The 67482-nt window shown below is 55.0% G+C and overlaps 5 protein-coding genes across 5 annotated transcripts; 3 read left to right on the top strand and 2 right to left on the bottom strand.

The window, feature by feature from the left end:
- The first annotated feature begins 244 nt into the window (after window positions 1-244).
- On the top strand, window positions 245-7407 carry ZP1 (zona pellucida glycoprotein 1). Its single transcript, XM_074998559.1, has 13 exons — window positions 245-440; window positions 1052-1173; window positions 1804-2011; window positions 2612-2755; window positions 3524-3708; window positions 3792-3889; window positions 4333-4460; window positions 4560-4749; window positions 4836-4986; window positions 5624-5708; window positions 6188-6313; window positions 7069-7169; window positions 7402-7407. The coding sequence occupies exons 1-13, from the start codon at window positions 245-247 to the stop codon at window positions 7405-7407; spliced, it is 1740 nt and encodes a 579-aa protein (XP_074854660.1).
- Window positions 7408-11184: 3777 nt separating this feature from the next.
- Window positions 11185-19206, bottom strand: PRPF19 (pre-mRNA processing factor 19). Its single transcript, XM_074996015.1, has 16 exons — window positions 19026-19206; window positions 17555-17704; window positions 16608-16684; window positions 16258-16399; window positions 15938-16011; window positions 15781-15843; window positions 15536-15577; window positions 15244-15318; window positions 14674-14749; window positions 14321-14430; window positions 13946-14101; window positions 13747-13816; window positions 13187-13272; window positions 12006-12176; window positions 11540-11645; window positions 11185-11352 (listed from the first exon to the last, which is right to left on the bottom strand). Exons 1-16 carry the CDS (start codon window positions 19042-19044, stop codon window positions 11255-11257), a joined length of 1515 nt encoding a protein of 504 aa, XP_074852116.1. The 5' UTR covers window positions 19045-19206; the 3' UTR covers window positions 11185-11254.
- Window positions 19207-20201: 995 nt separating this feature from the next.
- TMEM109 (transmembrane protein 109) lies at window positions 20202-27057 on the top strand. Its single transcript, XM_074996014.1, has 4 exons — window positions 20202-20293; window positions 20462-20721; window positions 24054-24156; window positions 25124-27057. The coding sequence occupies exons 2-4, from the start codon at window positions 20494-20496 to the stop codon at window positions 25510-25512; spliced, it is 720 nt and encodes a 239-aa protein (XP_074852115.1). The 5' UTR covers window positions 20202-20293; window positions 20462-20493; the 3' UTR covers window positions 25513-27057.
- A 3111-nt stretch (window positions 27058-30168) lies between these two features.
- TMEM132A (transmembrane protein 132A) lies at window positions 30169-46538 on the top strand. Its single transcript, XM_074997996.1, has 11 exons — window positions 30169-30407; window positions 36718-36932; window positions 37040-37258; window positions 37702-38084; window positions 38213-38362; window positions 38824-39016; window positions 39096-39239; window positions 39949-40154; window positions 41359-41635; window positions 42225-42416; window positions 42860-46538. Exons 1-11 carry the CDS (start codon window positions 30296-30298, stop codon window positions 44048-44050), a joined length of 3282 nt encoding a protein of 1093 aa, XP_074854097.1. The 5' UTR covers window positions 30169-30295; the 3' UTR covers window positions 44051-46538.
- Window positions 46539-47002: 464 nt separating this feature from the next.
- On the bottom strand, window positions 47003-63442 carry SLC15A3 (solute carrier family 15 member 3). Its single transcript, XM_074997997.1, has 8 exons — window positions 62768-63442; window positions 61271-61554; window positions 61006-61171; window positions 58103-58186; window positions 54695-54863; window positions 50545-50703; window positions 49349-49507; window positions 47003-49023 (listed from the first exon to the last, which is right to left on the bottom strand). Exons 1-8 carry the CDS (start codon window positions 63329-63331, stop codon window positions 48863-48865), a joined length of 1746 nt encoding a protein of 581 aa, XP_074854098.1. The 5' UTR covers window positions 63332-63442; the 3' UTR covers window positions 47003-48862.
- Window positions 63443-67482: the final 4040 nt, after the last annotated feature.

Genomic DNA, 67482 nt, shown 5'->3' with positions numbered 1-67482 from the left:
TTCAATGAGAGGGAGGTCTTGGGGCTGAAGGGTTCAATGATTTTGCTTCCCTCTCACCCTGAGCTCTGCACTTTTTACCCAGCCCCTCCACAGCAGCTGACTGCTCCCCAGGTGCAGCCTCTCAGCTCCTCTGTTTCACACCCCGCCCACGCCCCTCTGCTCATCCTACAAAGCCTGGTCCCACAACCTCTCCAGCTATGAGAAGGGGCTGCTGGGCAGGGCTTCTTCTTTAGTTTTTTCAGCTATGGGGTTGCTGGGCTGGGGGTATTTTGTGGGTTTAGGGCTGCTCTGGGCCCTGGGGCCAACCCTGGGGCAGGGGGACTTCCGCAGGGTCAGTTTCTTTGTCTTGCAGCATAGGTATGAGTATGACTGTGGAGACTATGGGATGCAGCTGCTGGTCTTTCCCAGCCAGGGCCACACTGTCCGCTTCAAAGTTGTGGGTAAGTAGTTATCTAGTTTCTTGCTTAGGAAAGCAAAGAAGGCCTAGCTGTACTGGAGGCTGTTATGGGGGCTGTCAGGGGAGCAGCACTATGTGACAGAACTCTCTTTCTCTTCCCAGACTTCCTATTTTAGTGCTTCTTGGTGGCCTGGCCGTTCCCCTTCCCTGGAAGAGCTCCCCTGGGTTCAGAAATCCCTTACAATAGACCCTCTGGCTAGCAAAATTGCTCTTTACAACAGCCTCATTGCCCTCTGCCCCATGTTCTTTTACACTTTCCCTCCAGCATAGCTCCATCTTTAGGCGCTTAAAAGCAGCAAAGAGCATTGGAGTATCCCAAGCTTGTCTGTTGCTCAGTCCTCAGAGCTCCAGACCCCTGAATCCTGTGCCATCCACGGGCTACTGCTTCACTGTCCCACACATCTGTGCAATGGCCTCTTTATCTGTGCAATCCAGGGCTTTGGCTGGCAGCCAGGCTTGATAAATGAAAGCAGTTGTGTGCCTTTTGAGCTGCTTGTGACCATGCCAAAGCTCTGATCAAACCAGCTGAAGGATGTGATGCCATACCACTGGGGCTGCCAACATGGCTACTTCCTTACCTGTGGCTCTCCACAGATGAGTTTGGGACACCCTTTGAAGTTTCCAACTGCTCCATTTGTCTCCATTGGATCACATCTGGTGAGCAAGGAGCGGTGATCTTCTCAGCTGGCTACAATGGCTGCCATGTGCAGAAGAAGGTGAGGAGGCTGGCACACCTTGCCCCAGTGCACCTGAGCGACTACAGAACCTGCAGTCAGATTCACACCTGCTATTGCAGCAGCCTGGGACAGTGGGCATGGATACATTCTGGGTGCTCCTGACAATAGGATGGACTGGGGTAACTGCCCCAAATGCCATGCTTTGGAGTGGGCCTTATGTTCAGGAGGGTTTAGGATCTAGCTGCAGATGCCAGGCCTGCCAACTGATATGCTCTGTCCCACTGGCTCCCAGGATCCCTTGGGAGAGGGTGGAAGGCAGGGTGGGCATTTGGGTGGAAAGATGGGGAGGGCTGGTGCTGTGTCACTTAATGCTGTGGGTGCCAGGACACCTGCTAACCTCCCAGGCTGCTGTGGACCCTGCATCCTCCTGAAGCACAAAGCCCCCAGATTGTAGAGGGTAGGGCAGGTGTCCTAGCTCATCCTACAGATGGGACAGCTCTTGTAGGAAAAACAAAGGCTGATGCTCTATTGGAGCAAGGCCCATGGTGCCCATACTCCATATAACTGACTACCTATGGAGTGGGGGTAGGGGAGTGCCTCTGAGTGACACCTATAGATAATCACTCAGGATTGTGCCATAACAGAGTAATTGGTGCATCTTCACTGCAGCATGGCCGTAGCCACCTGAGGGTCCGAGTGGAGGAACTGCAGAGCACTGGGACCATCGCTGCCATCCATGATGTGAACATGATCTGCCCCAAGCCCACTGAGCATGACTTCTCCCCAGAGGAGACCATGCCCGTGGTGCCGCGGCGTGGCCTGGTGCGCCCAGGGCCCGTGGTGCCGCGGCGTGGCCTGGTGCGCCCGGGGCCCGTAGGTGGGTCTGGTCAGTGTAACTTCCTACGAGCTCCTTAATGGGACCTGTTCCTTGTCTCTAGGCCCGCCAGTGGGGTGGGCATGGGGGTTACTGGGGTCTGGCAATTCAGAAGGGTGCTGAGCTCTCTGCTGCCACCACTACTGTGCAGCAGCTGGTGCTCTAGGCCTTTAAAGCCCTACCGGTGCTCAGCACAGCATGCCCTGGGCAGTGCTGAGGACTGCCTGGGGGCAGCTAGTCCCTGCCCCACCCAGTGGTGTAGAGCTGAGGGCTCCCAACTTGCCAAGGGGCCCAGCCAGTCTGTTGGGCCCACTGCTTGTCAGCTTCCCCCAGATGTCATTTGGGGGTGGGGGGGGGGGGAATGGTGTGGCTCTTTCCCCCGTGGGTAGGTAAGGGGCGGGAGAGAACGGTGGCTGTGGTGTGAGGGTCCTGGGATGACTGGGGATCTGGAATGGAGGGCTATTGGTGGGGGTGCAGCAGGTGGCTTGGCAACTGGAGCAGTGGCACGCACAAGTAACTGATCTCAAAGGATTATGGAAAGAACCTACTGTGACCCCTAACTTCATTCCCCTTTATCTTCCTGCCCTCCCCCTCATGGCCTAGGTGCCCATCTCACACCAGAGCAGTGCCGCGTGCTGGCTGGGAAGATCCCCTGTGCAGAAGCCCAAGGCCATGCTGCTTGTTCCCAGGCTGGCTGCTGTTATGATGAGACTGACCCAATTACCCCCTGCTACTATGGCAACACAGGTAGGAGACCTGCCCTCATGGTGTTGGCTCACAAGGCCCTGGGCTCTGGCTTGAAGCCTGGTACTGCACTCTCTGGCCAGGTCTATGCTCCCACTTCACTGTGCTGCAATTATCCCACTTGGGAATGAACCTGATACCTCCCTCACACCTGAGCACTTCAAGTTATGGCGTTGTAAAGCACCAGTGAGCTACACCTTCTTGCCATGGCTTATGTGGCAGGTTGGAAGAGTTCTAGCTTGGTGGTGTGTTAAGGGCAGCCTTAACCTGCAATGAGAGGGGTGACCCCTGACTAATGTGGTCAACAAGGCTGGCCATCAGCTGATGCTCTAAGACTTCTTCCAGTGGAAATGCCTGCCATGTACCCATTACTCAGGGTTGTGGTTAGTGCCAACTGATGCCAGACTGGGTTTTCCAGAGCATGGTCTTGCTTCTCTGACCTTGATGTTTCTCGGAGAAAGCAGCCAGGGAGTATAGCCTGGCATCCACAGACTGTAGGGTGAGAATCCTACATGAGGCATCTGGTACCTGATCAGCAGAAGAACACAGTTCTCCAGCTCCAGGGGGCTGACTTGTGGCTTAGCATGGCCCAGAACCTGTTTCCAGAACTCTGCTGTACCTTGACAATACAAGCTGCTGCTCTACAAGGCATGTGAAATACTAATGTGTATCTTAACAATACCTATATTAAACCAGGGTGGGATCAAGGATTCATGGTCTAGATCTGTTACCTAATGTCCTATGTACTTGGCCTGTTCCCTTATGTTGCAGTCACTGTTCAGTGCCTCATGGATGGTCACTTCATTCTGGTGGTCTCCAGGGACATGTCTGACCACCCCATAATTCTGGACAGTGTCCGGCTGGCCTATGCCCAAACTGGGTGTGAGCCTATCCAGAAGACAGAGGCTTTTGTGATCTTCCGCTTTCCCCTCATGCAGTGTGGCACCACTGCTCAGGTGAGAACATGCCCCTGGGGAGCCAGGCTAAGTGCTCTGCCCAGGGTCTTAGTCCCCAACTCACCTCCTGTCTCCTCTGCCAGGTCACTGGGGACAAACTGACCTATGAGAACCAACTGATCTCTGGCATAGACATCCGGACTGGGCCAGATGGCTCCATCACCCGGGACAGCACCTTCATGTAAGTTTGACCCGCCCTTGAAGCGTGGGGCAGGCAGTGGAGAGTACTCTAGTGTCCTCTTTCCCCTTCAGATGTGGGGGTAAGTTGCATCAACTACATGAACTTGCCCAGATCCAGGAAGACCTCATCTTGCCCAGTGAGGGAACTGAGTTTCCATCAGTTCCCCACTACAGCAGCCTTGCCTGGCCAGGAGGCTTCCCAAGCACCTTACATATTGCAGCTGCCTTCTGAACAGAGCTTGAGAAGCTGCTGGTTTTTGGGTGGGGTGGGGAGGGGGAAGATTATGTGCTGTTTACACCTACCTAACAGGATATAGAAACTGCTGCCATCAGTATTACTGAGATTGACTCCCTTGGTTGCAAGCTAATAAGGTCCTGTCAGATTCAGCATTAGTGGAATCTCTGAATTCCTTGAACATCAGTGCCCTATTTTCCTCCTTGCAGCCTCCATGCTCGCTGCATCTTCAATGCCAGTGACTTCCTGCCAGTGCAGGTTGAGGTCTTTCTGCCCCCCACACCTGCTCCAGTTGCCCAGGCAGGACCCCTCCACCTTGAGCTGCGTATGGCCACAGGTAGGCAGCCCCTTCTACCCCAGGGCAGAGATCCCAGCTGCTGAAGGGCCATAGGCATCTCGGCTCTGCTTTCCTCTGGTCCTCTTCCCCCCCACACAGACCTGAGCTACAGATCCTACCTCTCGGAGTCAGACTACCCTGTGGTGAAGGTGCTCAGGGATCCTGTCTACGTGGAAGTTCGCATCCTGCACAGAACAGACCCATCTCTGGCTCTAGTCCTGCACCAGTGCTGGGCCACACCAAGCACTAACCCCCTGGAGCAGCCACAGTGGCCCATCCTGGTGGATGGGTGAGTGAGGTGCAAGAATCCTAGTGAGTATTGGTAGAGGAGAGAACAGTGCTTGGTCACAACTGAAGTGTCCCTCTTGCCCTCAGGTGCCCATTCCTGGGAGACAACTACAGAACCCAGCTTGTGCCCATGGGCCCTGCCTCATCCGACCTGCCCTTCCCAACACACCACCAGCGCTTTGTCCTTTCCACCTTTGCCTTTGTGGACTTGACCTCCCAGATGGCCCTTGATGGAATGGTAAGGGTGACTTGATTCTACTCTGATCCTGTCCCCTCTGTAATCTGCTCATTGAGAGGCCCTAGCCAAGAGCAGGGACATCAGCTTAAGTCACTCCCACTTGTGGAGTGACTTAAGCCTGTCCTGTACCCTTCTCCACCAGCATCAAGGTGGGAGAACTGGTTCCTTTAGGTCTGGCACAGTATTGTCATGATAACTGCTCTAATGAAACTGATACAGGCTACATGTGAACAGTGGCTAGCTGGGAGTGTCTGCCTCTCAGACTTCTAATGTCCTAGTTCCAGCTACCTAATAACATTGCCCAGGATCCCTCCTGTTGGGAGAGAAGACCCACTTCTATTGATGGGGTGCTAATTTCCATAGCACTGCTACACCAAGATACATGTCTGGTACCTTCACTAGGCACCTAACCTGCTGCCCTTTTCTGGATGAGATCTCTTTGGGTAAGCATCTTCCCAATATCGGGGTCAAGCAAAGAAGACCAACCCTACTGCAGCTAAACAAGCTCTCCATTTTAAGCCAGGCTGACAGCAGCTATCTCCTTGGCTGACAAATGCCCTCTCCAGATACTACCTATGTGCAGGGAAGCTGGCTCAGCTACTCAATAACCCTCTATTTTCACTTCTGTGGATTTCAGGTGTTCCTCTTCTGTAGTGCCTCTGCCTGCCACCCTTCCCAGCTGGAACTCTGCAGGCCCAGCTGCTCGTCAGGGGCTGCTAGAAGTAAGTCTCCCAGGGCTTCCACTGTGTACCACTGGCAAGGTGTCTCATTCTTGTGGGCTTGATAGCAGCCAACCCCACTGCTCCAAACAAATACTGGAGGACATCATGGGGCATGTCACTTAAACCTCTAACTGCAGTGACTCCTAACGGGATGTCCAAGTTCCCATTCACCTACATGACTAGCTAGATGCCTCCCAATCCAGATGCAAGTGCCCAGACTAGATGGTACGTCTACTTGGTAACTGCACCCTTCCTGTGGAAGAACTGTAATGGGTTACTGGGTTCCCCTAGAGCAGACATCTAACGTGGGCTTAAAATTGCCTGATCCCAACCACCAATGTCTGACTCAAGCACCTATTCTGCCCAGAAGTCACTATCTGGGCAGGTGAGCCTACAGTGGACTTGGCAAATACTGCACCTTCCACCTAGCATGGGAGTGCTCTGCAGAATTCCCTACCTCTCTCCTTCCTATCTTTCAGGAGGCCGCCGGTTTCCTCATACTGGCAATGGGACAGGTGAGCCCCAGGACCTAGTGAGTTCTCCTGGCCCTCTGATCTTCCAGGAGAGTCCTGGGCCTCGTGGTGAGCAAGTCTCTGAGAACTCAGGTGAGTTGTCCTGCCAGCGATGGCAAACTGCCTTGCTTAGGCCAAACCTACACTAGGAAACAATCTCCCATATAATCCTAGCTACAGCAATTGTCAGAATTGGCTTCCCTGAAATAGACTTACTAGCTATCCTCACTGGGGGAAGGTGGAGGGGAGTTTCTCCCTCTGAACTCCCTTACTCCTTGCAAGATGCAAGGAACACAGGGGTCTATGCCAATCTGATGGGAGGCACAATTAACCTTACCAGACATGCAAAATCCTCTTCCAGGGCTTGACTCTAAGTGGATAGTGAGGTAATGTAGATCTTCAGGCTACTAAGGGTATCTTCCTCTAATATGGGTTCTACTCCATGTGGCCCCTGGGTATGTACAGTATGAGCTGAGTGATCATCTTAATACATAAGCTGTGACTGCAGGTTTTCTTCTGCTCCTGGGATTGAAAGGGTACAATTCCCCTTACCATAAGGAGTGGGGAAATAACTCATCATTCAAAGCAATGCAGAGTCCCTGAAGTCCTTCATTGACAAGCCAGGGAGATGGAGCAGCAGGGTGTAGTGTAAGCAGTATCAATGCTGCCCTCCAGTGGAAACCCTGCAAAGAACAGAAGTCTCCCACCTTAAGATGAGTGGTGACATAATGCTGATGCTGTCTTGGGCCAGACCCCTGTTAATGGGTAGTAACAGTAGGGTGGCATTACCCAGTCCTGCCTCTACTTGCATGTGCACACCCCGTATTAACATTCTCCTCCTCCCACAGGCCCTGGCTCCAGTCTGGTCCAGTCTGTGCTTCTAGCTGTGGTCTCTCTGATTGTGACCTCCCTCCTTGTTGTGGCTCTGCTCTGCAGGAGAAGGGGCAAGGTGATGAGATCCCCAAGTCTCCAGGGTTAGTGACTTTACTGTCAAAGGTGGAAAATTAAAAATGAATGAACAGCACAAACATTGCGTGGTGGACTTTGTCCAGAGGGAGGCTGGAGCTGGCAGCTTGTCTGTGTGAGCTCTGCCAGGGGCCTCTTCCCTGAATGGGATTTGCACTGGGCAGGGGCAGCTGGAGCATCTGGCGTAGCCATCTTTTGTCTGTCTTTCTCCCTAGTTCTAGGCTGGAAACTACCCCTCCCTGGGTGTGTCGGACTCCAGCTATCCTTGGGTGGGTTTAAATCCAAATCCACTGAGCATGGAGCTAAGGCAGCTGAGGCTTGGCAACCTCTGGAAGACAGGGCCTGGGAGGCCAAATCTGAGTCAGACTGGGCTTTGATACTCGGCAGCTAGCAGAGGAGGCATCCAGCCTGCAGGCCCCCCACAGACTAGGGAAGGGAACATCTTCTGGGTCAGGGGCCTATTGACCCACTAATCTGTCAATGATGTGGCCCCTAACTGAGACATCAATGCCCAGACCCAGGGGTTGGGGGTGGGGCTGAACCTCAAGGCTTTCTTGAGGTTAATGCTTCTGGGGGCCCAAGGGGAAACCAAAAATGGAGGTGTTGTGTTGGATGGGAGCTGGTGGGGAGCAGATGTGGGGTCTACAAGGGTGCAGGAGTAGGCTGATCTGGGTGGGTTTGTGGGGTGCGGGGGTGGGGTACTACCTCTACATGCTGCTGCCCTCTTCCCCCACAGGAGAAGCAGCAGCAGAGCATTGGCTCTGCTGTTGTCAGTGACCCCTACTACATTCTTGCACCATCTGGGGCTTTTCCTACTCATCTCTCTCCTTCCCCTCCTCCTCCCCCTCCCCCCCCCCCCCCCCCCCAAAGCTATCAGGTGAGATGCAGGGTAGATATGGCTTCTTTGTGTTTTAAAGAATGGGCCTTTCCAGCCTGGACAAAATGACACTGGGAGGCAGGGGGATGTCATAGTCTATAAAATCATGAGTGGTGTGGAGAGTTATTTACTTGTTCCCACATCAGACCTAGAGCTCACCAAAGGAAGCCACCTGGGCCCAATGGGCCTGTGGAACTCCTTGTCAGGCTTTAGTCAAAAGAACTAAAATCAGGGGGTAGGAATAGCATCCCTAGCCTCCCTATCAGAGGCTGGACAGGGGTGAGAGGGCTTACATATGGATTCCCTGTTCTGGTCACTCCTACAGCATGCAACATGGGCCTCTCCAGGTAGACAGGACCTGGGGTGAGACCTTTGGCCACACCGGGTCACACCATTAAGCACTGCAGTGAGCACCAGTGACTGGGGTTTAGGACTAAACCTGTGTGGTGCTCGTGCTTCCAACTGAGGGGCTTCTGTCATCTTCTCATTATTGGGGCAGGAGCCTTAAGCCTTTGCTGTAATAGCTTCAGCTTGAAGATTATGGACTCAAGCCTTCTGTAGGCCCACCCAGGGACAGTTCTATTGCAAGGGACAGCTGGGCACAGGGCCAGGAGGTAGATGTGGCTGAGGAAAACCAAGAACAGAGTAGCACTACTTTGCTACTGGAAGGGGGTGAGATTAGGCCTGCCCAGTGCTAAGGCTGTTTCCCAGCCTAGTGGCAGTAGCCACTGGACGCAGGGACCACCACACTAGCAAGAGGCACAGCAGTCATGGTTGAACGGTGCCAGCAGAGCTTCAAGGGAAGTTTGCCAGTTACCTCTCACCTGCCAGCACCAGCTGGGCTCAGGGCAGGGGCTTTTAACTCCCCATTCTCTGTGCCCACCTTGCTCATGCTTTGCTTCCATCCCTGTGCCTGTCAGTGACAAGGGGGAAGACGGCTGGAAAGAGCAGGGGAGATGGGAACCAAGACAGAGCCCAAAGGGTAGCACAGTGTGGAGTCCAGGGCTTTTTTTACCCAAAAGCTCCCTAGCTGCAGCCTCTACTTATCTGGTTCACTCTTCCCCCCCCACCCCACCCAACCTCACTGGGCTGTGAGTACCTGGTGGACTTAGTGCTGCTCTGGCCTCTGCAGTAGGGGGACTGCTACAGGGTCAGTTTCTCTAGCTTGCAGCAGGGGTACTAAGGCCATGGGATGCAGCTGGCCTTTCCTAGCCAGGGCAGCAGCCCACACTTCAAAGTTGGGGGTAAGTAGCTGTCTGGCTACTTAAAGCAAAGAAACCTCCTGCATGCCTGGCCACACAAGGCTCTCTTGCATGGTTAAGGGCTCCCTGGAAACCTTACAGGGTGTGACCATGTTCTTCCCTCCATAAGCTACCTCCCTCAGTGCTGCCAGGTGCCCTTGCTGTAACCCTTCTGAGGCTCCAGGCTGCCTGGGGAGAGGTGAGTGCTCTCCATGCTGAGGTGCTTCTCTCTAGCCCTTTCCCTTACTGCATCAACCATGCCTCTTACCTGACTGCAGGGTAATGTCAGCCCAATAGCAGTGGGTAACCATCCCAAACCTTTGGGACTTGGCCTCCTGTACTGCTTTGCTCAAGGGACTGTCACATTCTAGACTGCTATGCAGGGGTGTCACTGCCTGCTCTCTAAGCTAGGTGCTAGCAGGCACTGTGGCCTAAGCAGTTCTAGCTCAGCAGCTTTGTTGCCTTCCAGCCAGAGTCTTTGAGAAGTCAGGGCATCTGGGGCTTAGGAACTGCTTAGCTGCCTTTTGAGAGGGTCCCTGAGCTACACAAATGCTTACAGGGCTGAGGACAGACTCACTCAGAAAAGGGGCAGGTTGAGAGCTGCCCAGGATGTAGGTGACTGAGATCTAATAGCTTCTGTGCAGGGGCCACCACCAGTAAAACATGCTTCCAGCTGTTGGCACTCTGCTAATCAGCTGGGTGGCACCTGAATCTCCCTTAACCACCCTCGTGCTCAGCTTACAGGGAACACTGGTCTCTAGGGAAAGCTTGCTGTGGGCCCTCTTTGAGAGAGGGAGGGTCAGGGAGGCAGTGGCCTGCTGCCTTTCCTGCACCAGAGAAGGCTGAAGGCAGCTCCAGGCTAAGCTGGCTATACAGAAGCACATAATACTGTACAGAGCTAGCAGAAGGCATAGTGTGATGCTGGACTGTGCTAGAGAATTCTGGCCTGCAGGATATGGGATTCTTGTAAAGCATTAACCCTGCAACCATCTGAGAAGTCTAAGGTATGCTTCTGGAGAAACTGAGGCTGATGGCCCATTCAGACAGGGCCTCCCTTTGACAAATCCCTTTCACCCACCATGCAAATGCCCTAGTTCAACTTTTCTGTTCAAAGTGCAAGAAAACTCCCTTCTGTGGATGTGGGAAGGGGCCTGATCTGGGGCTTCAGAACAAGGACTTGAGCTTCAGCTCTACTCCCACCCCTGCTGTGACCTCACTAAACATAGGAGTGCAATCCACTCTGCAGAGAACTGATGCAGATTCATATTCTTAAATGACTTGGAGTGAGTACATGAAAAATCTCAAGAGCCTGTCCCTAACCAGCCACAGCAAGTTCAGTGCAACTGCTGCTGTCACCCCAACCTCAGATAGGGCTGATCAATTTCACAGATTGATGGGTCAGGCTGACCTGCTGCAAGTTCCCCACCTCCTCCTGTCACTGCTCCTCAGCACTGGCCACAAGAAGGATGGGGATAGCATGTCCTGCCTGTGAGCAAGGCCCAGGAGTTCTTCCCCCCTCTCCCTGTTCTGCCCCGCAGCTCATCAGGCAGGAGGAACACAGAATTCCCACACACTTCACCATTCTTTATTTTTGTAATGAAACTAGAGCGCTGCTTACAAAAAAAATGCATATTTCCCCATCCCCCTTGTCTCTCCCATTCCTACCCCCCCTCCAGGCCAGCCTCTCCTTGGCAGCTGTCCATCAGTGGATGGGTTTGGTTCCATTGTGATTGTTACAATCACAGAACAAAGTCTAAGCTGGAAAGACAAACACAAAACTGGAAAAAACAAAGCCTTTGAGTTCAGGGAAGGAGGTGCACAAAAGTGGCCTCTTCCTGATACCTCAAAGTAAAGCAATGACACCCCCCACCCCTGTTTCCCTCCCCCCCCCCCCAGTAATTGCAATGCTACAGTGGACACAGCCCATTCCCCATATCATGGGAAAAGAGGCTACAGACTGTAGAATTTCAGGCTCCTGTCCATGCCTGTGGAAGCGATGAATTTCGCATGGTGGCCAAAGGCCACGCCTGTGGTCAGGCCACTGTGCTCTGTGGGGAGAGACAGGAGGTGGTTAGGGGAGAGACACTGCAGGCTTCACTTGCAACTCATCCTACCAGATCATCCTCCCCTCCACCCCAGGCCCACATCATGCAGGTCTCTCCCTGAGACCCACTTGCTCGCCTGCTCCATGACCCCAGCACTGGCCTGCTGGCTTCTTCCAGCTGAGCACCTCACCTGTGAAGTGGAGGATCTCTGTCCACTGCTTGCAGATGTAGATCTGGACGTCCGTGCCGCCCAGAGCCAAATAGGTACCACTCTGGTCGAATATGAGGGACTTCACCTACAAAGACAGAGATCTAGGACAAGGGCACAACGCCGAGGGACACTCTGCTCACCGCCCCAGGAGATACCCCCCTCCCACTCATACACCAGACACTTGTTTCTCAGCAGACAACCCTCCTGCCCTGCACACTCAGCTACCCCCACCCAATCCTCCTTTCCAGAAGGGGAACCCCCTCCTACACACTCTCACACACACCTCTCCCCACATCAGGGAGTTGGCCTACTTGGACGCGGATGCACAACAGGACAGGGAGAAGAGTTTCCCCCAAAGTCACACCCTCCTCTGCCGGATTGTGACGGGAGGATGAAGCTGGCAGAGCAAGAACGGGGCTTGATGGGGCAGGGGAGTCGCATGCACCTCAAAGTTGTTGTCCAGCTGCAGCGTCTTGAAGTTTTTGAGCTTGCGCAGATCCCAGAGTTTGACAGAGGAGTCATCAGCGGCCGTGGCCAGGTAGTATCCGTTCTCAGAGAATGCAATGCTGGTGATGGGCCCAGAGTGCCCTGGGAAGTTGGCCACGTTGGTGCGTTCCTGAGACAGACAGAGAGTTGGTTGCCAGTCGCTAGCAAGCAAGCACCAGGCCAAGCCTAGGCCAGCTGGGAAAAGACAAGGGGCTGCAGGTAGGCTGGCGCTTGCCTTCCCATGAAGAGAGTCACAGAAGCATTCTCCACACCCCATACAACCAGACTCTGCCTAAAGAGTGATTCTCCCCAGAGAAGCAACCCAGCTATGGCACAGTCCCCTCTGAGAAAGACTCTACACAGCATCAGAGAAGACCCAGAGTGGAAGACATGGGTGATATCCATACTCCGCCCACCACTCAAACTCCACCTACTCAGCACACCAAAACGAGGCTGGCAAGCTATCCATAGCAAAATCGCACTTCTCTTCTCTTGCGTGCTTCAGCTAGCGCAGTTAATGCTAATGTAGAGCACCATTACATTTCAGAGCTATCATCATCAGGCAGAATGGGGCACTTTACCCCCACCACTCAGGCAGCCACTGTTGCATTACCTGCACACCAGTGATGTGAGGAATGGTTGATGTTACAAGCTCAGAGGTAGAGATGTTTTTCTTTAAATGAAGGCAAAAATCCTAGCGGGCGAGGGAGGAGGCCCTAGCCTGCCTGACAGCCCCATGCTCTATAAAACATACAGGGACCAGAGTGAGATCTGAGCATGCTCCTAGCCATGGGTGCGTCTACACTAGAAACTAACTTTGAAGTTAACTTCTAAGTTAGGCGTTACTTTGAAGTAGCCAGTAGAGTCTACACACATTTTCCCTTACTTTGACGTTAACTTCAAAGTAAAGGAGCCCAGCTTCGAAGTCCTTATTTCACTCCTGGAGTAAGTTTAACTTCGAAGTAGGGTGTGTGGAGACGCTCAACTTCAAAGTCTGTTACTTCCAAGTTGTACTTCCAAGTCAGTAACTTTGAAACTATTTTTGCAGTGTAGACACAGCCCACGAGACTGGACATGCCACTGTGTAAGAGATCCTAGCATCCTCCAGCACCACACATGAAGCTGTTGGGCACGCCCTACCTTCAAGTCCCAGATCTTGATTTGAGAGTCCATAGTCCCCGTCCCAAAAATGAGCCCATCTGGGTGGAACTGAGCACAGGTGAGAGCTGTGGAGACAGACAAACAGGTTCAGGGAGACAGCCAGGATCGCATCTCACTTAGGAAACAGGAGAACACAACAGAAAGGAAGGCCCACTCTCAGCCTTCTCCACCACCCGGTTCCCCAAGGCCTTGTGTGACACACAATACAGCCCTTCCTGCAGCTTCTTCCCCAGGACAAATACAGAAAAACTAGCAAAAAATATTCTTCTAACACTGTTCTTTCAAAAGAACCTACTCAAGTGTCACAGAAAGCTACTCTTTCTCTGATTTTGACAGCGGACACCTCTTGAGCTGCACAGTGGATTAACGTGCACGAAGAACATACAATCCAAACTTAATAGTATCACGTTCTATGAGCCACTTCTGAAACCAATGCTCTTAAGAAGCTTCTCACCTTATACTCTAGAAAATCAGCCAGCTAAAATTCAATGGAGCACAAAGACCCCAAGAGCCAGGGATCCCCGATAATGAACCCTTACCACAGCCAGAGGTTTCATCCGTGACCTTGGTTAGCACACGGCCCGTCTGGATATCAGAGAAAGCCCAGTACTGAAAGAGAGGACAAGGTGCAAGTGAATCCCACAGCTGCCCGTCCTTTGCTGCCTTCTGCTTGCCCCCTTTGCTGACTGAGATGAGCTCCATCAACATGGGGGCAGGGTTGGGTGATCCAGGTCTCACCTGGTCATCAGAGGAGCTTAGGAGATAGTCGCCTGTAGCATGCAGACTCAGCCCTGTCACAGCGCTCTCATGGGCCCGGACAACCTGCACGCAAGTGGAACTTGGGACCGACCAGATCCGGATAGTGGCATCGGGAGAAGCAGAGAACACCAGCTCCTAGTTGGGAAGGGAGAAACACGCTTGGTAGTCAGAACATCAACATGGGCAGGGAGGGGTTAATGTGCCTGTCACTGGCGAAAACCTTCACCTTGCCGTTCAGGAACATGTGGACCAAACTAGGATGTGAATCTGGAGATACCACAGAAGTGGGGCCAGAATCCTGTCCCCTGGAACAGTTCACCCATAAGGGAGAGAGGAGTTGGCCCTGTCCCTTACCTGGGACGGATGGAACACTACGCTGGTGACCTTCTTGGCGTGCCCTTTCAGAGTCGCCAGGATCTGCTCTGAGCTCTTGTCGAAGACGATGACGTTTTTATCTGCCCCGCCTAAAACACAAACAAGGAGGGATGGGGCCCACAGTTCAGCAGCCACTCCCCTGCAACTGAGGGGCATTCTCAATCCTCTACCCCACCCCCACCAGCCTGCAGGCAGAAGAGAAGGTGTACCCAGCCAGTGGGGAGACTTTTGACTCATAACCGTGCCCAGTAGCAAACAGCAGCAGCAGATCCCAGAGGCCACCATCCCTGCCAGCCCCGTGACAGAAGCGAGCGCCGTGGCAGCTGCCTTACCAGTGAGGATCTTGTTGGTATCGGAAGGACAGAGGTCCAGAGCAAGGATCCCCGGGATGCTGGCACTGTGCAGGCCCTGTGCACAAAGGAGGGCATCAGACGGAACCACCGCTGAGCAGGAAGAGCCCCTTGAGGCTGGTGCAGACTCCCTAATCACTCAGGGCTGTTCCCACCCAGGCCTGCTCCACATTCTGCTATCCCACCCCTGCTCCCTGCCAGGCCTGCAAATCAGCTCCACTTATTAGCAGTAGTGCTGGTGGCCAACAAGGGGAGAAACAGGAAGGAGGCGGCTCAGGATTCAGGTGCTGGGTTAACAGCCCACCTGCTGAGAGGAGATTCCAGTGCCTCAGCAGACCAAGAGGAAGAAAACAGTGACTGTTCCCTAGCAGCAGAGCACCCACTGCCACTCCAGGGTGAGGACAAAGCACGCCCAGCTTCTGAAGAGCAGCACAGCCCCATGTAGCTGGGTAAGGAACCATGTCATCGTGGGAAGGCCTGACTGAGCATTCACTGACATCACCAAACTGAGACCCCAAGTTATTTTTGTGCCCCCTGCAGCAAAGAACTCACCACATGTGAGGCCACCTGCCGGTACTTGCTGAGCTCCTCTGGCTTCACCAGCTCCTCTGGAACCGTCTTGCCTCTCTGCAGCCCAGAGAGTAACCAAAGAGAAATGACCATCCTTCCCAGAAGCACCAAACGCCCTCTCTTCTCATCCCCGCCCCAGGGACCAGAAAGATTCCCCCAGACAGAGACCTCTAAAACCACCCGTCTTACCTCCCCCACCCAACGGAGAGCCCCTTCCCCCAAGATTCTATCTCCGCTGCAGGGAAGGAAGAGGCTCTGGGGAGCTGAGACCCACCTTTTTACGCTCCGTGGTCAGCACCGTGGCTTTGTCTTGAAGCTGAAAAACAAGAGAATGAACTCAGGACCTCTGACATGCTCAATGAGAAGACTGGCATGGGGGCAGCTGTGTGCCTGCCTGCACCACGCAGGCACGAGGCAGATGGAAAAGGAGTGACTGCACAAGGAGCAGGAATGTTGGCCCATGAGGAGAGTCGCTCCTGCAGGGAGTGAAGGGTGAATCTGGTACAGAGGACTTCTTACCTTCTGGATGATCTCGGGGGTCATGCCCACCAGCTCTCCCAGATCCATCGGCTCGCCAGCACCCTGAATTGGGGAAAGAAGAGGCCCATGAGTGTAGCTGCAGGAGACAGTGTACAGGAAGGATGCACACAGGCACAGCTATGTGGGAGGGACTCACCGCGATGTTGGGCTGAGAAGATGGCACAGCCTGGGGGACGATGAGGCCAGCCTGGGGTTTCAGAGTCGCCAAGGCTGCAGAGACACAAACAGCAGCTCGGAGAGTTGAAACAGGAGCCAGCTGCAGACTCACAGCAGCAGCAGCAGCACAGAGGTTTTGTTACAGTTCCCTTTTCCCTTAAGCACTGACTCCTGCCTACTCCAGAGGTATAAGCTCCACCCCTCCCCACCCACTCCGAGGGTGCTAGAATTAGAATCTCCTCGGCCTGTCCCCATGGTGCTGCAGCCTTGTCCCCAGGCAGCGCCCAATCCGCGATTTACCTTCTCTGGCAGCGGTGACCTCTTTGGTGAGACGGGCAATGACACGGCAGGCAGCGTCGTGCTGGTACAGAGCGTGCGACAACTCCTGGCGAGTGGTCTGCAGCTGCTGGCGGAGTGTGAAGCTGTGCAGCATGACAGCATCCTGCGGAGGGATGAGGTGAGGTAGCCTGCCAGGCTCACTGAGCTCTGTCGGTACCAGCTCAGCAAGCTCCGCCCACCTGGGTAAGCAGAGTGGATAGGTCCTCCCACCCAACCTCTGTGAGCAGCCCACCACCCGCTCCCATTCAGAGAACCCTGGTCTCACTGCTGCCCCAGTGCCCACCCCAGCATCTCCTCATGGGGACACTTACCCACTCGTCCTGAAGGGCTTTCAGAATGGCTGGGATGCTGGTGGCTGAGGGTGGCTTGGGTCGGATTGGGTGGGCAACTGTGAATGAGGCACATGGGTGTGTTAGCCGCAGCAGTGAGGAGTGACTCCCTGTCTGGTCTCTTGCATCTCTACTTCTTCACCACCCCCAAACACACCCGTCCACCCACACCTTCATTCAGACCCGTATGCGCTTTCGTTTCATCCTGTGCTTTACACCTACAACAGCCACCGGTGAAAGAGTTTCATTAGGCAATGAGGATGAGGGTGTATCTTGGCAGTCATCACAGGGTGACTGCCAAGGATTGTGGCCAATACCAGGTACAGCGGAGACCTTACATCCCTGTGAAGCATCTCTTGAGACAGTGTGAGCTGTCAAGGGGAAGGAGAAGAACAGAAATCCCCCAATAGCTTACTCCATTTGACAAGTCCTTTCAGAAGCTGCCGGAAGTGAGAGGATTTGGGACCTACACAAGGCAAACCCAGCTCACTCCAGCAAGAGAGGAGGAGGAGGAGGCAGCATTCAAGAAGGCTGAAGACATATCAAGGTAAAAAATCATCTGCAAAAAGGAGCCAGAAGAGAGTCAGACTCCTTGGGGGAAGAAAGATGCTGCACTTGGTGAGAGTGAGGCACCAAATGGACCTGCCTTCTCAGGAAATTTTGGACTTGTCTGAGGGGTCAGAGAATTATGGGAAAATGTTAAAGATTTTGGATGTAGGTGGTTAAACTCAATATTGATTCACACTTTTATAAGGATTTCCCAACCCTGTCTGGGATGGTCAGACCATCCTGGCCCCCCAGGCAATTGCTTGGTGAGCTAACGGTTAGTCAGAAGACCAAGTCATGGTAGTGATGGGCTGCCCAGCTCTCTGGGGCTCATGAGACTCTGCCAGGTCACCCCTCTAGTCGTGCTCCCCTCCACTTGATACCTTTGATGTCAATCAGCTGCTCTTCAGACAGCGGCTGGTTGTTTACTGGGTCGGTCCCATTTTCTGCGATGTACTTTTCAATCAGCCTTCGCTCATAAACATGGTTAGAGACTGGAGATACGCAAGGGTGCTCTGGGACCTCATTTGAAACTGCAAAGAGACAGAGATGGCAGGTATGACAAGTAGACAAACAACAGAGCCTAAATCCCTGCACACAGCCCTTGCTTAACAGAGGACAGAGAAGCCCCAAAACAAAGGTAACAGACACGGATCAATCTTTTCTACAGTTGCTACATGTATAGCACTCTTGCCATGTTGTCTTTAGTATTTTTTAATATACATGCGCTATTGTCTTCACATCCTAATTTGTTTTTATTGACTTCAATTTCTGTGTTCTATCCTTTTATCCCAGGTCTGCATTCTAATAATATCCTTGAGTGTTACACATTTACCTTTCAAACAGCAACTCAAGTCTCCTCATTAACTGCCTGATCTGCCCCTGAGGGAATCTAACTTAACTATAAACACCATGGCTATTCTTCTGTACTGTTACTTGTAATCTGTAGCAGCAACTAACACGGCTACCCCTCTAATACTTGTAATCTGTAGCGTAGGCTGCAAAAATCAAGTCTGATTTCTGTATCACAAGTTGTCAGATGTACACAGACTAGTGTTTGTACAGAAGAAAAGTGAGAAACACTGGGAGGTTTAATTGACATGGTTCATGTGGATAAGAAAAATGTGCTACCCTGGAAAGCTCTCAGAACTGATTTCACACAAGAACTGGTAGGCGTTCAGGACCACTGAAACTGCCTGCAAACTTCCACACAAACATCTAAAATGTGCTTTTCAGATTTCAGCTCCAGTGATTCCCTTTCACATGCGTATTTATTTATTGACATTGCATCTGAGGAAGCACGTCTTTGGCCATGATATGTTCCAAAATATCTGTTAGTCTAGAAGGTACCACAGGAATTCTTGTTGTTTTTGTGGATACAGACTAACACAGCTACCCCACTGATAACTTTCTTTACCGAACAGCAGAGGGGTTAAGGTGCCCAACTACAATGTCAGAGGCTGTGGGTTTGAGTCCCACTTGACCTCTCCTCCTCAAAAGGCCACCTCCAATCCACCCAGCTGCAAAAGGACCGGCCCCACCGCTGTGCAGCTATGAAACTCCCCTCTGGCCCGGCACCACCCCAGTGAGCTGGGGGACGGGGTGTCCACCTCTCCAAACAGGCACGGCTCCTCTCTGCGGAGCCACCCGGGGCGCGGGGCGGCCGCAGATGCAGACTTGGCGCCCGCGGGTCACTGGCTCGGCAGCGGAGGCTGTTCAGGGGACCCCGGAGCCGGGAGGGGAGGGGAGGGGAGAGGAGAGGATCTCCTCGATGCGGCGCTGGGCGCACAACACCCCGCGGAGGAAGGGGGGGATCGGGAGGGGCCTTGCCCCCTCCTCCGGCCAGTCACTCACTCGAGCAGATCAGAGACATGGCGGAGCCTCCCTACGGGTCCGGTTCCCCTTCCGGGTCCCAGACTCCGCTTCCGGGAGATGTCCCGACCGAGACCGGTCCCGTGCCGCGTCCACTCGCTCACGCGGGGCCGCAGCGCGCGCGGGAGACTCCGCAGTCCCGCCCCCGCCGGAAACGGAACTCCTCCCGGCATGCCTCAGGGGAGGGCAGCTCGGGAACTTCCGGCTGCTCCTCGGGCGTTTCCGGAGGGGGGAGGTGCTCCCCGCCAAGAACCCCCTCCCCTAGCAGGCACCTCTTCGTTCCCGGAACACACCTCCCACAATGCACTGGGCGGGCACTTCCTCTGCCGCCGTGACTACAATTCCCAGCGGCCACGGCGCTTGGTGCCGGATTTGAATTTTGCTGCGTGTTCCTGTCGCGCTCTTGCCAGCTGCTGAGCAGAGCTCCCCCCCTAACTCCCCCGCCCCCCGCACACAGGCAGGCTCAGGCCGCCCTGCCCCCCCCGCGCCCCGTGAGCTGCCAGACAGGCTAGGTTACCCCACCCCCGCCGCCCCGTCTCCCCACTCCGCGCAGCCAGATAGGCCCAGGCCACCCTGAGGGCCCCCCATGCCCCTCGCGAGCAGCCACACTGGCTAGGTTACCCCCCACCACCGTGGGCTGCCACACAGGCTAGGTTACCCCCACCGCGAAGCCAGACGGGCCCAGGCAGCTCTGCTACCCCCCCCCACCCCAGGAGCTGACAGACAGTCCGGGTTACCCTCCCCCCACGAGCTGCTAGGCAGGCCCAGCCCCGCAGTGCTCTGGGCTGCCCTCCTCTTGCTGCGTGCTACGCTGGGGCTGTGCAGCACAGCGTCAGGGCTGGAGCAGTCCAGAGCCGAGCTTAGCTGGATGGCATCTGCTGCTGTTGCCTCAGTGCTGCCCTCTGCCCAGAGGGAATCTCCTCTCCAGTCAGAGGGCTTGCAGCACCCAGCTGTTCTTTCAATCTCTCCCACCCATCTACTGCCATGCCGTGTGATGCGATCACTGCCGAAGATGGGTGCAGCCGTGACCTTTGATCTCACTTCCACATGCTGCGAGTGCTTGAGGTCCAGAGGGTGGGACTTGGGTGTTGAATCCCTCCTTCTGACTGGCTTGGTGCCCTGTCTATCTAAATAAATACAACTTACTCACTGGCTGAAGCATGACTCACCCTGCTACACTTTCCTTTTCCATGAGGCTGTGCAGCTCACAGGGGAGTGAGGGGGTGTGCTGGGGAGAAGACACATAACCTGTAAGTGTCTGATACTTAATTAAAAGAAGAGATTGCAACTGCTGGGATGTTATTTGCTTGCTTGGCATTCCTCACATTGCTGTGCTGGCCTGTGGCCAAAAGAAATGCAGGGATCTTATATTCACTATGACCTGTGCCTGTAGTCATCTTTCTCATTTCTCTCGGCAGAGGCTCCTGGAGTAAAGAAGTGAGCCAGAGAAATGACTTGGTGGGATCCTAAGTCCTGGCGCTGCCACCAGGCCCTTCTCCGACTAACCATGGCTAGCCTGATGTTAGTCATTTTCCTTCATGTGGTTGTGGCCGGTACTCATGAGGAATCCTGGAGAAAGGCAGCCATCCATGCTGACTTCCTGTCCCAGCTGGCTCAGGGCATGAGAGAGACCCTGGAAGAGTGGATTGGCCAGGATACGCTTCAGCTAGTGACAGAGGTAAGGCTGGAATCCTAGGTGAGTCAGAAAAGGAGAGGGAGTTATTTATTTGTGTGGTGTATTTGACTGACTGCTCTCTGGCATCAAGGGTCACCTCTGTCAGTTCAATTTAAATAACTTTATGAGCATTGTCAGAGCTGTCGGAAGACGCCTACATATGAAGGTAGCATAGTCTAGTACCGGTTGAACCTCTCTAATCTGGCACCCTCGGGACTGACCAGTGCTGGATGAAAGAATTTTCAGAACCATGGGAGGACAATGTTGTCTAACAGCATTACCAACACTTCCAATGCTTACAAGGTTCTTAGAAGACATTTAGGGGTAAATTACAGCTAAATAACAGTACAGAATACTGAAAGCCAGGACTGGTGGCTGTAAACAAACTTTATGGGACTATGGGAAACTTGATTGCACTCGTGATAAGTGGTCATCAGGCTAACTCAAATCATGCTGTATTATAGATAATGCCAGATGAGAGGATGCCAGACTAGACAGGGGCAACCTCTAGATAAAGCTGCCATTGAGATTAGGAGACCACGTTTCTCTTTCCAGCTGCGCTGCTTGATCTTGGGCAAGGGTGCCCTTCCTCCCATGCCTGTTTCCCTGGTTGTAAAATGAGGCCAATGATACTGGAATGTGCTGTCAGATCTGGTCACGGCAGGTGATTAAATAATACTACTGCCGCCACCTACCTCTCATTTCATCTTAAACTTAGGCAAAATAAGTGAGTGGCACAGAGGAGCATGAATCAGTGCTCCTGTCTTACTCCCCACCAGTATCCACCCCGGGCCAGGGAAGCTAATGAGCCAAATAGTGAACCACTTTAGTGATGAATCGTGGTTACATGCTACCCGAGGAAGGGTGCGCATGCACTGAGAAGAAGGCTAGTACAATCCGTTTCCAGTGCAGCCTCTATTGGCTAACCCCAACTTACCCATTTCTTGATGCTTGATATACGCCCTTCCAACCCCTGCCCAGGGATTTCAGACAGGGAAGTTTAGATCAGCTCAGCCACGTAAGGAGTGTGTACACCAGAGTCTTGGCTCTCTCATTAGAGACATAGGTTCTATTCCTAGCTCTTCTGGCCGCAGCTCCATGCAACCTCTTCCTTATCTGATCAGTTAGTAACAGCTGCTTCCCCTAAAGTGGGGAGTGAGGCCTTGGTTTATTAAGGATTGATAAGTACACAGAAATTGTAAGAGCAGAAGGATGATCCCAGGCTTTGGGTACTAGCCTGAGAGTGATGGACCTAGACGGAATTCCCTGCTCTGTCCCAGATTACCTTGGTAAAAGTCCCTTAGCCTCTCTGTGGCTCCTCTCCCCAGCTGTCAAAGGGGACAGCAGTCCTGCCTTGTCTGTGCTGTGAGAATAAATAAACTGAAGATTGCAAGGTGATCAGACGTTATGGTAGAAGAGGTTGCAAAAGCGTATTAGACAAAAGGAGCCTCTATTTTTCTTAGTTTTGGTTTGTTTTCCTTTTGAGGTGATGGAGCCAGCTGGCTGGTTCAGCCACACTTCAGAGCATGAAGTGTGATCAAGTGTGTGTGATATCAGCATCAGGACCAACTTGTGTGTTGGGGAAACTGGCGGTCTGACACCAGTGGAACTTTGAACTAGGCAGCGCTGGCACCTGGTCAGCTGACAGTTTGGGGTATATTCCCTAAATATGTGTGCCTGTTGTTGTGTACGTTACCTTGGATTCAGGAGCCAAGTGAAGCCTATTTACTCTGGACTGGATTTCAGGCAGTACGGATGAAATCTGATGGGTAATTTTATTTTTCAGTTGGATTTTTTTAATGATTTAAATCCATTTATTTTTTTTAAAAAGAAATCTGTTTAAAATGAAATCCAGAATTTCATCAAACTATGTTAAAACCTACATTTATTGTCATTTCTTAAGATGTTTAAACAAAATATCCAGCATGCCAGGCCCTTGAGCCTCTAGTGAAAACCTTGTGTTAATGGACACTTTACTGGATAAAGAAAAAAGGGTAAAAGTTTTCACTTGAGGTCCTGCTTTCCACTAAGGAGTGGTGTGGGCGGGAAACAGTCTGTGCTACTGGCAGCAAGAGACTGATCTAGTCATATGGGTGTTGGGATCATCCGGCCTTGATGCTGAGCCACTACCCTGCCTCTTAGCACTAGCGAGCAAACAGATGGACCAAAATGTGTGTCAAGGCTCCATGTCATTCATGTAAATCAGCATGTAGGTTAGATCTGCCAAGGAGAACAGGCTTTTTCCCCCTTAGAAAATAACTGAACTACCAGTGGAACTGTTAATTAAAATTGATTTAAAATCTAGCCTTTCCACGTGGTGATCTAAATCACTGATGCAAATTGCCTTGATTTAAATCAATCCCTCCTGACTACCGCCAAGTTGAGCTTTCCACCAGGACTGGAGGAGGGTGGGAAAGGGGACTCCAGGCCATCTGTATGGTTTTCCTGTGCTAAGGCTGTCTCGGCACCTGGTGAAGATAGAGCAGCTTCAGCGGCTGCCCAAGGCCCCAAGAGGCTGCCCTAGCAGTCAGGAAGAGCCACAGCTCAGAGGCACTTGGGCTCTGCCACTCTTCCCCAAGAAAGACTATACGCTGGGAGCTGCTGGCTAGCGCTTGCTTTAGGCTCACCAGAGACTCTCTCTGTGACAGTGGAACACCCTAGGTTCCTTCTTGGCCCTAGGTTTCTATGGTTTTGGAGGCAAAGGCATGGGTAGATCTGAAAGGCTGCCGTGTCTCCAGACAGACCAAAAGCCAATGAGGAGGAATAGCTTCTGCTCCCCTCTTCCTACAGCCGGGCTTTGCAGAGCTGCAGTGACTTGCAGGTCACACGGGAGTCTGCAGCAGAGCCAGGAGTGAATCTGAAGCCTTTAATCACAGCTCAGCCATCCCGTCTTCCTTTGCAGCTGGGGAAAAGGGTCTGCGGGGGTTTTTCTGGCTTCTGTGAAGTGCAGGTGATGGCAAGGTCTCCTCTTCACCCTGCAGTGGGCACTGGGCTCCTGTAGGAGGCAGCCTGGAGAAATCTCTGATGTAGATGCTGCTGCTCCCTCTACTGACAGGGAAGGCTGAACTCACCCAGCCAGGCATTACATCCTGTTGGGATTCCCATGTGGATTCACCTGCCCCATAACTCCTTATCTGCCCAGCCAGTGAAGTGGCACTCTGCCCGAGTCAAGGAGAAGGCTCTAGCAGACGTGTGTCTAGCAGACATGAAGGAGTCGGGTGTCCCCCTTTTCTCTGTACTTTCCTCCGTGGCCGTATCTCCTCTTTCCCACTGGGGTATCTTTGAGCTTGCAGGTAGAGCCTGAGAGACTCTCTCTCTCTCTCTTTTCCCTACAGAATGTGTCATCCATGTTCTGGATTGTGTCCTCTGCCATCTCAGCAGGTCTGATCACCTTCTCTGGAATTGCAGGGCAGGTCCTAAGTGCCTTTGGGATCAACGGTAAGAAGAGACCCCAGATGAGATCAGGGCCCTGTTGTGTCGGGCACTGCCCAGGCGCACACAGTGAGAGAGAGGCCCTGCCCCAGCTGAGACAAGGGCCCTGATGTGTAAGGTGCTACTCAGACACACATAGTGACAGACAGGCCCTGCCCCAAAGAGTTTACAGTCTACTCTAAACAGCCCAAATGAACAAAGGCTAGGAGAGGGAAATGAGGCACAGAGGATGAGGAACATGCCCAAGGTCACCCAGCAAGGCAGTGGCAGAGCTGGAATAAGACCCGTCTCCTGAGTCCCAGTTCCGTGCCTGATGCCTGGTTTGAGGCTGCCTTTCTGAGCCATTAGGATATCTTCTTCATCTGCATGCGATGGAGGAGAGTGGGTATTTCTCATTCACCTACCTGGCAGAGAGGATGGGTTCGTTCACCATCATCTCCCATTGGAGCAGGGAGTCCTAGTCCCGCTCTCCACAGTAGAGAGGGGTATTTTCCAGCCAGCACTCTGTGCCTCTGCCACTGGAGGAGGGGAGGGAAGGGAAGGGCATTGTGCATTTGATGGCTAAAAAATGGTCCTTCCTCCAAGGAAAGAGGGGCCTTCTGGTCCAGTGCAGGGGAGGGGGTTATGTCTCAAGTGAATCTCCCCTTCCAGCACGGGGAGGTTGCTTCACACATGTATCCCCTAGTATCACACCAGAGGGGGAGGCCTTGCCCAAGTCTATGTGGTGTCAACATGATTTCTCTTCTTCTCTGGAAGGGCCTTCTCTGGAAACTACCTCCTCCTTCCTCCATCCTGTCCTCCTGTTGAGGAGCAGCCTGTCCCAGCCCCAGTGGGATGGGATTCCCCTCCTGCCTATCCCAGCCCCATGGGGATGGGAATTCTCTTGCTTATAGATGGGGTTACCCCAGCCCCATGAAGGCAATACAGCATCAGGTCTCACATATGTTAATCATGTTCCTCCTTCCCTTTCCAGGGGATCACGTGGTCCAACCCCTTAAGCTGGGCCCTGCCCAGGTACAGACCGTGCTGCTGTGGGGCCTAGTGGCTGTGGTGGGCTATTGGCTACTCTCGCAGCTGCTGGGCCTGCTGCTGGGCATCCTGGGGCATGTTATGTGGGGGCTGAAGGCGGCGTTCTTCTTGGGCTGCTTCCTGCTGATTGTCTTAGAGGTGCCCAACCACTCGGTGCAGGCCCTGCTGCTGCTGGGCCTGCTCACCCTGTACGCCCTGCTGGGGCGGCTGAGCAGGGCACGCCGCTCCGGGAGCCAGCTGGAGGCCAAGGTGCGCAACCTGGAGAGGCAAGTGGAGGAGCTGCGGAGCCGGCAGAGGTGGGGGTCCCCAAGGAACCTGGAGCAGGATGACTGAGAGGCAGGAGGCAGCCCCCCAGCTCGCTGCAGACTCGCACCACCATTCACAGCTGCCCTGACCCTCTTCATGTGGAGGCCTCCATCAAAGTTCTTCCCATGGGACAGGCCCCACCCATTGTGTGCAGACCCTCCCACTTCATGGCCATTCTCTGGCCACTCCCTTCCGTGCACTGACAGGCCCCACCCTCCCACTGTGCGTGCTCACAAACCCCACCTGCCTTAGGGCCTCTCAGGCCTCACCCCCATACACTAATGTGCACAAACCCCCATTCTCTGGAGCACTTGTGGGCCGCCCTGCATCTCTAGGGCAAGAGAAGCCCAGGGGAGCTCTCTGGGGGAAGGGATGTGATTTCCCCAGCCTAGCCTGATCCCCGGCATGCTGGGGAGGGGATGCCCTCACCCTGCCCTCTCCCCTGGGGCTGAAATGGGCTGCTTTGCTATTGCTGACATCTGGAACCAAGGGGGGGGTTGATCTTGGGTGCTGAGATGCCGATTTCTGTTCCTTCCTCTCTCCTTGTTGTCTCCCTCTTGTCCCCTTCCCATGCTACCCTGTTGCAGCAGCTGCAGCTCCGTTCATTCACCCTCTGCCTGTGCCCTCCTCCCCCTCATCCTTCTCCCACCCTCTCACCTATCCCCAGACCGGGTCCACTAAGGAGGTTGGGTCTGAAGGTCTTTATCTGCAGAGGTGCTGAGCTCCTGCTGCTCCTGTTGACTCTGGCTTGAGCTGGTTTGCTGGGTGGGGGCAGGGGTGCCATATCCCATTGCGGGAGGGGGCAGTGTGCCCTGGGAAAGTGCGCACATGAGCAGTGTTTTCCCTAAGTGCCTTAATCCGAGCCAGTGGTGCCTTCTTACACCAAGAGTGGGTGGTGGTTGCTGTGGGGCAGGAGGGGAGCTTGGGATGCATATGCATGGGAAGTTGTTTACCAGTCCCTTATAAGCCCACCCCCAACACTGTCCAAGCCAAAGACGCACAACACAAAGGAGGGGTGCAGGGAGGTCTCAGAGCTGGGTGAGAGCTGTCTCATTGCCCTGTTAAGCCCTGGGAATGAGGGTGGTGGGCTCCAATTGATCAGAAAGGAGGGGTACATGGCAACTCCGCGTCGTCCAGGCCTGTGTGTGCAGCAAGGGGTGTGAGTTCCTGTTTGTGTGGCTAGTTGCGCTAGCTCTCATTTAGCAGGCTGAAATCAGTAGTGTAGACAACCCAGCTGAGTTATAAACCCTCCCGAACTCGCTGGTTCCCTCTGCTGCTGCTCTGCGGCGCCTTCTACCTTGCTCTTGGTATTGTCTGTCTCCATGAGAGCTCAGTGAGCACCTCTTCAAGCTGCGAGGCTTTCCAGTCCCCTGTTATTGTGGCTGCGGTGAGCTGAGCTGTTCTGCCCCTGCCACACCAGGTAGGGGTTGGAGCGAGTCCAGAGGATCAGGGTCCGGGCCTGGCCTGGGTCTATGCTGTCAACTGACAGTTTTGATCTGTGCTTTGAATGTTCTATTTTAAACAAACAGGTCATTTTGTTACGAGATTTCAAATAAACTTGATATAACCACATTCTGTCCAACCCAGGGGCAGGTCTGGAGTTCTTTCTTCCTCCACGCCCTGCAGGAGCACTCCAGTTCCAGGCTTTTCCAGATGGGGGTGCTGTAAGAATAGTGCGCAGGAGCACCAGCTGTGAGGTGCCCACTGTGGGGTTACTCCACTCCAAGCCTCTGCCAGCCAGGAGTGCAGCAGGAAGTGGGGATGGGGGCTCTGGGGGAAGAGAGCTGTGGAGGGTGAGGCCCTGGCTGTCTGGGAAGGGTGGTGCCGGAGGGTTGGCTGCTAAGCAAGGACAGCTGCTGAGAGTCTTAGGGAAGCAAGCCTTCGCCAATGCCTTGGCTAGACCCTTTCTTCTCTCTGAGCCCAGCTGCCACATGGGATTGCCAGCATGTCTCATGTTACAGTCTGGAGTTTTAGGCAACTTAGTCTTAGTGTCTGGGGGGGGATTAACGTCCACAAAGCTGCCTGTGCTAATCCCCCACCTCCGGGATCCCCGGAAACTCCAGGGATGGCTGGGGATATGAAGTGGGACGGGGCAGGAGTCATGCTGCCATTCCTCACCCCGCCCCATAGAAGGGCCGCTTCCCCTACTGTGTATGATACAGTCCCCCCAGGGGCTGGGGAGACCAGGACACACCATAAAGGAGTGGGGAGACCAGCCAGCAGGAGGGGGTCGAGGTGGAGCTGGAGCCCCAGAGCTCCCCCCTTTTTGGGTGTGATTGGAGCACTGGGGCAGCTCATCAGGCAGGTGGGAGACCTTCCCTGAGCCCTTACAGGTTGATCAGCATCTCTAGGGGTCTCGGGCATTCGTGCACCTCGCTCACACCTGGTCTCCACCTTTGACACATGCTGGCTGCATATCCAGAGCCTGTAATACCCTGGGGATTGAGGTTAGCGGGCGGGTGCTGGGCAATGGTGGCCTATGGTGGCAAGGAGGTGGGGTAGTTAGTCTGGGGGCCTCAAGGCCTTAAACTCTAGGCTTCTTGCAGTCCCACCACTGGCCCAGGCTCCCATTACTCGAGCCCTGTATGGTCAGAGAACAGAAAGGGGTGCGGGGCTGGAGCTGACCAGCTGGACTCGCAGCTCCTGTAGCTGGACTCGCTCTCTCCCCACTTTCACCTAAACCCTGGGGGCAGAGAATGAATCCTGCCAGAAGTGCAAGTTTGACAGCATTTCTGTATCTAGTCACTGGGCACTAAGCGCGACACAAATGAAAGATAAACAGGAAAGAATTTATTAAAAAAAGGTATGAACAGCACACATTAGTAAGGCTCTGGTTGTCAAACATAAAATGAATGAAGGTAAGTATTACCCCAACTGTCTCCCCACACCTCACCGCAGTCCCGAGGTCAGAGAAGGTCAGGCAGACCTGGTGGCAACAGGAGGGAGGAATGGGGTGACAGCCAGGAACAGCAGAGCACGGGAGCGAGGGAGGGATGGATGTTATGCTCTGCTGTCTCTCATCTTTCTTCACTTCTTCTCTGATGCCTTGTTCGACGTGGAGCATGCCTAAAGGAAATGGTACGTACGTGTGTGTGGGTGTATGAGCGGTTTCCTAGCGGTTGTCTAACGAAAATCGGTAAAAGATTACACTGACTTACCCACTGTACACCTGTCCTAGCCACCAGTCTAAACTGGTCTATGAAGCCTAGCACTGTAGAGATGCTGCCCGAGCCACCAGTGGTCTCTACATCTTCTGGGTGGCCTACACGGCCAGATAGCTCACACCTTTTGTCCTAGCTACCACCAGTGCTGACAGGAGACACTAGAAAGCTCTGAGGTGATTGTTCCGCCCCTTTGTATAAACTCTTGTCTCCCGGCAGATTCTGGCCGGGTGACCCAACTCTTCCAGCCCTTACCTTCCCACCTTAGCCTGAGGGAAGGGGTGACTCAGCATTTGTCAGCCATCTTTCAACATGGAACCCAAAATGGAATCCACCTTGAAAGTGGAAAACAACGTGGAGTTCACTTGAAAACAGAAATAGAAACTATGAAACTCAGTTTTAACCCCAGCACCGCAGCCCTCCCATGCCCCTTGTTTGCTTATCCCTCCAGCCCGTACCTTCCGCTCCAAGCCCCTCTCTGGGTCTCCCCGGTGAGCTGTTCTCTGAGATAGGTGAAGGCTCCTGATTGTTGCTTTCTGATCTGTGTCACCCTTCAGTAGTGGGGCAGGTTTGTTTGTGCCCTGATGGAGCAGTTGTGAAGCTGGGTCCATGACACCGCTCTCTCCCAGAGCCAACCAGCCACAGCTCCACGTGGCTGGCTGGCTCCTGTCTCTAGGGGGAGGCAAGTCAGAGCAAGAGCGCTGGATGCGAGCTGTCTATAGCACCCAGCACTCATCGGGTGCCCATGGTGCTGTGGCACAGGCCCTGGGGCAAGCACAGGCCTAAGATACACTTAGGAGTCCACTCGCTCTGGCCCATCTGCCTGTCTGGTTACATACCAAGTGCTGGTCCCCAGGGGGCTGGGGTGTGGGCTGAGCTGTCCCCACCTCTCTCTGTCCCTGCTCTCGCCATCTGCCTGCCTGTCTCTCTGGGTGGTTCTCGGCTGGCTAGGTGCCCCTGCCCTTCCCACGCTGACTCCTACCCCTCTTCCCTCCTGCTCTCCTTTGTGCTTTCTCCTGACGCCTGTTTTACCCTCCTCCTCCTGTTCCCTCTCCTCTTGCTCCCTGTATCCTGCCTGTCCCTGTTATAACCACATGATAGAGGGGCCCAACCCCACTTTGGCTACGTCTACACTAGCCCCAAACTTCGAAGTTTGGGGCTAGTGTAGACATGGCCTTTGTGATCTGGGCCTCATAGTGCCAGGGCCTGTACGCCCTGCCCGGGAGACAGCCCCCGTTCTCCCACTCTCCCTTCTCCCAGCTATCCCTCATCCTCTGTGCTGTGCCATGGTTCCCTGCTTTCTTCCTTCCTTCACTGGCTTTCGCTCCCTCTCCGGGTCCTTCCCTCCGGCTGCATCCCTGGCCCCGGCTGTTGCACTTAAGTCTGGGATTCGCACCGCCCCTTTCCCCAGCCCCGTGCTGTGCTAGGCGCTGTACGCGGGCGGCGTTGGGGTGCCGGCTGGGAAGCCGAGGGGCTTAGGACCCGGCCGGGACGGCAGGCGAGCAGCCCATGTGCTCCCTCCCCATCCCTCTATTGTCTGGGAGCTGGCGGCTGCCGCAGACGGAGGTGCGGTCGGGGCGCTGCTCGGGGCCGGGACATGCTGCGGGCGCTGGGCGCGGGCAGGGGGATCTGAGCCCCGCGCCAGCCCCATGGCCCCGGGCCGGGCAGGGATGGGCCCCCCGCGGCTCGCTGCCCCCCCGGTCTCCGCCCGCGGCTGCCTTGTGCTGCTGGCCGCGCTGCTGGGCCTGGAGACGGCGAGAGGTGAGTGTGGAGGGGCGCGGGGCGTGTCCCTCCCCCGGCGCCCCCGGACCCGCCGCGGGGACCCCCGGCCTGCAAGCCCCGTCGGACCCCGCAAGAGCCCAAGGGACCCCGGCCCTAGTGACCCTTCTCCGAGCTCCGCTGGAGCCGAGCGCCCCCCGGGGGACCCAGCGCGCCCCCGGTGACCTGCTCTGAGCCCTGTGGGACCCGGGCGCCGCCCGTGGGACCTCTGCTGCCCTCGGTGACCGCCTCTGAGCCCTATGGGACCCATGCTCTGCCCGTAGGACCAGCCCGGCCTCTGATGACCTGTGGAGCTGCACACACATAGCCTGTGGGACCCAGCCCACGCTGCGGTGACCGGCTCAGTGCCCTGTAGGATCTATGCACTGCCCCCATCCAGCGGGGGTGGCTGTCTTAGGAGCCCCAGCCAGACCTGAGCCCCCCAGGAGCCATGAGTTCCCCCATCTCTGATCCTTCATGGCCTCCAGTGGGGACCCTGGCAAACCATCTGAGCACCTCCACCCGCTTTGGACCCAGTCTGGACCCTGGTGACCAGCTCTGAGCCCTGTGGGATCCATGTACGCCCCTCATGGGATCCAGCAGGAACAGCTCTTCTCAGGCACCCTGTTCCCTGGGGTCCAGCAGGGACCTGGCACACTGGCTCTGAGCCCCCCCAACCCAGATCCAGTGGGACCCCCGGCACACTGGCTCTGAGCCCCATAGGACTCTTGCACACACATGCTCCCCTTGTAGGGTCCAGTGGGGGACCCTGGCCCCAGTGCCTGGCTCTCAGCCCACCGGACCCAGGTGCTGTCCCAGGATCCAGTGGGGACCTGGTCTCAATGACCTAACTCTGAGCCCTGTCAGGCATTGCCTGACCCATGTCCCTCCTTCCCCTGGGATCCAGTGGCAACTCCTGCCCCAGCAACGTGGCTTTGAGCCCCACTGGACCACACACAGCTTGTGCCGCCTTCTAATAACCGTAAGAGCCAACTTCCCGTCCCTGTGGTCCAGCCCTGACCCCGTTAGCGCCTGCAGAGCTGCTTGTCTTTCCTAGTAGGTCACAGCAGGGGACCCCGCAGGCTTCCCCACCCCACATCCCCCTTAGGTCTGGGCCTGGTGGAACCTTATGCCCTCCTCAGGAGTCAGCAAGGGCCCCGAACTCCCCCACAGCTCTCCTGAGCCCTGTCTAAGCCCTGCTCAGTACACAGCCCAAGCTGGGGCCCCAGGAACACCAGGAGTCACCCCTAGAAAGAGGTCAGCAGATCTTCTCTGGGGCATGTAATGCCTCTGATGCAGTTCGGCCGGAGGGCAGTCTACACTGAGCCCCATCCCTCGGGAGGCTGCTCCCCAAGCTAATGCATCTCACTGTTAGAAAACGCTCCTGGCTCAGGCAGCCCTTACTCTTCTGTCCCAGCCACTGTATGTTAGCCTGATGGGGCCTCCTCCTTCCTGGCGTACGCGGATTCTTTTCCGCTCTTGTCACTCACCCCAGCCCTTTACGCTGCCTCCCTCCAGAATTTGTACAGTTCTGACATGCTTAGCCCCCATGCTGTAGGTGCCTTGGGAGTGGAACTCTGCAAGGATAGATGCCCCCACACTGAGATGGAGATGGTTGAATGTGCCCGAGCAGTCCTTATGTGTCAGTTTCCCTGTCCAGGCTCCAAGGAGTCCCCAGATCCAAGTGATTCTGAGTTGACTTGCTCCTGATTCTGCCTGGTCTGTTGCTGGTCCTTCTCTTCCCACATGTGATAGGGAACTTCTGGGGCCCTCGGACACCACATGAGCCGTGGTTCCTAGCAAACATCTCTGAGGGTTTGTTCTGCCCCCTGGGGCTGGTGCCTGCGGTGAGATCATAGGATTTCACAGTGAATCCTGACCACTGTGGATGCAAACTGGGAAGGGCTTGGGCCAAATGAGAGAGAAGGATTCCTGGCCTGAGTGGGAGGGCCCCAGCAGGGTTCAGAGAGGGGACTGGCAAGGGAGAGATGGAGCCAGGCCTCCCAGGAGAGTGGGCAATATGGGAGCTAGGCTGGAGCAGTCTGGAGGATGAGAGTGCAATGTAATTAGTAGACCAACAAGCAGAGGGGGGAGAGATGGCAGAGGTCACTCCCTGTGGGAGGTAGATACTAGGCTTGTGAGGAACCCACCTGTTTCTAATCCCCCCAGCTCCCTCCCTGCCCCCAGATCTTGGGATGTAGTGAACCATGGAGGTGGGTGGGAATGGATCACAATATCTCTCAGCCACCTGCTCCCTCCCCAGGGGGCTGGGGCTGGGTCAGGCGAGATAAGGGATCACAGGGAGGGAAAAGCAGCATTTAATGCATTGACTGATTGAGCGGGGAGGAAGAGACCGGAGCTCTGATGGTGCTGGGGAGGAGGGTTTGGTGAGCTCCATCCTTGTGTGTGCTGGAGTTACCTTGTCTGGGAGAACTGCCATGGAGTGACTTGCCCCTGGGTCTGTGACAGGTACTACCTCGGCTAGGCCAATGCCAGCCCACCGGGGGCCCTAAAGCAAGAATATTTGCAACCCCCATCATGCTGCTTGGGGCCCTATGCAGTTGTTAGTCTACTTACACCTAGTACATGTGCTGACTGTGGCTGACTCTGGGGATTGAACCCACGACCTCCAGAGCTAAAAAGCAGGAGCTGCTATCAGCAGGGCTGCAACAGACATAAACCTTGCACCATGCACTTGCCTGTGGGTTAACATACACAGCCTCAGGACTTCAGAGATTGACCTAGGCCAAACATCAGCACCTTGAGCCACAGCCCCTTCTGCTGGTGAGGCTGCCCCACTGCTGGCTCCAAAGGGCTGGACTCTGCATCCCCCTCTCTCCCATATACAGCAAACCAGATAGCACTGAGGAGCCCATTCCTGCTGGAGAATGGGATTGTGCAACACCTGCTGGAACCCCATGAGGCTGAGGGTTTCCTGCTCCTGGACCAGAGCCCAGGCCACTGCACAATAAGGAGCAGGGAAGCCATGGCACCCATGGGTGATAGGGCCCCCTGCCTGGCTCTTCAGCTGAGGTGTCTTCAGGGAAGGCCACGGAGAACCCACTAAGCAGCAGGCTGGGGGTGCACACTCCCAGAATCCTCTGCTGAGATGGCAGTAGTCCTCTGCAGAGCAGCAATGTGGGGCTCCTTGGCACATGCAAACCTGCCATCTGGACAGCTGCCCCCCACCCACACACTCCTTCCTCAGGAAATGGGGATTGTGGCCTTTACGTGCAAAGCCCCCTCCTCGAAGCAGTGCCAGCCAGGCCACTCAGCCTTCCCCCTGCTTTCAGTCATCCTGTCCCCACACCGACCTCAGCACTGCAGCTGTCTCTGGGCAGACCTCACCACGCTGGTCCTGTGCAAGTCAACGCTGGCCTCTCCTGTAGGGGCCAACGAGGTCCTCGTTTTCGAAAAGCCCAGGAGAGATTCCTGCTCCTTCTACCTGAGTGAGGGAAGTGGCTTTCAAACTCCATGCAATGACCTCTCAGCAGCCCATTTGCAGGCCGGGGTGGAGCTGTGGGTCTTAAGATCACCCCGTTTCTGACCGTCGGAGCAGGGGGAGTTGTTATTTTCTGAGCTCCTCTCTCTCTGACAGGCTGGGGAGCTGGAGCGTAAAGTTGCCAGCCCCCCATGACTCTTATTAAAAACATTGATATTAACTGTTTTGTGGGATCTCCAGAGTGGCTGGTCCCATTGTTCTCCAAGTGTTGACTCTTCTGTGGCAAAAGGCATCAACTCCAGAGCCATGAAGACTGAAATAACTGTTTTCCCAAAATGTGCTGAAATCATTGTGTAGTTTTTTGTTTTTTTTTTTTGGTGGGGTTAAAAATTGGTGGTTTTTATTGAAAATGGTCTGTTGGCTTTTTTGTTATTGGTGACCTGGCTGGTGAAAATTCTCAGTGATTTTCACCATTTTTCCCTGGGCTTTGAAGGTGGTTTTTTTGTTTTGTTTTGTTTTGTTTTGTTTTTTGTTTGGGAAAAAACAACCATAATTTTACACAGAAAATACTAGTCAGCTCATATTGTTGTGTGACTGGTGTGCCAAGCACCATACCGACCCAGAACAATGACACAGACCAGGCCCCAAAGAGTGACAGTCCTGGGCTCAGAAGCATCTGAGTTAGGTATTAATAGAAGCAGAGACTAGCACATAATTAGAAGTGAGACTAAAAGCCCCTTCCTCTTAGACATTCAGCTTTGGCCCCCTGCTTCTCATCACATCAGAGTCCCACTGAACCTCCAAATATCTGTGGATATTTAAACTGCAGCAAGGGAGGTTTAGGTTGGACATTAGGAAAAACTTTCTAACTCTCAGGGTGGTTAAACACTGGAATAAATTGCCTAGGGAGGTTGTGGAATCCCCATCACGGGAGATATTCAGGAGCATCGGGGATGGTCTAGACAGTGGTTGGTCCTGCTGTCAGAGCAGGATATTGGACTCGATGACCTCCCGAGGTCCCTTCCAGTTCTCGTGTTCTATGAATCTGTGAAATCCTGAGGAAGCATCTGAATGTCATCTGGCTCTGTGCATCACAGAGAACCGAACCAGCACAAAGTCTGTATTAGAGTTGCACCTGTGCCCCACAACTGAGATGGTAGGACTCTGTTGTGCTGGGTGCTGCATGTGCCAGTGGAAGGGACTGTCCTGGCTGGGCACATGCTTACTAGCAAGCTCAGTAAACGGGGCAGACGACGTGAAGGACAAAGGAAACGTTTATCTAATGGAGAAATGAGGCACAGGGAGCACTGCTCAGGGTTTGCAATGGCTCCGACCAATGTTCCCACTGATCTCTTCCACCCATGAGCAGAATTTTTGTATGTGCACTAAGGCATATGTGAATGTGCACCACCTGTAGAAACAATAAACCTCATTGTCGACTCTCTGTTAATCATTTGATTTTAATTAATTTGAATACATTAATTAAAAATGAATGATGGCATTTGAATTGCTCTTGAGCAGCTGCAAAGTGCAGGGGGCCACTGGCTCCGACTCTCTGCTGGGCACTTTTGATAAGCCTGCTCCGATTTGGATGCTGAATAGGTGTTGAACTCTGGCAGACTGAACCTCAGTTTTGTCAGTCTGACCTTAAGTGACTTGCCGAAGATTTTCTTAACTTAGAGGGTGAATTCTCGGCCCCGTTTAAGCTCCTGTCAAATTTCCCGCTAACTTGAATGAGGCCAGGATTTCACAAAAAACAATGCTGTTTCCCTGTCTGAACCGTGTAACACGGGCATGGGATGCCATCCAGGGCCTGGGTTGTGAGAAAGTTTGATTAAAGCACAGGACAGTGATTCTGGATCTGTGTTCAAATGGCAGCTCTGCTAGAGACTCCGCAGGGAAGACACTTTAAAAAAAATATGTGCCTCAGTTTCCCACCTGTAAAATGGGGAGTAATAATACAGTAAACCCTCGGAATGCACGATTTCAATTTGCGTTTAAGCTGCATTAACGTGAGTTAAACGCAACTTAAAACCCCAGTTCCCCCAGCCCTGGCTCAGCCCCCTCCCTGCCGACCTGTGTAGCCCTTTTTCATCCCACCCCCCGTAGCCCAGCTCACCACTTGGGTATGGCACCAACTCACAACCCCCACGTGGCTCCAGCTTACCCCCCATCCATGCACGCAGCTTCAGCTTAACTGTACCCCCTCTGCCCACCACTGCAGCCCTAACCCTGCCCAGGCTTAACCCCCCCGCCTCCCTCCCATGGCCCCAGCCCACCGTCAGGCTTAACCATCCCCAACTGCCCCTCCAATCCCAGGACTTACCTTTCAAAAGGAGCTCCAGGTGCTCCTGCTGCTTCCCCAGCTCTGGAACATTCGTTCTGCCGGGGAACCCCCGTCCCCGACATGCAAAATCCGAGTCATGCAAGGGTGCGTGGGAACACAACCCTCACAGAGCTCGAGGGACTGCTGTAATTTTAGGTCAAATGTGAACTCTGTGGAGCTGAGTCTTTCTCACAGTGTGTCTGAGCAGCTCCCAGCACAGCAGGGCCCTGATCTGGAGCAGGGTCTGTATCTCTCTGGGTGTCTGGGCAGCACCTGGTAAAACATGGCCCCGGTCTTAGCTGGGGCCCTCGGTGCTGCTGTAGTACAAACAATGGAGCTTCCTTTCCTCCAGCAGAGGGCAGGCTTGATCCACCCCCTAGAAAAGCTCAGGAACAGCAGCACGCCACTCCAGATCCAGGTGGCATCCTGTCCTGGCCTCTTCTCTCCTCCCCTCCGGCGGGGTGGGTGTGGAGGGGACATGCCCTGGCAAGTAGGTGCGGTGAGGGGCCTGCTGACGGCAGACCTGGTGTTTCCTCGCCGTACAGCGAGCGGAGAATCGGACCCCTTCGACCTGGTGTACCTGCCGGCTGAACTCAAGGTGCTGGACGTCCCGGACCATTTCCGGCTGCAGCGGGTGGATCGATACCTCTCGGGAAATGCTTCCCTGGACTCCCGCTCAGAGACCTACCTCCTCCTCCGTCGCCGGCCCACGGCAAAGCCGGTCGTCCAAGCCACATACCTGCCCTTCACTGCCCAACAGGTAACCTGCCTGTCCACCTGCGGGGAGGTACCTCCATTCGGCTTCTCCCTGTCCCACCTACCTGCCTCTCCCCGTCCCGGTGTCAGCCTGCATCTCTGTCTCCCCAGGCAGTGCTGGCAGCCCATCCCCACCACAGGGACAGCTTCTCTGCCTGGGACGTGCGAGCCGTGTCCATTGAGAGCGTAGTGTCTCCAGCTGAGCCATTCGCCAGGGTTCTCTTCCACCTCAAGGGGCAGGACTGGCTGCCAGGACGGCAGGACCTACCCTGCGTCTCCTTGCATGGGTTCCACCAGACGCAGGCTGTGCATGGAGCCTGCCGCTTACAGGTCAGTACATGGCCACCCCACTTGCCCTCCCAAGAGACAGAGCCCAGCACCTAGACCGGCGAGTGTAAAGGCCTCTCCGGCTGGGCTCGTTGGGCCCCTTCCTAGAGCCAGAGCACGGTGTGTCAGGGTCACCCTGGAGAAGGTGAAGGTTGCGTGTCCTACGTAGTCAGACTGCACGGCAGCTGGGGATGGGGGCTATCCAGGACAGGACTGGCTCATCTTCAGGGGGTGGGTGTGGGGGTCCAGGCGACCTAGGACTGAGGAAGAGTTAGGTGCTATGTGCAGGGGACAGCAGTGCCGGGGAGGTTGGGCTGGAGCAGCCCTTGGTGTCCCTCTCTGTAGGCTGTGATGGAGACCTCATGGCTCACCCTAGGGTTGGAAGGTCAGCGAGGTCGGGGCTAGATCTGTGGCCTCTGAGCCTGCTCCTTGCTCTTTCCGTGCAGGCACCCCTGGGGGTGTGCGTGGTGGAGCTGGCATTCCCCCCGCGCTGGTTCTCCTCACGCAGCCGACGCAGAGCTGTGGAGCCCGTTCAGCCCCCCGAGCGAGCCGAGTTGTACTATAGCCTGGGGCCTGGGGCCGCGTCCGCAGAGTGCGGTCAGGCAGGGCCCCGGGAGAGGCCCCGGCCGGGCAGCGAGGGTACCAAGGAGAGACTGCACTACGTGGCGGCTGTGGAGCTGCGAGCTACGGACCCGCCGCGGCGCCAGGAGGTGCGGCTGGACGACAACGTGCTCATCCGGGTCCCCGACATGGCGCTGCGGCCGGGGCAGCTCTTCACAGCCACCCTCATCCTCCAGCAGAACTTCACCGCCAACCTGCTGACCCTCAGGTGAGGCCCGGTGGGGTCCGAGCACACATCCTGTGGCACAAGCCCCTCGTGGTTCCCTGTTGGGGACAAAGGATCTCTGCTTTGGGTGACGTCTCCTCAGGACTGATTTGGCCTCGTGCTTCTTTCAGGATCAAGGTGAAGAAGGGGCTGCAGGTCCTAGCTGCCCGCCCCGCTGTCCCCAAGGCCTGGACGGCCAAGCTGGACAAGTTCAAGGGCTCCAAGCACCACACGGCTCTGGTCACCTGTCGCCGGCTGGATGCTGGCCAGTTGGACTGGAGGTAAGAATCACATGACTCCGGGAGGGGATAGGGCGGATGCTTTTTCTCCTGGGCACCAGCCAGTGGGGTAGGACATAGGGAGCCATGTGACTCCTGTGAGGCGCTGGGCGGGGCTGGCACACATGGTCTGCTGAGGGTCTACCAGCTGGAGGAGGGACAGGAGGCCTGATGATGGCGGGTAGTAATGATGTAACTGTTCTCCCAGGATCTGGCCAATCAGACTGCACATCTGATGCTATTGGCTGGGGACAGGATAGCTGTTGCTAATCTCCTACCCACTGGCCAGTCAGATGGGAGGGAGGGAATCATGTGCCGCTGAACAGGACACTCCACTGTGGTCACCTTCCGGTTGTGCTTGGAGATGGAATTCGTGTGGCTCGTGATGGAGCGATGGTGAAATGCTGCAGCCCCATGTGTCCTCCGCTCCCCCGCACCCTCACTTCCCTCCTGCCTCTGTCTAGGGCAGCGGATTTCCCTGAGTTCCTCTACCTGGACTTGGCAGTGGAGAATGGCACCAGCGGCCTGGCCTCCACGCGCCCCGTCACCTGGCAGGTGGAGTACCCCGGCCAGGACCCCGAGGCCGAGAAGGACAAGATGGTGTGGGAGATCCAGGTGTCGGAGCGGGATGTTCGGGCACTGGTCCCGCTGGTGAAAGTAAGGCCTTGCGGTTCTGTCCCCACACCGGGTGGCCCCCGGGCAAGGTCTCAAGCGTGTCCCCTCTTGATCTCCCCAGGAGCAGGAGATTGTGAACACCGCCCCCCTGACGGGCATCCCCCAGGAGGTGCCGGTGAAGCTGGTTGCTGTGGAGACGGGAGGAGCCGTGTTTGAGGTCACCGAGCAGATGGGGTGTGAGTCTGCTAACAAGCAGGTCCTGAAGGTGAGAAACAAGTGACCCACACACTGCCCATGGGGAGGCGCCCTCCTGCGCCATCACCTCCCTTCCCCCATCCTGACCATCTCAGACCCAGAGCCTTCCCCTGTCATTGCCAGTTGCGTCCTGGAGCATCAGCCCCTAGCTCCACCCTCTGGGACCCAGCTCCCACTCCCCTCCCTCGGTGCTCCCTTGGACCATTGCCCCCTGTCCTCACGCTCTGGGACCCAGCTGCCTTCTCCTCACCCTCAGGTGCCCGCCTGCTGCATGCAATGGGAGGTACACGGGGGAGTGTTTACGTGGGAGTCTGGTGTGACTGCCGCCCAGGTGGCAGTTCAGCTCAGTCAGCCATTTGGAAGGTCTGGGCCCCCTGCTGCTCCCCTTCAGGCTCTCAGCTCCCCATGTTTCCCTCAGGCCCCATTCCACAGCCCAACCTGTACTGCCTCCCCCTCCTGCCCCCTTCACCTCTGGCTTCATAAGCACACGTCTGTCCTTGGTGCCCTCCTACCATTTGGGGCTCAGCCCCAGGGCGGTCTCCATCGCCCTCTCGCCCTACAGTCAGGGATTGCAGGCCCCCTTCTGCTCTCTGTCCTCGTTCCTACCTGCTCCCCACACCTCCCTGTGGCTTGTGGAGCGCCCCCCGTGGCAGGCTTGGTGGAGGCGGGGGGATGAACGCGTCTGGGCACGTGTCTGCATTTGTGCTGTGCTCCCCCAGGTGACGGACACGTGCAACGCCGTCTATGTGGGGGGCAAGGAGAACAGGGGCGCCCGCGGGGCGCGGGTGGATTTCTGGTTCCGCCGGTTCCATGCCTCTCTGCTCTTCACTGTCTGGGTGCCGCTGCTGCCGCTGCGCGTCGAGCTCACCGACACCACGCTGGAGCAGGTGCGCAGCTGGAGGGTGCCTGGCACCGCTCCAGACAGGTCAGTCCTGCTGGCTCCTCCCTAGAGCAGGGATTGGGGCTGCCAGGGCCTGGCAGGCAGAGAGGGCCCTGGGGTTGGGAATGGTGTGTTGCTGATAGGAGAGGGGAGGGCTGGTGCCAGGACTGGGTGTGTGAAGAGAGCAGGCCCTGGGCCATGCCAAGACTCCCGTGTGCGCTCTGGGCTGCTCAGATGAACTTGCCTGGGCTGGAATGAGGGGGTCCCGGGGGAGACACACACAGGGCCTTTGTGTGAGGAGCCCAGAGCCTGTGGCGACTGGTTCTGCGCTCACGGCACAGGCAGTTGGGGAGGGAAGGGGGTAGACGCTATGGGGCATTTGCCTCTGTGATGGGGAAGGGGACCCAGATTCTCTGAAGGGCAGCAGCCAATGGAGGGGTTTCACAGTACCCAGGCTCAGCACTGTGCACTGTTTCTGGGAGGAGCCTTCAATGGGCCAGACCCCCAACAGGCCTCGCTCTTCCCCCGGCAGAAGGCACAGGGCAGCACTGCCTCCTCACACTGCACCTCAGGGCCCACCGCGCCATGTGTGCCCTGCTCGGACAGCTGACTGGAAATGTGTCCGCCCTTTGGGGTCAGTGCGCCTCAGCAGGCCTGGGCAGGGCCACCAGATGCTCCTGGGAGAGCAGCCGGGTTTATCAGTCAGCAGGAGCCCAGCACCGGCCTTAGGCGAAGTCCATGCAGCGTCCGTGCTGGGTCGCCTGGCCAGCTGGAGTGCAGCCCAGTGTTCAGGCTCCACTTCTCTATCTGTCTTGCTGGGTGGGAGGATCCTGGAGTGGGGCTGCCTCTGATCCCAGCCGGAGGGAGACAGCCCCACAAACCTGAGTCTGCCGGCACAGACCAGACACCGGTGTTTAGCTGCTCTGTGGATGAAGCCGGGGATGGAGGCCAAGGCTCTGCCAGCTGGGCAACACCCACACTGATCTCTCTTCACCTGCCCTGAGAGCAAACAGCCCTTTTCCACACCCCGGGGACCTCGGGGGAAAGAGATGCACACCCAGGCTTCAGGCAGCACATTCCCACGGCCTACACAGGTCCCAGAGTCTTTGCTGGGGCAGAGGCTGGACGTGGGGGAGTGGGGTCCCAGAGTCTCTGTTGAGGTATGAATGGAGGGTTAGGGTGGCTCTCAGCCATCTGCACGGCCCCGTGCCTCAGCACTCCCAGCTGAGACCGCGGCTCTCGTGAGCAGTGGCCCAGTGGAGCCCGAGGAAGCCGGGGAGGACGCGGAGAGGCGAGGTCGCGGCTGTCGGCTCCAGTACCAGCGCGCCGGCGTCCGCTTCCTGGTGCACTTTGTGGCTCACCCGCTGGACGGCGGCCGGCACCTGACCTACATGCCCAGCTCTGACTGGCTCTTGGACGTCTCCCACCTGGTGGGCGGGCAAGCCCAGGTGCAGGACCCCCGCGTGGCCACGCTGGAGGGTGGGAGCGTGGTGATCGGCCGTGAGCCGGGCGTGACGTCGGTGGAGGTAGGGGCTGGGGGGGCACCCAGGGAGGTGGGGGCTGGGCAGAGCAGGGGGAGAGGTGTGTGTGGAGGGCGGGGGGGGAATCACGGAGCAGCAGACATGGTGTGGGAGAGATGTTGGTGGACAGCTGAGCGGAGGGGTGGTGCGGTGTGTGAGGGAGGCGTGAATCATGGTGTGGGGGCCTCCAGGGCAGCTGAGGGGGATGGCTAAGGGATGGGGAAGCATGGGGGGTGGCTGGGGAAAGACCTGGGGGTGGCTGGGGGAGGGCACAGGAGGGGAGATGGATGCGGGAGTGAGGGAGTGGCTGGAGCTGGGGAGGCACAGGGCTGGGGTGAGTGACAGGCCCGAGGGAGCTGTGGGAGATGGGCGGGTGGCCCAGAGGAACTGTGGTGGCTGGAGTGGGGCCCAGGGCTGGCATGGAGGAGGTAGGGAGATGGATGGGCAGTGAGGAGGCAGTGGCCCGAGCTGGGGCAGCCTGGGGGCGAGTGACAGGCCCCAGGGAAGGGTGGGAGATGGGATGTGGCTTTGAGGAGGTTTCCTGTGCAGACCAGAGTTTCTGTTAGTGCCTGTCTTGGCCCCCCCACCCCCGCAGGTGCGCTCCCCCGTCTCAAACGCCATCCTGGGCGAGCAGACGCTGGTGGTGTCGGACGAGAAGGTGGCTGTGTCAGAGCTGCAGGCCCAGCTGGTGTCGGGCCTCTCACTGGCCCTGAACATGGAGGCAGGACACCCCAATCTCCTCACGGCCACCTGCCGGGCACTCACAGCCCTGCACTCCCCGCAGCAGGTGAGAGTGGAGCTCTGGGGTGGGAGGCAGAGTGCAGGGCTGGGCACCCGGGTGGAGCCTGCTGGTTCCTGGGCCTGAGAGAGCCCAGCTGTGCCAGCGCTTGGAAGCTGCAGCTTCTGCCCTGCCAGGGCTGGGCCCAGGCATCTCATCAGGGCCTCTCTGGTGGCAGGTGAGGCTGGGGACCCTGGTGTCCAGCAGGACCCTCAGGGTGAGGCCTTGCACAGGATCTCTTCTAGCAGCAGCAGTCGTGGTGGGAGGGGGAATGTAGCGCACGCTTATGGGGGAAGCTGGGGAGGGCACATGGTGCTGCTCTGACCCCCCACAAAGCAGGAGGGCAGCAGCGTTGGGCTAACGGGTCTCTCCCTTCCCCCATCCTCTGCCTGTCTGTCTGCCCTCACCCCAACGACTGCTGCCTGTTACTGGCTCCTGATGTCCCCCTCCAGGAAGCAGCAATCAGCGTGTGGCTGGCGTTCAGTGACCACACCCTGGCCCCCGTGGAACTCTACGGCTGGCAGGATGTGGCCCTCTCTGTCTCCTCCATGGACCCTGGCGTGGCCTGGGTGCAGCCGGATGAGGAGCTGGCTCGCCCGATGATCGTGGCCAAGGGGGCAGGCCAGGGGCCGCTCCTGCAGCTGGGCCTGCACACCGTGGACTCCTGCCGCAAAGGCAAGCACCGGGCGCCGCTGGCCACCGGCACCGCCTGGCTGGAGGTGGGCATCAGCCGGCGGCTCCCGACCCCCGGTGGCCCATGGCCCCGCAGTGCCCACCCCGAGTCCCCCTTCCAGCGGGCCGAGGGGGCCATGTCAGGGGAGGCAGTGACGGCAGCAGCTACAGAGACCATGGTGGGGCCCCAGAAGCGCGTCCCAGCCAGGGCGGGGCCCGACCTGACCAAGTTTGAGGGCCCCCAGGGTGGGGCCTCCTCTGAGGATGATGGGCCTGGGGAGGAGGAGGAGGAGGAGGAGATGGTGAAGGCCCCAGAGCGGGTGACAGACTTGGAGATCGGGATGTATGTCCTCCTGGCTGTCTTCTGCTTGGCCATCTTCATCTTCCTTGTCAACTGCATCGTCTTCGTGCTGCGCTACCAGCGCAAGGAGCCTCCCGACCCCAGGCCTGGTCCAGCCCCTCCCAGCCAGCAGCCCCACAACTGGGTATGGCTGGGCACCGACCAGGAGGAGCTGAGCCGTCAGCTGGATCGCCACAGCCCGCACCAAGAGCACATCCCTGATCCCCCCGCTGCCCCCTCTGCTGCCCCCAAGGACAGCAGCCGCTGCTGCTGTGGGACTCCCCCAAGCACAGAGGGAGGCAGAGGGGAAGCTGGGTCCCCGGGGCCCGATGGAGGAGTCTCTGCCAGCACGTTCCTCCCTGCAGCTCCAGGGAGCCCAGCACCCTCCAGCACCTTGTCCCGGAGAGAGGTGGCTGCGCCAGGAGGCAGGCGCAAGCGGGTGGAGTTTGTAACCTTTGCCTCACCCCGGGCCTCTGAGGGCGCCGGGTCCCCACCACCCCCCTCAGCTCCCACTGTCCAGTCCATCCTCGTAGCCAGTGAGGATGACATCCGCTGGGTGTGCGAGGACATGGGGCTGCGGGACCCTGACGAGCTGAGGAGCTACATGGAGCGGATCCGGGGCAGCTCCTGACTTCAGGTCCCTGGCCCCTGTTGGCACCGCGCAGGGCAAAGCAGTCAGGGACCAGCCTCCGCTCCCATGGGCTGCCCTCCCGAGCATCTGCCCAGGGATCCGCAGGCCATCCCCTGCCCAAACCTGCTCCCTCCCAATCAGTGTTAGGAGAGCCTGGCCCTCAGGAGAGGAGCCCCTGGACCACTGCAGAACTGACTCTCGGTCTCTGTTGTGGAGATCCTCTCGGGGCCCCCTCTGTTTCTGTCTTGGTCCCAAAAGAGGCCTCTCTTGTATTGTCTCATGGAGGGAGTTTGACTTCCCAGAGACTGAACCTGGTTCTGGGGGTTCTGGGCTCCAACCCACCGAGGGCGAGCCAGGGCCAGATTCCTGCTTTGCTTTGGTTTGGTTCTCGTTGCAACATTGTGTTGATTGTGGTGGTTTTCATGGTGAGCATCCTTCCTGTGGTCTTCCCCCTGCCACCTGCTCAGCATGCAGGGGTGGGCCCCCTTCCCAGGGGCACCGGTCGGCCTCCGTCGCCCCGGCCACGCGTTCACTTTGTAGGATCGCTGACGTTTTATACCTGTAGCGTTGGGAGGCTGCCACGATGGGTCCTTTATTTATGGGAGATTTTTAATTCTTACATTGTTACAAAAATAAAGTATTTAAAACAAATCCCCAGCCTCTGGCGGTGACAGGGGACTTGTTCCTTTCCTCCCTCCCTTTGTACTCAGAGCACCCCCTGGGGGATGGGGGATGGGTGCAGCTGCACCCTCCCTCTGCTATCAAGCTCCTCAAGTCTCAGCCTCCTTCTCCAGCCCCATCTGCCACCGTGGGCCGTTCTGCTGGACTGTAAAAGGGAAGAGGGGAAGTCCTTGTAGACTATCCCTGCATGGAGGGGCTTCCCTAGCTGATGCAAAATAGCTACCAGTCAGACCAGGGGCATGGCTGGATTGCATTGTGTGGCTGTTATCTGCTTGCCATGGGAAGCAGCTCATGAATCAGAGCGGTTTCCACCAGGGGCAAGGAAAGCCTGAGACTGCAGGCAGTGGCTTAACACTAGCCACACACTGGAGGCTCGAAGGGGTGAGGAGAGGTGTTATGCTGGGTGTAAGATCAGGCAGGAACTTGATCACCTCTTGGAGGTGGGAGATTGACATCCCACACAGCCAGTGTGAATGGGCCTTTTCAGAACCGCCTGCACCTGAAAGGGAATGGGAATTTCTCTCCAGGTTGGACCAAGTGGCTGGGGAGAGGCGAATACTGGCTCCGCTTGTACAAAAAATGGCACTGCTTATTTGGATGTATGGATCTCAATTTCCTGCCACAGCAGAGGCCTTGGATATCATGCCACTCAAGGGCAGCATCTTCCAATGCAGAGATCTCAGCCAGCCTGGCTCTCCAGCTCCACCCCTACACTGCTCTAACTCCGCCCCTGCACTGCTCTAATACCATCAGAGGCAGTCATGATTCTGTGGGGAGCGTGAGACGGTGCCGTGGAGCAGACAGGGTGTTCGATGCGTAGCACAGGAACAACCTTCAATAGGACTGTATCATGGCCTTCAGCCAGCAGTAGGACTGTCTCTCACCCAGGTGTATGTGCAGCACCTCGTGCGTGGGCACTCTGATCTCAGCTGAAGCTGGCAGGCCCACCCAGGACACCCACCATTTCTAAATCTTGCTATATAGGTTCCATTTTAGAAATGGGGCTGTTGAGTGCTGAGACCCTTTGCTAAATGGTATAAGTTGTACGACGGGCGAACGAATAAAAAAAATTAATCATGAGGGCAAAAATATAATCCCCATTCATCACAGTTTCAATCCCACTGTTAGTCGTAGACTGCCCTTTAAATAGTGGATGTTTTCTACATTTGCAAAATAATTGGTTTCGATTACAGCACAGAATGCAGAGTGTACCGGGCTCGCTTTGATTATGTTAATTACAACTAGTCACAGAGTAAGGAAAGTCAAAGAAATAGTGTTTTTCAGCTCACTTCATACACGGTAGTACAAGCTCTTTGAATGTGCAATTTACAAATGTAGAATTTTTTAAATATAACTGCAGTCAAAAATAAAATAGTGTAAAACTTTGAAGCCTACAAATCCAATCTGGCTTGGAAGCATTCCCTCTGAAATGGTGGCTGAAGCTTGAAGTGGTATACACGTTTAGCATATATGGCACATAAATACCTTGCAACACAGGTTGCCAAAATGCTGGGAGAACACCTGCTTTCACTTTCAGGTGACAGTGTAAATAGGAAGTGGGCAGCTTTGACGCTCATAAATGTAAACCAGCTTGTTTGTCTCAGTGACTGGCTGAACAAGAAGTAGGACTGAGTGAACTTTAGGGAGCTAAAGTTTTATGTTGTTTTGATTTTGAGTGCAGTTATGTAACAAAAAATCTACATGTGTAAACTGCACTTGCACAAGAAATGTAACAGAGAGACAGCCATGCTAGTCTATATACTATCAAAACAAAAAAGCAGTCAAATAGCACTTTAAAGACTAACAAAATAATTTATTAGGTGGTGAGCTTTTGTGGGACAGATCCACTTCTTCAGACCACAGCCATACCAGAACAGACTCAATATTTAAGGCACGGAGAACCATAAGCAGTAATCAAGGTGGACAAATCAGAAAAAGAAAAATGATCAAGGTGAGCAAATTGGAGAGTGGGGGGCAGAAGGGTGTGGGGGAGTCAAGAATTAGATAAAGCCAAGTATGCAAACAAGCCCCTGGGTCACTATAGGGGCTCATTTGTATACTTGGCTTACTCTAATTTTTGACACCCACCCCCTTCTGCCCCTCTACTCTCTGATTGGCTCACCTTGACCATTTTTTTTCTGATTTGTCCACCTTGATTACTGTTTTTGGTTCTCTGTGCCTTAAATATTAAGTCTGTTCTGGTCTGGCTATGGTCTGAAGAAGTGGGTCTGTCTCATGAAAGCTCACCTAATAAATTGTTTCGTTAGTCTTTTAAAGTGCTACTTGACTGCTTTTTTGTTTTCACGAGAAGGAGACTGCACTACCATACTTGTAAGAGGTGAATTGGCAAATACCATCTTTGTTTTACAGAGATTTGCACTGTAAAAAGATAATAAAAATTATACCAAATGACCACCGTACACTTTGTATTCTGTGTTGTAATTAAAACTGATGTATTTGAAAATGCAGAAGAACATGCAAAATATTACAATTGAAATAAATGGGTATTATCATTCTAACTGTGGGATTAAAATGGTGATTAAGCACCAGTAAGGTTTTTTTATGTTTGAGTTACTCTTTTGAGTTAATCGCTTGAGTTGACTGCAATTAATTGGCAGCCATATTTATTTGTTATAGTTCATTAGTCCAGTCTGTCCCACCAGGTCAGCACCACACCATTGTGCCAGCAAGAGCCACTCACTTGGTCACTTTTCAAATGAGCACCTCTGTGCGCTGCTTCTCCATCTGTGTTATCACCCTTTCAAACCCTGCTTTGCCAGCATGCCCACTGCAAACTTGCCAGCTGGTGCGCTCAGACCAATGAGCAATATTGCCTCATTTCCTGGTGCCCCCCCGTTGTCTTTGACTTAGAGGTAGGTGGGGCAAGGAGGAACCAACACCTTGTCTGTGTCTGTCATGGCACATGGCAATATTCAGACTAATTTTACTAATGATTTGTGCAGCTCTAGCACCTTCTGCTGCTGTGCGCATGAGCAGTTCCAGCACACGCTGGTTATGTCCTTCACCAGCCATCATCTATCAACCTGTTATAGGCTGTTTGGAAATGGCCCCTTACGGTGAAGTGCAGTTTCCAGTGTTGATGAGAGTCCATTCAGTTTCACACTCTCCCACTATTGTTGGGGTGCAAAGGCTGCAGGAAGAGGCCTTGTTCATTTATGGAAATCTCTGTGTTGGAGTCTTAGGTTTTTGAGGGAACAATTTCTGTTGCTGGGAGGTTCGCTGTGCTTTTTCTTATGTTGTGTTCACTCCTTGTCAAATCGTAAGCAGATGCTGCTGGCTGGGCATTACAGGCAGTGCGTCCAACCCATCTTCCCCACCACCTGCGACCGTCCCCCTCCACTACCTGTAAAAAATTAAATGCTCCCTGGGTCTCAAATTCCATCTTTACAAATACCTCCACTTGGACCACTCCGCAGAGCCCAGCCAGGCAAAACCGACCACCTCTGGCCTCTTCCCGGACGAGCCCGCTTAGCTTTCCATGGAGTAGCTAGGATCACAGCAGGTCCCACCCGCCAATGGGGCCGTAGTTGGGTTTGCCATTTCCTGAGTTCGTCTCCTGCCTTCGCCCAAGTGAGTGATGATCTGAGCGCAGTCTGAGGAGGCCGTGTCCCCTTGCGCAGCATGGGGCGAATGTTCCACTCCTTCCTGGGCCCTGGGACTCATCCCCTGCAACCCCTCATGTCCATGTCGCTTCTGCCTGTCAATGTAATCCATTACTGGTGAGTGGCCAGGTTAGGACCCTGCTGGCTGGCAAAACCCAGACAAGAGAGAGCATCCTTAGGAATTCTAGGTACTTGGGAGGGGAAGGGAGCTTAGAGCATGGGGGTAACCAAGGAGATGGGACAAGGGCCTCCATTGCTGAAGAAGAAGTAGGCCCAAGTGCACCATGAGGGGCCTCCCCCCACTTATAGCAGCTCCATCCCCCACGGGTCTGTCCCTGCCTCCCCTGGGTGAAAAGCCCCTGGTGTCCTCCTAGGGGGATCCTTCCTCCTCATTCTCCAGGGAGGTTTGCTGATCCAGCTGTTCTGCTTGGGAGTGGTGCCATCCACCTGCCCAAGCCAGGCAAGCCACTGAGAGGAAAGGGGCAGCTGGAGGAGGGGCAGGGTCCTCTCAGTCCCCCTCACGGCCAACACAGGAGCCACAGACATTGGGTGGCTGCTGCTGGTGCCTCTCGTAGCGCACAGAAATCCAGAGGAAGAGCATGCAGGTCACGGTCTGGATCCCAGCCAGGAGGAAGAAGTAGTAGTCCATGTGGCAGTTGTTAATGTTCCCTGGGGAAGCAAGGGGTGAGCTGTCATAGGCACCGGGCAGACCCCTCCACCTCCAGCCTGTGCAACACCCCAGCCCAGGGCACTCTGCTCTCAACACAGTGTACACTATAGTGTCCACCACATTCCCAGCTCAGGGACCCATCCACCCTGGTGCTGGTACCAGAACCCCCTGTATGTAACGCTCCCCCAGCTGGTGGTGGGTGATAGGTCTGTTCTCTGCTCTGGGTCCTTGTTTCCCAACCTGCCTAGAGCACCCCCTGGTGGCCCCAAGACACATCCCCCCTTCCACCTCTGCTTTCGCCGTCTCCCCAGGCCTCACACTTACCAAAGTCCTTGGGGCAGTGCATCCAGCCGTGCTCCGGCACTGACAGGAGAGTCAGCAGCCCAGAGCCCAGGAGCGAGCCCACGCCGGAAATGAAGAAAAAGAGCCCCATGATGGCACCTTGCATGGACTTGGGGGCTTCTGAGTAGGCAAATTCCAGCCCTGGGAGAGAGCAGAGAGCTGTGAGGGACCCCGCTGATACCCATGCAAATGGCCACTGCTTCGAATGCCACCGGGGGATGACAAAAACAAGAAGCCCAGTAGCACCTCAGAGACTAACAAATTCATTCTTTAGGTAAGGAGCTTTCATAGGTAAGAAGTGGGTCTTACCCAGGAAAGCTCATTGTCTAATACAGCGTGTGAGCAAACTTTTTACCTCAGCCGCCCCACCCCAACCTTCATCCTTGCAGTAAGCAGGGTCCCCCCTCAACCTGGCTAACGTAATCCAAACCGACCGATATTTGGGTTATGTTCCTATAACCGTGGGTAAGAAAAGCCGTAGAATGGAAATATTAATCAGGATATAAATGTAAGCGCATGACCCCCTCCGAGATTATCAGAGGGTGGGCTCAAACAGCCTGTTTTCTGGCATACTCTCTCATTCATAGCTGGCCACTACCACCCAAGCCCCAGCCTTGAGGTCACCAGTGCTCCATCCAGGTACAGACCAAGCCCTGCATCAAAGCCAGTCGCCGCCTGCACAGATACCACAGGATCTGGAGCTCTCTCCCTCCCTCATGGAGGTTATTAGACTCTGACAAAGGCTCACATCCCCCGTCTGATCTGACCTGTTTTTTCCTCTTTTGATAAGTGCTGTTGATACTGGGCCATTTCCACCTTGCTGAATAGACCTTGTCAGCTCTGGCCCTCCCTCTTACTGGGACTCCATTCTTTAAATACCCCTCTGAAACCACCACCGCTCCCCACTCATGCTTCTGACGAAGTGGGTCTTTGCCCTCAAAAGCTTATGCTCCAAAATATCTGTGAGTCTATAAGTTGCCACAAGACTTCTTGTTGTTCTCGAAGCTACAGACTAACACGGGAACCTCTCTGATACTCATGGAGTGAGAGGCTCATTCTCCACTCAGTTGCAGGTGCTTGGTCCAACCCCAGCACATAGTGCTTTACACCCCACCAGGGCTGGCTGATTGCCATTGGCTCCCACCATGTGAGGCACTGCACAAGCCCAGCACTGTTACCTGGGATGCTGGCAAAGATTTCGCTGATGCCGATGAGCAGGTACTGGGGGATCTGCCACCAGATGGGCAGGGGGGCAGCAAAGTACATGTCTTCTCCAATGCGCTGTGAGATGGTCTGGTTGTTCTTTATGTATTGCAGCCTCTCTGTCTCCAGGACACCTGCCGAGGAGGGGCAGGACAAATCAGTGTGGCATCCCCCCCACCACATGCTGAGCAGGGATCAGCCCCAGCTATGCAGGACCCCGGGGTCGGGGTGTGTGTCTCTTGCCCCTGATTTCAGGGCAGGGATAGCCACTGAGAGCCCCATGCCGGTCCCAAGCCTGGATGAAGGAGGAGGGCTGGTCAGATGTGTGTCAATGCACTGACTGTCAAACAATAACATGAATGAAATCTGATGCAAGTGCAACTAAATGTTAAAAGATGCCGGCTTGGACATTGCCCAGATAAACAAGGTCCGCGATACCAATTGAGCAATCGGGGTTAGCTTGATAAGTTGGCTACTGAAAGAAAATTGCAGCTAACACATATGCTATCCATTGGAACATAGAACGTCTGAACACTGTGGGCAACTGGAAAATTAGAGCTGCTTCAGAAGGAGATGGAGCGATACCGATGTGATTTACTTGGACTGGTAGACATGTGTTGGAGGGGATCAGGAGAGATATGCGGTTGCAAAGTCATTTGGTCAGGAAACAAAATGAGGCAGGAGTTGGGTTCCTTCTTAGCAAAACAGCTAGAAGAGCATTCTTAGGATACAAACAGTGAGTGCCAGAATGATGGTAGCGAGATTTGAAGCAAAACTGTTCAACATCTCAGTCATTCAGGTGTATGCACCCATGTTGGAAAGTACGGAGGAAGACATTGAGCTATTCTACAATGACTTGACAAAGACGGTGGAGAAGATTCCGAAGAAAGCTGTGTTGATCATCGGCGGAGATTGTAATGCGAACGTTAGAACAGATAACGAAGGTTGGGAGAGAGTCATGGGAAGGTTTGGATATGGGGAAAGAAACGAACGAGGTGAGAAACTGCTAGAGTTTGCTACAGAGCATGAGATGGTGATCTGCAACATGAGATTCCAACAAAAAAACTGTAGGAAATGGACATGGCGAACGAATGACGGGAAGTCCAAGAACATGATAGATATGATTTTGATAAGAAGAAGATGGATAACATCAGGGCTACGTCTACACGTGCAGCGAACATCGAAATAGTCTATTTCGATGAATAACGTCTACATGTCCTCCAGGGCCGGCAACGTCGATGTTCAACTTCGACGTTGCTCAGCCCAACATCGAAATAGGCGCAGCGAGGGAACGTCTACACGTCAAAGTAGCACACATCGAAATAGGGATGCCAGGCACAGCTGCAGACAGGGTCACAGGGCGGACTCAACAGCAAGCCGCTCCCTTAAAGGGCCCCCTCCCAGACACAGTTGCACTAAACAACACAAGATACACAGAGCTGACAACTGGTTGCAGACCCTGTGCCTGCAGCATAGATCCCCAACTGCCGCAGAAGCAGCCAGAAGCCCTGGGCTAAGGGCTGCTGCCCACGGTGACCATAGAGCCCCGCAGGGGCTGGAGAGAGAGCATCTCTCAACCCCCCAGCTGATGGCCGCCATGGAGGACCCAGCAATTTCGACGTTGCGGGACCCGGATCGTCTACACGGTCCCTACTTCGACGTTGAACGTCGAAGTAGGGCGCTATTCCTATCTCCTCATGAGGTTAGCGACTTCGACGTCTCGCCGCCTAACTTCGAAGTTGGTGCCGCTACTTCGAAGTAGCGTGCACGTGTAGACGCAGCTCAGTGCAGCAGTGCCAAATTTTCCAAGCAGCGAATATAGACTCAGACCACAGTCTGGTGATTGCAAACATCAAGATAAAACTCAAAAGAAAATGTAAGACACCATTTAAGAAAAGAAGAGATGTGGCGAGGCTACGTGAGGAAGAAACAGGGAATGTATACAGAACAGCGCTCGAAGAGAAGATTAAGAATATCACCACAGAGAAAGACCTAGATAAGAGACTTGCAGGGATAGCCATCGCTGTAGAAGAGGCAGTTGAGCAGACTGTTCCAGAAGAAGAAAAGATCAATAAGAAGTGGATTACCCAGAAGACAATGAAGTTGGTTCAAGAGAAGAGAGCGTTGAAGGTCAGAAGAGATGTTTCTGAGATGGCAGAACAGCAATATAGGATGAAATGCAATGAGGTAAGGAAAGCAGCCTTGAAAGGATAAGGAGAAATGGCTAGAGGAGCAATGTGAAGATATCGAGAGGTATTATGGCGAATGTAAGACCAGGGAGGTGTATAAGACAATTAGGAATATTAATAAGAAATGGCAACCGAAGCAGATGGTGATCAAAGATGAGAATGAAGAAGTATTCATGAACAGGGAGAAGATTGTGCAGCGATGGATGAGATATTGCACCAATCTATACAAAGCACAGTTGGACCCAAGTGTCTCAGAGAGACTGACTGAAGAACTGAAAGAGATATCTCCCCTGAGCATCGAGAGTGAGACCAATATTTCGAAGGAGGTAGAAAAAGCAGTGAAATGATTAAAGAACAACAAGAGCCCTGGAAATGATAAGATCATGGGAGAGGTGATCAAATACGGTGGAGAAAGCATGATTCAGGAAATACACCAAACTATGTAATATAGCATGGAAAGAAGGGAAGGCCCCTAAGGAATGGATAAGATCTGTGCTAGTGACAATCCCCAAGAAAGGAAGTACACTGGAGTGCAAGAACTACAGAATGATTGCCCCAACGAGTCATCTAGGTAAGGTTCTGATGATGATACTGACTGAGAGATTAAGATTGCAGATAGAAGAACATATAGCAGACGAGCAAGCAGGGTTCAGAAAAGATAGAAGTACCATACAGCATATCTCGGCACTAAGACTGATAGCAGAGAAAGCTCGATGAAAGAACAAAAACATATACACTTGCCTCGTTGATTTTCAAAAGGCATTTGACAGTATAGATCAGAAAGTCACTTGGGCGGTGTTGGAGTCATACAGAGTGGATAGCAGACTGATACGGTTGTTGAAAGATATCAGTGATAATGCAGACACAGCGGTGAGAACACGTGGGGAGTTGGGAAGTTGGTTTAAAACAAGTAGAGGTACGAGACAAGGAGATCCAATATCGCCAAGTATCTCCATCGCACATCTGGAGAGAGCAATGGACAAGATCAAGGAAGAGGTCGAAGGGATATCTGTGCACAGGAAAAGAATTAACAACTTGAGGTTCACGGATAATATAGTTATCATTGAGGAAGATGAGGAGAAGCTAGCGAAAACGGTGCGGGTGTTAAACGAAGAAGGTAAGCGGTACAGACTGATTATGAACATCGATAAAACAAAAACAATGGTATTTGGAGATAAGGAAATAGGAAGGAAGATCAGTGTCGATGGTATTGAACTAGAAAGTGTAGAGAAGTTCACATATCTGGGGAGCAACCCAACATGTGATCTAGACTGTAAGAAGGAAATAGCGACTAGAATAGCGAAAGCAAGAGCGAGTTTGAAGGCGATGGATAAGATCTGGAAAAGCAAAGCAATTAGCTTAAGAACAAAGCTGGGTGTCTTGAAAACGTGGGTATTCAGCAGCATGTTGTACGGAAGTGAGACATGGGTGATAACAAAAGATTCGAAAAGAGGAATATTGGCATTCGAAAGGAGTTGTTATAGAAAGATTCTGAGAATAGGATGGATGCAGAAGGTCACCAGTGAGGAATTACATAGGGAGATACAGCCGAAAGAGAACCTGCTGCAGAAGGTTATAAAACGGAAGCTACAACTATTTGGGCATATTTGCAGAATGAACGATGAACGAAAAATCAAGACCCTAGTATTTGGCATAATGGGTCATTCAAACAGGAGAAGCAGACCCCACAGTGAATGGATAGATGATGTAGTAGATTGGTGCAGAGCTAGTCTACAGAAACTAGGCCACCGCACTGGATAGGGAAAGATGGAAGGAAATAGCAAGAGAGGCATCAGACACCAATGGGCGCTGAGCCCATGGTTATTGAGGATGATGATAGTCATCGGGCACCCCCTAGGATGTCAGTCAATGCCAGTCAGCTCCAGCTGGCCTCCCATCTGCCATGGCCACCCTTGTCATGGACACTGTGCCTTACCTGCCACAAGGATAGAAGCGAGGCCGAAGAACATGCCCAGGGCCATCCTCTTCAGTGCCGAGGGCAGCAGCTTTCGCTTCATCAGGAATGGGTCAATGACTCGATCCTTCAGCGGGACCAGAACCAGCAGGACCACCACATTGGCTAACAGGAGCCAGGCATCAGGGAACTAAGGAGAGAGAGAACTGGGTCAGAACCAGCCCCTGGGCTGACAGAATCAGGCACTGGGGATCTAAGAAGAGAGAACTGGATCAGAACCAGCCCCTGGGCTAGCAGAACCTGGCACTGGGGAACTAAGGAGAGAGAACCAGATCAGAACCGGCCCCTGGGGATCTAAAGAGAGAGAACTGGGTCAGAACTGGCCCCTGGGCTAACAGAACTGGGCAATGAGTCTACAACATCTGAACAGCCTTATTCAGAATCTCCTACCTCTCATGTGCCGCCCCATCCCCTTGCCCTCCTCCCCTGGGTGCCAGCACTGGGGTACTTCTGCTCCCCTGGCTTGATACGGTTTCCATCAGATACAGAGTTTGCAGTTGGGTTTAGTGGCTCTTAGCATCCGCACTGTACAGATTGCTCCAGCTCCCCTGCTGCTTTCCAGCTCCCCAGACCCACCAGGGCCTGAGGAGAAGCGGAAGCAGCTGGGACAGTTTCTGTTCTGTCTCCAGTTGGGCCTGTGACCACAACCAGCATCACATGCAGCTCAGGCTGGGCCGCTCACAAAGGGTGGGATTGTGCTGGTCCCCTGGCCCCACCTCCCTATGCCCTACAGGAGTGGGCAGCACCCTGGAAAATCAGTGGGGGGAGCAGGGCTGGAGGGAAGAAGACCAGGAGGGCTGAGAGGTGGTGGCGGAGCTCTGTGGGGGGATTTTCATAATCACAGAAACCGCAGAAAAGGGAGAGACCTCAGTAGGTCTTCTAGTCCTGCTCCTGCACTTAGAGCTGAGTATTACCTAGCACAGCCCAGACAGATGTTCCTCTAACTTGTTCTTAAAAACCTCCAGGGATGGAGAGTCCACAGCCAGGGCCATCCCTGGGGGAGTGGGGGCCAGCCTCAGGCCTGCCTCTTCCTGCCCCTGTTATGCCCATTCCACCTCCATGCCACCTCTTCCTCACAGCACCTGATTGCGCCTCTCCTGAGTGATGCTGGGAGCCACGGAGGCAGAGCAGAGTGAAGCCAGTGGCGCTGCTGTGCCGCTTAGTCCTGGTCCCCCCCTGAATTGCAGGGCCCTCCCAAAGCGTGGGCCCCCCCAAAGTGCAGGGTCGGAGGTAACCACTCTGACCCATCCAATGGACAGGATGTCTCTGGCAGCAGGATTCTCCCATGCTGCTTGTGATGGCCGCTTCCCTTGCAAGGGTACCATTTATGGGGGCAAAGGGGGTCAGTACCCCCCACCCACAGTTTGAACCCCGGATTTCATACTTGAAGTCTGCTTCAAGGGCATTCCTTGGTCAATAGGCAGTCCTTCCAGCTTTTTTTTATAAACAGAAGGAGTAAGGGGAGGGTGGAGGGGATTAAGATAACAAAAGGCTTGTCATTCAAGTAATTGAAGGATGGTTAGGTGATCAACATTGCTTGGGTACTCCACTGAAAAGATAGGGAAAAAAGAGTAGGAATAAACAGTGATGTGCTCCAGGAGTCTGCATGGACCTCTGGTGTTCAACACACTCCTAAACGGTCTTGAAAAAGGGCGAAGCGGTGAGGTGGCAAAATGTGCAGGTGATACAAAATTACTTGAAATATTTAAGTCCAAAGCTGACAGCCAAGAGTTACAAAGGGATTTCCCCAAAGTGGGTGATTGGGCAACACCAGGGCAGCTGGAATTCAGTGTTGACAAATGCAAAGTAATGCACATGGAAAAATATAATTCCAAGTATGCATACAAAATGGTGGGGTCGCACATAACAATCAAGAAAGAGATCTTGGAATCATTGTAGATAGCTCCTTGAAAACATCCGCTCAAAGTGCAGTGGCAGTCTGAAAAGCTAACAGAGTATTAGAAAGCATTAGGGAAGGAATAAATAATAACACAGAAAATATATATTGCCCCTATATAAAGTCAGGGAGTGCCCAGATCTGAATACTGAAGGCATGTTCAGGTACCCCTTCTGAAAAAGATATATTGGATTTGGAAAAGGCATAGAAAGAATGGTTAAGGGTACGAACGGCTTTCATAAGGGGAGAGATTAACTGTGACTTTTCATCTTGGAAAATAAATGGCTGAAGGGTGGGGGATATGTTAGAGGTCTAGAAAATCATGGAAAACTAGATTAAGGAAATGTTATTTATTCTTTCACTAACACAACACAAGATGCTCACTCAATGAAATTAATAAACGGCAGATGTAAAACAATTATTTCTTCATGGTGAAGCTGTGAAACTCTTTTCCAGGGAAAGGTGGAGAGGTCCAAACTATAACAGGGTTCCAATAACAACCAAATAAGGTCAAGGAGAACAGGTCCATCAAAGGCTTCTAGCCATGACAGTCGGGATCATGGCCCTAACTTCTGTTTGTCAGGAACTGGGACTGGGCACCAGGAGGATGGATCATTTGATAATTGGCTTATCTGTTTGTTCCCTCAGAAGTGCCTGGCATTGCCCACTGCTGGAAGACAGGACACTGGGGTAGATGGGCCATTGGTCTGACCCAGTCTGGCCATTCTGATATTCTTAGATAAAGCTCAAATGTGTCTGCCCCCTGTGGTAACCCACTAGACCCCACTCCCCTCCCAGAGCTGAGAGCGAGCCCAGGGGTCCTGATAGTCTCTTTTGTCTCTCCACAGAGTCCGAAGCAAAGTACGAATCCATACGAAAAGGTTAAGGCTGACCAGTGCCCCTTAAGTGACTTGCCAGAAGATTTCACAACATGTTAGGATTAGCGCCGAGCGGCTCTAATTCTTGTTTCATTTTCTTTCTTTCAAAGAGAATTAGCCCCTGCCAGCTAATTGCTAAATCATCTGCCAAAAAACCCCGGAGCTTTCCAGTGTCTTACTAGCTATGGGGGAGGAGGGGGAAATGCTGGATGGGGTTACCCCACCCCCATTTCACTGCTTATGTTGTACTGAGCATTCTCAGTAACACTGCTGAAGCTGCTGTCCTCAGTCCGTGCCCCCCCATCATGGCATGCGTACGTTGGGCCCTCCCACCGAAATCTGAAATGGCACCTCTGTTTCCTTGGCCTGGCACCAGCCCTCGCCCCGTCACACCCCCCCCCCGCCCCCGAGGGATCATCATCTGCCCCGGCAACATCACTCAGCCCCAGTACTCTCTTGAGTTGACATCATTGCCTGCCCGCCCCCCGCCCCCGAGGGATCATCATCTGCCCCGGCAACATCACTCAGCCCCAGTACTCTCTTGAGTTGACATCATTGCCTGCCCGCCCCCCGCCGCACGCCACGGCTCCTCACCGTGTAGCTGCTGCCTGTGCTGTTCTGCTGGAAGATGTTGGGGATGAAGAGGTGCAAGCCTTGCAGGTAGTAAGTCGACTGCATCTGGAAGGTAAAGGGAAGTCAACATGGGGCCCAGATCCATGGGACATCCTTCCCCTGTCACCCCTCTTGGGGTATCACTCAGCCCCCCAGGGACATGGTGCCACCTCCACACCCTGAGGCTGGTGTCATTCTCTGCCATCCCCACTGCATGTCATGGGCCCCATGGGAGCTGAACCCCTCTCCTGCCCCCTGAGGTAGGGCAGAGACACCCAACAGGAGGGGATGGGCTGAACTCCTCTGACACCTCAACCCAGGAAACTCTGCCAACCCACGACTGGGGGGACTGGTGTGGGGTTGGGCTCTGGGAAAGGTTAATGGCTCCTACCAGCAGCTCCTACCATTTGTTATTGCTTTTAGCAGTGCCCCGCACACAAAGCAAGGTGGCGAACCAAAGGGGACGGGAATCTTCTGAAGGCGCGCCGCTGTAGGGCAGCTGGGGGACACTGTGAATGTCAGTGTTATAGACTGGGGATGAGTTGTGCCAGCCAGGCCCTGTCAGAGAGCTGTGAAAATGTCCTAACTGGCCCACGAGGAACACCTCACGTACAGATTTTATCGCCTTTGTGGTTTGGGTTACGGGTGTGGCTGCGGGGACAACGTGTAGGGGGGCACAAGGGGGTCTTGTGCCTCTGAAGAGGAGCCAGCCAGTAGCCGGCAGGGGGACTAGCAGCAGCAGAAGGGGCTAGTGCTCTGGGGGAGGGAGTGGAATCACCCCACGCTCCATGGCGGGAGGGGAGCAACACAACCCAGGGAGCACTTGCTCTACTTCCCCCACCACTGCTGGTGAGTGCTGATGGGGTAGGGGCAGACCCCGGATGCCGGCACTGCCTGCTAGCCCCCTGGGCTGCCTCAGTTGGGAGAAAGAGGCAAGGCAGAGGTGGAGCTCGGGTGAGGAGGAGGTGGGGAGATGGCAAGGGCAAGGAAAAGACAGGACCTGGGGCAGAGGGGGGATTGTCCCAGCCCTTCCCAGGCTGAGGGTGAGGTCCCATGGACACCCAGCTTCCCCTTCCCCAGTCGCCTCTGTATGTGTGTATGTCTGTGTTACAGATTTGTGCAGTGCTGCCTGCCCTGCTTGATGGCCTACCAAAGACCATCAGCAATTCAACTGACCCCTGAGAGAAGTCACGGGCTATGCCTGCGGATTTAGCAAGGCAAATAGGGGGTCCCTGCGGGCAGAACTCCCAGGCCGCATGCTGGACAGCTTGTGTTAGTGACAAAGGGAGGAGACGCCACCTGGGAAGAGGGATATAAAAGGCTGCTGCATCTTCTCCATCTTGTCGTTGTTCCTGCTTCATACCTCTGGAGCAACCTTTCTGCAAAAGTAACTCTGAGCAAAGGACTGAATGACCCAGCCAAGCTGTGGGTGTGATCCAGAGGCACTCTCAGGCCAGTACTGCTAGGAACCTGATGGGCTCTGAAGTCTTGTTACGGATGTGGCAGCTTTGCCATTTAACATCTCTCTCCTTGTTTCATCCCTGTTTCTTTAGAGTACGCTTTTAGTTTTAGATACTAAGGGCTTGGCTACACCGTCGTTGTTGGGTTTAGTTTGCTTGCTTGCTTGTTTTTTGGAAAAATACCCCAACTTTCTCACAGCCTATCAGGATAATTTGAGATAAGAGGGCTTTTCGCTCAAAATAATTACTCCAGCTCTGCAAATAACTTTTGCTGACTCCCCTCCCTGTTTGAGGTCAAAAAGGAATGCGTGTGAACACAGCACAGCTATTATCAGCTCACGTGAAGGCTCCTTTTGCAGTGCTGTGGCTGTAAATGAGAACGCTCTATTTGACAATGCTGGGGTTGGGCGAAGACGATTTTCCAACGTTATTTAGTTAGAAGTTAGAATTTTGAAATCAATAACATTAAAGAAAAGCCTGCGGTGTGGACACAGCCTTAAGGATTGGCAGGAGGCGTGATATTTTGGATCCAACCCTACGGTAACCTGGTAAAGTGGCTGACCCTTTGGGGTCAGAAGAAGGTTTTGTATGTGTGAGCAGAGTTGTAAAATGATGTCTCACTCTGCAGCGCCTAGGTGCTGGCTGGGAGCCAGAGGACTGGAATGCAATCCAGGGGGCAGCGCGATTTCTTTTTTTGCTTCTTGATAGCCAGCGTGAGGGGATGAGAAGCAGTTTGTGACTGGTTGGGAAGATCAGTGTCAGTGTTACCCACCAGTCTTGGGAGTATCTGCTCTCCCTTTTCCATTTCCAGTATTTCTAGTAAGGGCTGCTGCAGGCACCAGCGAGTCACAGAAGGAATGGACGCAGTCCCTGTCCCAGGTGCCTGTCTCTTTAAGGGGAACCGGGTCTCAGCCCCACCTGGTGGGGAGAGTCAGGTTGGGCCATGTGACTCCTCTGGGATACATAAAGCAGAGGGCTGGGTAGTGGGGGAGAAGGCTGCTGGGCTAAGGGGTTGGCCAGGAGAGCGGCAGATAGGGAGCCAGAGAGGGGACAACTCAGGGAAAGCCCTGGCACCTCTCAGGAGGAAGGATGGCCTGTGGCTAGGCTGGGGGGACTGGCTGCTGGCTGAAGAGCTGACGCAGAGCAATGGGCCTGGGAGCAAATGCCAGAGGTGCGGAACTTGGGGGGGGGGCGCTTTGTGGACTGGCTGGTGCCGCTCATGAGGTGTGGCCAGCCTCAAGCAGGGAGGCAAAGTGCCAAGGAAGCTTTGGTGGATTATTCCTAGGAGGCCAAGGCAGAGCTGGCCTCAACTCCAAGCTGACCCTCAACTCCAAGCTCTGCGCAAACGGCTCGATGCCGACCACCCGCTCCCCGCCACCGCCGTGCCTCAGCACACCGAGTGCTCCTGCGCTGCCCGCCCCCTACCTGGAAGTAGACCATCCAGTAGGGAATGAAGGTCAGGAGCACCGGCAGGATCTTGGCCATCACTTGGAAGTTGGCAAGATCCTCCTGGGGCGAAGGGGCTCGAGGCTGCGATTTGCTGTCGGGGAGAACATCCGGGCCCTGGGTGTCTGCCTGGAGGGTGCTGGGCCTGCAGGGAAAGGGGACAGCACGGATGGCATGAAGAGGCAAGCGCTGGCCTGGCCTAGAGGGGAAGGGAGCAGCTGGTGTCCCCCAGCACCCACCCTACCTGGTGAGGTGCGCTTGCCCACGGCAGCTGCCCCGGCAGGCCAGCCTGAGCATGGTGGAGACCTGGCTGCCGGTGGGGGGCTTGGTGATGAAAGTGGGAGCCGCCGTGATGAAGACGAGGAGGGCCAGGGCCACGCAGGCCGCGGGGATGGTGTAACCGATGAAGAAGTCGATGTTCTGCTGGATGAAGGCCACCACGAGCAGCGAGATCACCGCCCCGATGTTAATGCTCCAGTAGAACCAGTTGAAGAAGCGCCGGGTGGCGTCGCGGCCGCGGTCTGTCACCTGCAGGGGGCGCAAGGCAGGGCCGCGTGAGGCAGACCCCGTCCTGCTGCTGCCAGTCAGGGCCTCACCCCCGCTGTGATGGGAAGGGGGCATCCCAAAGGAAATGGAGGGGGGGGGGTAATGGGGGAATTAACCCTTTGTAGGCTATGGGGAGAGAATGCCTACGTGCCTGGCCGGGGCTGCCTCCCACCTCTCCTGCCCTTTGGGGAGCCAGGCAGACCCTCCACCTGGCAAGAGGGCACTCACGACCTCACCCCCTGTCCACCCCAGGATGTGCCAGGCCAACACTGAGCCACAAACACACAGAGGGAGAGAGGCTCCCTCCCCCTCCTTAACCTAGAGACAGCCTCCCTCCTTCCCATCCCGACCCCCTGCTCCCTTCGACCTCCAGTCCTTCCCAGTCTCTCACCTCCCCCACCGATACATGATGCCATATTGCTGCAGTGCCTTCTGGGGGGCCTGGAGGGGAGGGTCCCCACTGCATGGCCAAGGCTCTGCCTGGCTCCCCGAAGAGAAGGAGAAGGCAGCCCTACAGCCCATGAGGGGTTAACTCCCAGCCCCCATTGACTCTGCACAAGGCAAACTATCCTTTTCTGCCCCCACCCCCACAAGGATTAACCCTGGTGCTCCAGGAGGCCTGATCAACCCAGGGTAGGTTCTCCTTGCCCCCAGCCAGGCCTGCAATGCTGGCTCCTTCCTTGAGTCGGGGTGCTGGAGAGGGGACTTTGCCCTACTCTTTGCTGGGGGGTGGGGAGAGAAACAGCCCCCTCCCCTGCAGCAGGAGAAGGAAAGCCCCAACCCAGACGCTCGCCACCTGCGCGTGCACACAGGGGCCTTGTTTGCGTTTGTGCGCAGGGGGCCTTCCGTGTATGTTTGCAGGCACCGCACGTGGGCGCAGGATTGTGCCAGTGTGCGCACGTGGGCGTGAGCTCGTGGCGGGGTGTGTGGCTGCTTGTGGGGACGTGCTTGTGCAAGCAGGGCTGAGGCGGCTGTAGTTAAGTGAGTGTGCCTGGGCATACCTGTGCAAGCCTGTGTGTGCCCATTGGCACATGGGGGGGCTGTGCGCACGTGTTCCTTGTGTGCACGAGGGCACGCGTGTGCAATGTTAACCCTTTGGGGGCTAGGCAGGACGGGTGAGGGTGGGGAGCGTAACCCCATGCGTGCTGGCCATAGTGCTCTCCTGGTGGCGTGGGGGGAAGGGCGTGCCTGTTACCTGGTCGGCGCCGAAGGGGGTGAGGTTGGCTTTGACAGAGCTGATGCCCAGAGCCAGCAGCAGCAGGCCGGTGTACATCACAGGGGCGCAGTAGTGGCCGGGCGCTGATTGCTGGCACTCCCTGCTGTGGTTCCGGCAGGGGTGCTGCAGCGTGTAGGCTGGCAGCTCCCCGCAGAGGAGCAGCCGCCCGTCTGAGTAGGCCGTGACGGGCAGCAGGCAGGCTGACACCAGGTAGAGCAGGAAGCTCAGCGTGATGGTCCAGTAGCGGCCCAGGTAGACGTCCGCCAGCCAGCCCCCCACGGGCGAGAGCAGATAGGAGGCACCTAGGAAGAGGAGGGCGGCCTGCGAGGCCTGCGGCCCTCCCCAGTTGAAGTTGCTGCTGTTGAGGTAGAGGACGAGGTTGGAGATGATGCCGAAGAATGCCGCCCGCTCCAGGATCTCCACCAGCAGCACGGCAGCACAGGCCGCCTTCCGGCCCTCAAAGGCTGCCCATAAACCCCCAGCTGGGGCCTCCTCCTGCCCCAGCAGGGGCCGGCGCTCCCCTCGGGTAGCATCGTGGGCCATGCACCACCCTGCCTGGGCACCGCCGGGTCTCTCCTGCTTCCCCCGGGGCCTGCGCGCTGTCTGCCTGCCTGCTCTGCTCTTCTCCGTCCGTTCTGGGGCTGGGCCTCCGGATCCCACGCTCTGGCTGGCTTTCTCCCTTCCTGCCCTGCCTGCTCTGGCAGACTCGTCTCACCCTTCCTGGGCGTGTTTTCGCCGAGCTCCCAGGCCAGCTCCCACTTCCCTATTTCGCTGCTGAACAAAGACATCATATGACACCTCCCTTCCCAGAAATGAAATGTCCGCCATGGGTTCCCCTTTCACAGGGGATTGCACCACCCCCTCCAACCCCAGGACACGCCTCTTCACGCTTTTCCAGCCTGTGTCCATATTCTCCTGTCTTTGCACAAGATTCCCTCTGCTGAGTGATAATCAACCTTCGCCCTTCTCAGCAGAGGACCTCAGCCATGCTTAACAATGACACTGGCTGTCACTAGCCCCAATAGAGAAACTGAGGCACCAACGGACAAGGAGACTTGTCCAAGTTCACCCCGCAGGCCAGTGGCACAGTTGAGACTAGCCCCCTCCCTCATCAGTCTCAGCCCAGTGCTTGGTGAACTAGGCCACACTGCCCTTCACCCCGCAAAGCATCTGGCCTACTTAAAGCTAGGAAGGGTGGAGGAAGGTGGGATACTGGCCTGGGACAGGGTCTTCCTCCCCAAACATGACTACTGTCTCCCCCCCACCGCCTTACGAGGGTAATTCGTTCCTGAAAAACCCCTCTTAGGGCGAATTCTCATAAGTCGAAAACGTAATTACCACTAATTTCAACGTGAAAAAATTTCATGCGTTCCTAACCCCCCCAAATTTACACCCATTTGTGCTAAAACAACACCAAATCCCATTAAAATGAACACCATTCCTTCAATAGTTAACATTAGTTATCATAACACAACATGGGACGCCCGAGGCACAGCTGCACGGGGGGCGGGTGGTAGTGACCCCCTAGCTGCCTGGGGGGCGAGCGGCAGCAGCAGGGCCGGGATGGGCTGCACGCCCAGCATCCACGTCTCGCAGAGCGGAGTGATCTACTGCCGGGACTCGGATGAGTCTACCTCCCCACACCGTGCTGCCGCCCCCCTGCCCAGCCTCTTCATCAAGACCGATGCAGCCATGTCCATCCCCTTGGTGCTTGCCTACCAGAGCCACCAGCCTCCGCCCAGCCCCGGCCCGCGCCTCCAGGAGCGCAGGGAGCCCGCGGTCACCGGCCAGGCCGGGGCGCGCTGCTGGTGCAGCGCTGAAGAGGAGATCCAGACCAGCCACAGCAGTGTCAAGGTAAAGGACGGGGGGTGGGCCGAGGTGCCTAGGGTGGCAGCTCCGCGGATGGGCGCTGTCCCCTCCTCTCCCAGCTCCAGAGGTGGGCGCCTGCTGTGGCCGGCTGGGGGCTCCGGGACACCGCCGCCGGGCGCTGCGGAGAGATGCGCCAGGCGGGCAGCAGCTGTGGGCAGCCGTTGCCTGGAGCTGTGGCCTTTCTCCTGCTGCAGGGCGGCCGCGTCCCGCTGAGGCATGCAAAATGCAAATCAGTCCTCGTAAACGTGAAGAAATGCCTCAGAAGCCGAAGTAGGGGGCATTGAATGAAACTCCTTGTAAAGTCGAATTCTCGTAACCAGAATGGGCATATCTCAGGGTATGACTGTAGTTCATTGTGGCGGAGATGTTAAATTTCTTTTATGAAAAACCCACCAACGTTCTGTAGCAAAGGAAATTCAGGCAAGCAGGAAGCAAGAGCTCTTTCTAGAAGCTCTTGCCCATGAGCAGCTCTCGTCAAACAGGAACAGTGACCTGCATGGGCTCCCAATGAAAGGGGCATAGCTAATAAGCAGAGGAAGCTATGCCCAGTTGCCTCTGAGGGGTGCTGGAGAGTGCTGGGGGGTGCAGGAGAGCTGGAGAATAGGAGACAAGCTGAGTCATCAGTTTTTCAGGCTAAGCCAGCTCTTCTGACCATCTCATCTGTCCTGCTGCAGAGCTGAGGCCAGAGAATTTCATTGTGACTGAAGCATCTTCCAGCACCTCCCTATGTTGGCCTCCAGCTTCCAGCACTGGGTTTGCTGTGCCGTCCTCTGGGAGGTGGAAGCCCCTGTAGCACCTGGTGTCTTCTCCCATCAGGTGTCCTGCTGCCCCAGAGTCCTGCTACACTTGGCACCGAACCTTGGAAGCAGAAAGAACAGCACCCATGACAAGGACTGTCTGCTTCATGAGGCTGGGAGGAAATCCTTGGGGCAGTCCCAGACCTGCTCTGAAGCCTAAGCCCAGGCCCAAGTCAGATGAGGGAATGTGGCTGGGGCCAGGTGTCTCCAAGCTTGTCACTGTAGGCTGAACTTCTCTAGTCCAGTGCTCTCTCATCCGGCAACATTTGTAGTCCAGCACGATTTTAGCTGGTCAGACAACCACTTCCCACGAGTGTGGCTGAGTTTCCTGCAGTCCCATAAAGTTTGTTTCCAGCCACCAGTCCTGGCTCTCAGTGGTCTGGGCTGTTGTTTAGCTGTAATTTACCCCTACATGTCTTCTAAGAGCTCAGTCGGCAGAGGAAGTGTTGGTGATGCTGCTAGACAATATTGACCTACCATGGTCCAGCAAATTCTCTTGTCTGGCACTGGTGCACTCTTGAGGCTGATGGATGAAAGAGGCTCACCCTGTAGTAAGAGGTACGTTACCTCACATGTGCATCGTTTGCCATGCTGTGCGCTGCTCCGTGTGAGTGAGGTGTTGGAATCTGGCTTGTTTACAGAGAAACTTCTATAGGACCTGCACTGTGTGCCCAAGCCCAGGGATAAGAGCTTCTCCCAGCTCAGGCACGTGGGCTTCTAAGCCATGTCCCGCTGCGGAGCTAGTTAGGCAGGGCATGCGTGGCCTTGGCTCCAGTCCGTCCCACTCATTGGCCACAGCCACACAGTGTGGGAGAGGCCATGGGTGCATTGCTACGGGGAACGGTGTCTGAGTGTCAGTCCCTCCTGGAGCATGGAAGCAGCACCCAAGGACATGGCCTGTCTCCATCATACCCAGGCGATGATGCAGCTGTGGATGGGCCTTTTGCAACGGGACGTTGTAGCCAGACAGAGCTCCCCTGACCTTTGCTATACTCCATCGTGCTTTCCTCAGGTGCCTCAGGCACGGAAGTGTTAAAAGGAACAGCCCAGTCTTGGAATGCCTGAGGGCGCAGATGTGCTAATCTCTTAGCACAAGTCTTTGATGCTCCGGAGCAAGAGCCAGACTGACCGTGAATGGGCCGAAACCAGACAACAAAGGACATTGACTAACAGACTGCCAGGGCCTCGGGCTGCCCTTGGCTGGTACCGGTGATTAATACGCCCACATGGTCCCAGATGGAGGAATCTCCGGCCCATTAAGAAAAAATGCCCTAAATTGTCTCCACCTCACAGGTGCTAACTAAGCCCTTGAACTCCCTGTGAGAACCAGCATCACGGGACGATTTAATTCAATTGGCACCCTTTTAGATAAGGAAGAAGCGTACGTGACCCAAGAGGTATAAGAAGAGGGTCTGGCAGACCCCTTTGTGAGCTCCAATTACCTTTGGCTGCCGGACAGGAGGGTTTTTGCCTCCCGAGGTCCCAGGGGATGCCTGTTTCCTCGAAAAAAGGGAAAAAGACTTCTTCCCAAGGGATTGAGAGACGACTCTGGCCACGCCACGTTGGTAATGCAGGGGTGAGAATAAGACCTGCTAGATATTTTACCTTTTGCTTTTGCGTGCATTTAACAAGTATAGATCTATGAATTAAAGTGTATGCTAGCTCTTCGCAATCAAAGTGTAAACCTTGTAACCTTGTAACCATTAGCGCTTAACTCGTGAGTTAATCAAAGTAATTGATTAAGTGGTAACCTGACTCCTCCTGTTACTGTGCAAACCGCACACAAAACAAAGAGCCCAGCTGCTTTTCAGCTGTAACAGCCTGGTCACCGGTGGGGCGTATTGAGAGCCAAGCGCTGAGTTGTGTTGCCTCTACGGAGCAGGCTCTTGGGGCACGTGTCAGCCTTCCTGGCTGCCCACTGCAAAGGGACTCTGTCCTAGCAGTTAAAGACTCGGATGTAGGAGGCTCTCAGTACACCCTGTGGGGCACCCATCAGCCTGCCCAGGCTGCCTGCTGTGAAGGGACTCT

This window comes from Carettochelys insculpta, chromosome 6 (assembly GCF_033958435.1).
Source record: "Carettochelys insculpta isolate YL-2023 chromosome 6, ASM3395843v1, whole genome shotgun sequence".
In the NCBI taxonomy this organism is placed as follows: Eukaryota; Metazoa; Chordata; order Testudines; family Carettochelyidae; genus Carettochelys; species Carettochelys insculpta.
This window is presented reverse-complemented; position numbering and strand designations above follow the sequence as displayed.

Excerpts from the sequence above, each read along its gene's own strand:
- TMEM132A (XM_074997996.1), top strand. The coding sequence starts at position 30,296 with ATGGCCCCGGGCCGGGCAGGGATGGGCCCCCCGCGGCTCGCTGCCCCC. Across the intron at positions 37,259-37,701 it reads ATGGAGCCTGCCGCTTACAG|GCACCCCTGGGGGTGTGCGT; the intron begins GTCAGTACATGG and ends CTTTCCGTGCAG. Across the intron at positions 41,636-42,224 it reads CGGGCGTGACGTCGGTGGAG|GTGCGCTCCCCCGTCTCAAA; the intron begins GTAGGGGCTGGG and ends CCACCCCCGCAG.
- SLC15A3 (XM_074997997.1), bottom strand. The coding sequence starts at position 63,331 with ATGGCCCACGATGCTACCCGAGGGGAGCGCCGGCCCCTGCTGGGGCAG. Across the intron at positions 61,555-62,767 it reads CCCCCTTCGGCGCCGACCAG|GTGACAGACCGCGGCCGCGA; the intron begins GTAACAGGCACG and ends CGCCCCCTGCAG. Across the intron at positions 58,187-61,005 it reads ACTGGATGGTCTACTTCCAG|ATGCAGTCGACTTACTACCT; the intron begins GTAGGGGGCGGG and ends TTTACCTTCCAG.
- TMEM109 (XM_074996014.1), top strand. The coding sequence starts at position 20,494 with ATGACTTGGTGGGATCCTAAGTCCTGGCGCTGCCACCAGGCCCTTCTC. Across the intron at positions 20,722-24,053 it reads CGCTTCAGCTAGTGACAGAG|AATGTGTCATCCATGTTCTG; the intron begins GTAAGGCTGGAA and ends TTTTCCCTACAG. Across the intron at positions 24,157-25,123 it reads AAGTGCCTTTGGGATCAACG|GGGATCACGTGGTCCAACCC; the intron begins GTAAGAAGAGAC and ends TTCCCTTTCCAG.
- ZP1 (XM_074998559.1), top strand. The coding sequence starts at position 245 with ATGGGGTTGCTGGGCTGGGGGTATTTTGTGGGTTTAGGGCTGCTCTGG. Across the intron at positions 2,756-3,523 it reads CTGCTACTATGGCAACACAG|TCACTGTTCAGTGCCTCATG; the intron begins GTAGGAGACCTG and ends CTTATGTTGCAG. Across the intron at positions 4,987-5,623 it reads AGATGGCCCTTGATGGAATG|GTGTTCCTCTTCTGTAGTGC; the intron begins GTAAGGGTGACT and ends TGTGGATTTCAG.
- PRPF19 (XM_074996015.1), bottom strand. Across the intron at positions 16,685-17,554 it reads GCAGCTGATTGACATCAAAG|TTGCCCACCCAATCCGACCC; the intron begins GTATCAAGTGGA and ends CCTCATTCACAG. Across the intron at positions 13,817-13,945 it reads TAAGCTCCTCTGATGACCAG|TACTGGGCTTTCTCTGATAT; the intron begins GTGAGACCTGGA and ends CCTCTCTTTCAG.